The sequence below is a fragment of the Panthera leo genome, chromosome C1 (genome assembly GCF_018350215.1).
Source record: "Panthera leo isolate Ple1 chromosome C1, P.leo_Ple1_pat1.1, whole genome shotgun sequence".
In the NCBI taxonomy this organism is placed as follows: Eukaryota; Metazoa; Chordata; class Mammalia; order Carnivora; family Felidae; genus Panthera; species Panthera leo.
Window position 1 is genome coordinate 98026473 of NC_056686.1, and position 71421 is coordinate 98097893.

The following is a 71421-nucleotide window of genomic DNA, read 5'->3' on the forward strand; positions in this document are numbered from 1 at the left end:
TGTGGCTCCAGAGCCCATACCCTTTACCATGAGGCTAGAACCTCTGGAATGTGCGGGGCTTTCCTGAGCCTGGATTCAAACAGAATCTGAAGCTGAAGGACTGCTGTCCTTGCTCTTGACCTTCTGGGCCTGGCTATGCCATACCCATATTCATTTTCCATGACATCCGCTGACCAGAGGGTTTCCCTTACCCAATCCATGCCTCTGCCAATAAACCAATGTTTAGTGAGTGCCTTTCCTACACGCAGTACAGGAATAAAGTAATAAATTACTTTGCCTTACACTTGCATGGGATGTGGCTGTTTACTTTCAAATATGTGGTTTTGCTTCCTGGTCCTAACTCTGGGAGATAGGAATGATTATTTTCATTTCACAGCTGCAGGATCTGAGGTCAAAGAGGAGCCGAGGCTTGCCAAAGTTCACAGATAGGAATGGGGGAGCGGGGCCTAGAGATAGCTCTGTGGACACCAAGTCCTTTGTTTGAGGCATCACACCAGCTGCTTCCTCAGCACCAGGGGCCTGGGGGCTCCCATGGTTCCATTCAGGCTGCTGGAAGAAAGACTGAGGTCACTGCCAAGTTGGACCCCTGTGATCTTCATAGCCCACACTTGCACTCAGTTCCGCACCGCCCCCTTCCCTTTTCTCCAAGGAGCAGGCAATATGTGGCCCAGGGCAGGGGGCAGACCCTGCCCCTGTGTCCTCTGTCCTCCAGGTCTGCGGTGGGCCCTTCTCCCATAATGCAGATTATACTGAGGAGGAAGTGGGGAGACCAATGAAGAACATTCCCGTGTCTCACGGGGGTGAAAATAGCCGTGCACTGGCTGCTGAAAATCTGTATCTCTGTTCGTAGGTGTTTTGCTAGTAGCAGAAGCAGATCTAGGGGAGGCTGGCGCTCTGGCTGGGGGAGGGGAGGCCAGCAGGACAGGCTCGGAATATAAACTAGAGTCAGGCACCATGTTGCTCTTGTCTCCCAGAACCAGGAGATTGGCTTTGCCGGGAGGGCTGGGCCGTGTCGGGCTGAGGATGAGCCAGGGTCTGCACTAGTTTTCTCTGGCATGCCGGAGGGAGGCCCTCGGATGAGGCTGCGAGGGGAGGCTATCTGCGCTGACCCTCCCGGCTTTGGGGGTGCTGGGGTGGGAAACCTCAGTGAGGCCAGTGAAGGAAGGGCTTGTGCGATCTGCAGCTGCCACCCCCGTAGAACACAATGGGTGGGTTCGAGCTGTTGTTTCAACGTGTTCGAGTGTCTGGCTCCCTGATGACCTAGGCCAGCCTCTCGGAGGCTGGCCCGGCTGGGTCCGGAAGCCAGAGCTCCCCCGCTCTGTGTGTGGGGGGGGGGGTTTGCAGAGTCCAAGCTGCAGAACCACCAGGCTCGGGGTTGATTTTGGACTGCTCCAGCTCCGTTCAGCCAAACTTCAGCCAAGCCGAGAGCTCCAGGCATGGTGTGAAAACCCTGACCCCCACACCGTGACTCCAGAGGTGGGCCTGGAGCCCCGGCACCTTCGGGGAGGGCCTTGGCGTTAGTGGGGTGAGGGGGGCCTCCTTCTACCTGACCCTTGGCCTCCGTCCTTCCTTAGAGGTTTGGAGGCTGTCGGCCCTCCGGGCAGGCCAGGAGAGTCCCAAAATATCTTCTTGAGAGGTCCCAGCGGCCCGTAGTGCCGGGAGCAGCTCCCCAGACCCTTCGTGCTGGCCAAGCTGCTCACCAACGAAGCTTCGTGGCTGGGAGCTTCCTAGATGCCTCCCTCTCAGGCCTGCCAGCCTCAGGAGGAAGGCCCCCCAGGAACTGTTTGCAGGCGGGGCCAGGGGGGCTGAGGGCACTGGAGCCCAGCAAAAAGCCGCAGACACAGGCCAGTGGGAGGCTCCCTCCCCCAGGTCTTTATCTGACCAAGTATCTCGGCACACAATGTTCTGGTTGGTGTTTCTTGAACATAAATCTTTATTCCAATTGCAGTAGCTTTGATGGAAAAAAACAGGGCACACTTCATCGTGCTTTTACCCTAATCAAATGTCTCTCTTGCCAATGCTCTCGACGTTTCTAACTTGCCCTATTTGGATTGGGTTGGGGGCGGATGGGACAGAGAAAGTTCTAGAGGAATGAATAGGACCATTTGCTGTTTTGTTTTGTTTTGTTTTGTTTTTTTAACCAGAGGGACAAGCTGGATCTAAACACTAGAGTAGGGCTTTCACCCCGTGCAGGAAGGGGATGGCTAGGGAAGTGAAAACTTGGTTTCAGTGTATGTGTTCTTCTGGGGGAAAAACTGTGCCTTCAGGGAAAAAATTAAAAAATCGCAGGGGAAGGTGGCAGCTTGAGGATGGGTGGAGCCCTGGGCCAGGCTGCCCCCTGGGGTCTGTCTGTCACCCCCCTCTCTTTCTAAGACCTCTTGAAGTAGTCAGTGTTGATGAGGACAACCCCCTCAAAACATGACTACTCAAGGTGTTGGGTTTCTTGGAAGCCTGGGATCCTGATGCTGGTAAATATGACACACCTTCCTCCTCTTTCTGCTCCATCGCCCCCCTCCTCGCCTGCCTCTCCTCTCCTCTCTCCCGTTAGCTTTCCCATCAGGGCAGGCAGGAAGCCATTGTTCCCTCCTGGTGTGACCCCCCCCTTTCCTATGCATCTCCCTGGCTTTTGTGTTGGTTCTCACTGTTTCTTTTTCTCCCCCGCCATCTTCTCTGCCGGTCCCATGACCCCGTCCACCTTTGGTCACTTGTGGACATCACCCAGTTAGAAATCAAAAAGTTCTTTCTGGCTCCCTGGCTCGTAGGCCAACGCTGGGGCCCCTGGAAGTTGCCGTGGGGCCGTCAGTGGGTGGGAAGAGTGTTGGAGGCCCTCCTGTTTTCTCGGATAATGAAATCTTTCTGCAGGAAGCCTCTGGAGGATGAATCGAGGACCAGCCAGTAGTACTAAGGCAATCTTAACATGAAATCAGATCCACCATGACAGCTCTCATGAGATTATCTCGTTACCGCTCCTCTGGTCAGCATTTCTGCAAAAAGCAGCTCTCCCCCTAAGAACAAGCCTACCTCACAGGTCTTTGGTGCACGTCTCCTCCTATCTAGATGGTGAGGGCCTCCAGGACCCAGGCTGGGCCTGAGGCGGGGGATCTGCTTCTGATGAGGCTCCACAAACCTCCCCGCGCGAAGCAATCAAGGCTCCTGCATCGGGGCGGTGGGACAGGTAATCCAAGGATTAGGTAGCTTTGGCTCTGGAATGCAGAGCGAAGTTGCAATCCAGCAGACTTCCCTTTCTAATCATGTCCGGCTTAGGCTAATATCTGAACCCAGTCAGCCTTCCCTGAAGTTTTTGCAGAGCTGGCTGGGGTGGGGCGAGGGTTCCAGCCAGGGGTTGCTGTGGGCAATTCACCCTGCAACGGCCCAAGCCTCGTAGGTGGTCACAGTGGGGCAAAATGACTGGAGCTCTGGCACAAGGGATGCTTCCAAAAATTTAATAAATAATGATTTTTTAAAACTGTATAAACTATAAATTACCATGCAGTCCTTATAATTTAAAATAATTTACAGGTTGAGGTAGGGAGGGGCCCAGGAGGGTGTGGAGGGGGAGCTCGGGGAGGGTGGGGGCTGCCCTGCAGGTCAGGCTCTTCTCCCAGCCTTCCTGCTGAGCACACACACACAGGCCGTGTCGATCCGGATGAACCTCCAGGCGGCCTGCTTGCCGTCCATGGTCAGCGCCTTGACGAAGGTGTGCGTTGTGGTACAGTATGAGTTCCAGTGCTTGGAGTCGATGCCCCTGCATCCGCTGTCCACGGGAGTGGGGTCCCGGCACTTGGTCTCAAAAAAGTACTGTTTGAACACACTGTTGTTAATGTTCACCTCTCCCAGCACCATCACCTCCTTGCCCTTGATGTCCGTGGCGGTGGTCTTGTCCCCCACCCACACGCTGACGCTGTCGCACACCGAGAACTCCCCCCGGTGGAAGACAGGGTGCGACGACGACCGCTTGCTCCTGTGAGTCCTGTTGAAGGAGGCAGCACCACCCGCCTCCAAGTCCAGACCCTGAGTATCTGCAGCCACAGGTGGGGGGTGCGTGCTGAACAGCACGCGGGGTGAACGCAGTCGCCGCTTTTTAAAAAGTTTGGGGTCCACAGTGATGTTGCGGGTCTGCCCTGCCACCCTCGCGGCTATTGCCCCGGCCGGGGTGCTGCGGGCTCTGCGGAGGGCTGTGTCGAGGGAATGCTGAAGCTTAGTCCAGTGGGCTTGGGGGATGGCGTGTCCTGCTGGGACATTGCTCTCTGGGTGTGGTTCTGCCTGTATGCCGATCAAAAGAGCTGTGATCAGAGTGTAGGACAACATGGACATTACGCTATGCACCTGGAATGAAACAGAAACGAGGATTATTCCACGGTGCACTAAGTTTTGAACAAAGGCAGTTTCTGGGTCTTGACCTCCCTAGAGGATCATGAGGTTTCACCTGGGAGTCTAAGGGCAAGGTGACCTGGGATTTACCATTCAAACCGGGATACCCTTGAGAGTGACAGGGGCTGCGAGCTACAGTTATTGATCAGGCATGGACAGGCCGGCTCAGATGACCTGGGGGTATGGTCATGCCATCTAGGGGTGGGCTTTTTCGGGAAGGGACAGAGCCCTCGAACTTGCCAGCAGCTCTTACCAAGTCCTTTGAGTTGTCTGCCTGCCAGCCTGGGGCAGCTGTGGGCGGGCAGTATGTGTCTGACACCTGTTCCCAGCACTGTGTCCTGCCCGAAGGCTTGGCTCCCCTGGGAAGGCTGTGGGAAGGGCTGCCGGGGACGTATCTTGAAGCCTTGGCACCGAATACACTTTCTTCAGACAGCAGTACCGGGTCAGATCTGAGATCTGGTGACTCGGAACCCTTGCTACAAATCCATGAGGCATCACATTTGGCAAAAAGGTATAGAGCTCTGGGACCGTCATCGCCAGCCTATTCAGCTGCCAGCCAGCACACACAGATACTGATACTGATAATAGTTCCTGGTCGTGGGACATTCTTAAACTTTTCAAATGCATTCATTTCGAATTTCTCATTAATCTGTGAGTTAGGTTAGGATTCATCATCTTTCTGTCATGTACAAAGAGAGTGATCCACACAAAATTAATGAACAGGCCTAAAGTCATCGGCACAAACTAGACTAATAGACGCCAAAGCTGACCTTACTAAGCCAATCTACCCTTCCTCCCTCCCTGTCCCCGCCTCCCTCCATTCCTTCTTTCCTTTCCCTTCCTTTCCTTTCCTTTCCTTTCCTTTCCTTTCCTTTCCTTTCCTTTCCTTTCCTCCTTCCTTTCCTTCCTCCCTTCCCTTCCCTTCCCTTCCCTTCCTTTCCTTTCCTTTCCTTTCTTCCCTCCCTTCCCTTTCCTTTCCTTTCCTTTCCTTTCCTTTCCTTTCCTTTCCTTTCTCTTCCCTCCCTTCCCTTCTCTTCTCTTCCCTTTCCTTTCCTTCCTCCCTTTCCTTTCCTTTCCTTTCCTTTTTCTTTCCTCCCTTCCCTTCCCTTTATTTCCCTTTCCTTTCCTTTCCTTTCCTTTTTCTTTCCTCCCTTCCCTTCCCTTCCCTTTCTTTCCTCCCTTCCCTTTCACTTCCTTCCTTCTCACTTTCTCTTTCATTCTTAAACATGCCTTTTCTTTTTATTATTTACTTTTATGTGAGTATAGACCAAATGGCAGAAATCCATCTGTCCCCAAGAGGCAGTACTAGCCTCTCCTAGAGCCTGGGCCAGATAGGGCTCCACACTGCCGTCGAGTGACCACCCCCAGGCAGCTAACTGTGGAGTTACCTCTGCTCTTGAACTCACTTCTGGTGGGGTCCTAGTCACACCTGCAGATGTATATCAAGTGTCACCCCCTCTCTTGGTAGGGTTAGAGGCATCCCCTGGAGAGGGTGCTCAAACTTCCTATTCCATCCCTTCCCCCCACTCCTCCCCACTCCCACAGGTCATTCTGTGACCTGCCCTCTTTTCCAGCCTGCCTGCCACAGACACCACCTTCTCCTTGAGGCTCCTCAGATCACCCTAGGAAAAGTGATCTCTTTCCACGCTCAACTGCTGAAGTGCGTGTGCACACGGGTGTGTTCTCTCCTACTAAATCAGTGCAATGACAGGAACTCTGCATCAGATCTGGGGTTAGAAAGCCTTGTGTGGATTCCAAACTGGTTAGCAAAGGGGAAGTCATTTAATCTTTCCGAGCCTTAGTTTCCTCGGAAAAAAAAGCTAAAAAAGCTAAAAAAGCAGGCAAAAACTACGATTTCACAGGGTTGTCATGAGGACTGATAGGTGCCCACACACCTCCTTAGTCCAGGGTCCTGCCAATGTCCTGTGGTCAAGGACTTTGTCTTCTTCAGTCACATTGCTGCTCGTTCACTCTCCAAGCCTACTCCATTCACGTCTTTTCATAGCACTGACTACCCCGATTGGGCTGTTTTTCAAGCCCAGTGATTTGAGCCCGTCTCCCCACTGGCTGCAAGGACCTGGAGCGCAGAGCCGCGTCTCCTCCACACGCACTAGTCACTCCATCCCTCGGTGTGCACCTCTCTGATCTTCCATGATGGCTTGTGCGTAGCCCTCTCACCTCTCCTTGCGCTGTGGGCAATCATGAACATGTCTGTCTCATAAGAGCACTTCAGACGGTGTGCCATTTGAAGTTAAGTATCTCGGGGACCATGCGTAGTTCTGGCACACAACAAATAAAAGGAAAATGAATGGAAGAGTGAATGGGGATGGCCCGAGAGGCTCACTGCCTGCCTTCTCTTCGCTGCGGTGCACGCCTCCTTTTGGATTTTGTGGCTATGGCTATGTGCTGCGTTCCTAATCTGTTTTCAAAGGGATGCATTCTTCTCCTCAACTGTGCTTTATTTCAGCTGGCAACAGGCAGCTCTTTGGTGAGATACCAAGAAAACCACCAAATTCTTTTCTCTTGGGTTACTTAGGAAAACATCGGTGTTTCCTCCAGGCCTCCAGCCGGCCACGCAGAGCCGGGCTTCTGACCGCCGCTGGTTCTGCTGGCTAATGGTGTGATAGTCCAGCCAACGGCCACAATCATTTGTTGGTAGCTAAGTCAAACCCCTTCGTGGGCTCCTTTCCTTTCTTCTCAACACACGGTGGCTCTCCTCAGACAAGAAGGAGAAGAAAGGAAACCGAAATTCATCCCTTTATAACCAAATTAGTAACACTTAGAATTTGGTTGGGGAAATGGGAAAAAATAACCACTAAGAGTTAGGGTTTTGACAGTAATAAGGGACCTACTGCTCCCTCTCTCCCATGACCACAGGTCCCCACCCACTCCTACAGTCTCCCCTTTGGTAAGCTCATCCTCTTGTAAGAGTCCCGTCTTCTGTGGGGCTGACGCCCATACCGGGACCTCTAGCCCAACTGCTCGTTTGAAAGCCAGTTCTGAACCTCCAGCTTCCTCGTGAGCAAATTTCCACGGATACTGACATTTAAAAAAAAAATTTTTTTTAACATTTGTTTTTTGAGCGACAGAGAGAGACATAGCATGAGCGGGAGAGGGGCAGAGAAAGAGAGTCACAGACTCCAAAGCAGGCTCTAGGCCCCGAGCTGTCAGCACAGAGCCCGACGTGGGGCTCGAACTCACAAACCGCGAGATAATGACCTGAGCTGAAGTAGGACATTCAACCAACTGAGCCACCCAGGCGCCCCAGATACTGACATTTTAAATGCAAGGCATCCCAAGCAAAAACCTTCACACCCATACTCCTCATTAGGACAATCATTCCCTGCCCCTGGCTTTACTCAACAACAGCAGCTCCATTTTGGACCACTTGATGGTTTATGATGGAGTTCCACAGCTGCTATCTCTTGTGAACATCTCCCCCCATACTGCTAAATGTGTTTCCCCAACCTCTTCCTTTTTCCATCACTGGAACCACCATCCCCTTGTTCACCAGCTCCAAAACTCCACTCTTCGTTGGCCTCAGCTCCTTCCTCCTGGCCTCCCCTCCAGCCCTTTGCCTTTTGCTTCCGTAGCATCTCTTGAAATTCTGTTTTATTCTCACCTCTCTGTTCCTAGTTCAGGTCACAGAACAGTCTCCCAACTGATGTCCTGGACCCCCACCTCTCTTCTTCCAGTTCCTCCTGTCCCTGGCCACCCGATTCAACCTCTTGAAGCACCACTCTGATCCCATCACCCTGCTCAGAGGGTCCAGGGGTGAGCAATTGTCTAGGGAGCCAGGAACCCATCAGACCCTGCCCTCCTTCTACTCCCCTCCCATATATTTTTTTAATGTTTATTTATCTTTGAGAGAGAGAGAATGAGAGAGAGCAGGGGAGGGGCAGAGAAAGAGGGAGACACAGAATCAGAAAGCAGGCTCCAGGCTCCGAGCTGTCGGCAGAGAGCCTGATGCGGACCTCGAACTCACAAGCAGTGAGCCAGGTGCCCCTCCCCTCCCATATTTTGCATTCCAGGCAAACAGAACTCCTGTTGCAGTGCCTGCCCTGCGCTTTCCCACCATTGCCCTTGGTTCAGACTCTTCTCTGCCAGGCATACTCCCTCACGCCCTCCCTGTGCCTTTCCTGTTCCCCACCTTTGCTGGTTGGAGTCCTGCCTGTCACCTTTTAACACCCAACTTAAATACCACCTCCCCTGGGGACCTTTTTCTATTTCTAAAGAGATAAACTCTCTCCCTTCTCCACCTCTGTAGAGTATTTCTTTCATGCTGTCTTAGGGCCATTGCATTCTCGTATCCTCCCACCTACAGGCAAACTCCCCGGAGGCCGAAAGGCCTCCTGTTCACCTTTGGTGCATCCAGGTGGCCTCTAAGAATCAGCGAGTGTGTGGACAAGTCTCCTTGCTTCTGTGTTCTTTCATTTCTCCACGTGACTGCTGATGCTTAAAGCATCTTCCAACTCTGACATTCTTCGAGTTTAAGCAACCATAAAGGTTGCTGCGCTGCCTAGCACTCTGCAGGCTCAACTGAATTGACTTCACAAAGTTCATAAAGTCAAATTTTACTTCTCAATTCGCTGTCAGGATAACACGTGGTAGCTGATGGCATTTAATCACCGTAAAGATTTGCACCAGGGACAGATTGTTTCATTAAGATTTGAAAACGTTGCAAATATGTTCTCACATTTGGGCTCTAGATTAAAAGTTGTTTTTTTTTTTTTTTTTTTAATTGGATCACTCATCATAGCATGCCCCTATACCATAATCTTTTAAAAATTTTTATTCATTTTTAAAAAATATTTAAAATACACTTCCTAGCTTTTCTTTTTTCTGAATGAGAATATTGCCATGCCTGACATTATCTCATAATGCAGTGACAATATCAAATATCTGTATTTTTATTTATTTATTTTTATTATGCTTTTTAATTTTTTTTTTTAACGTTTAATTATTTTTGAGACAGAGAGAGACAGAGCATGAACAGGGGAGGGGCAGAGAGAGAGGGAGACACAGAATCCGAAACGGGCTCCAGGCTCTGAGCTGTCAGCACAGAGCCCGACACGGGGCTCGAACTCACAGACCGCGAGATCATGACCTGAGCCGAAGTCGGACGTTTAACCGACTGAGCCACCCAGGCGCCCCATGCTTTTTAATTTTAATTCCAGCAAGCACACAGTGCTGTATTAATTCCAGGTGTACAATACAGGGATTCAACAATTCTATACATCGTGACCAGTGTGTTCTTCAATCCCCATCACCTCTTTCTTTTTAAATTAAACAAGTCTTGGGGTGCCTGGGTGGTTCTGTTGGTTAAGCACCTGACTCTTGGTTTTGGCTCAGGTCATGATCTCACGGTTCTTAAGTTTGAGCCCCACGTCAGGCTCTGCGCTGACAGTGTAACACCTGCTTGGGATTTTCTCTCTCTTTGGCCCTCCCCTGTACATGCGCGCTCTCTCTCTCTCTCTCAAAATAAATAAATAAACTTAAAAAATAAGTTAAAGAAGTTTTTCTTTTTAAAAGCCATCAATGGATAGAGAAAAAAAGAAGAAATGAGTGCTATGTCTATTCCAGTGGTGCCAGTGGGTCAAGGGTCATTTTCGCTGTCCACTTGGCCTTGCTCTAAATGTAAACATGCAGCTGACTTCAGCTGTGAAGACTGGGACGCCCCCAGTTGTCAGGGCCTGTGTGGAGTGCGAGAGGTGTCCTGTGGCTCCTCAGCTCCCCGGGGAGGTACCCCTGAGGCCGCAGCAGAGAAAAGCCTTGACAGGATAGAGCCCAGTGAGCGCCTCTGTGGGCATCTCCCGGGGGGAGGCTTGGACTGGAAGGGGCATTCCAAGATGATCAAGTCCAGAGGTTCGGGGCATCGAAGCACCTGGCGGGTCTGCCAAACAGCAGACTGCTGGGCCCCACTCCCAGAGTTTCTGACTCGGCAGGTCTAGTGTGGGGCCCGAGAATCTACGTTTCTGACAAGCTCCCAGATGATAGTGTTGCAGCAGCTCCGGGGGCTGCATTTTGAGAACCACAGGTCCGGTCCGATCCTTGAACTTGACGGAGGAGAGACATGGGTGTCGGGAGGCTGGGGGGGGGGGGGGAGTGGGTCTGAGTGGCTTGGGACTCTGCAGCTGAGTGGCAGGCTCTGCCTGTGGGCACTTGGCGCTGCTCAGCCCCAGCACCTTCCAGAGGAGAGAGCCCTGAGGGGCACGCAGGCCGTAACTGATGGCAGCGCCTTCCCAATCACCGACATCAAAATGAAAATTCCGTTCAACAGACGGTAAGTTTTGCCTTCCTCGCGCCACAAACCTGGACACCGGGGAACCCCTGGATAGTCAATTATTTTTACATTTGGCTTATCAGGTTTCCGGGCATCAGGCAGATTTGGTCCAAGAGCACTTAAAGTGCCCATGATAGAAATATGCCTCCAGAAAGCACTCGCAGGTACCTATGGCTTTCCTGGGACCAGAACCTGCTGGTCTGAATTCTTAGACACACATCCTTAAATGAAGGAGGTGAGATCATAACGATCATCATTAGCATTTATGGGGCACAAGTATCTCCTTAACCATCACAACAAGCCCGGGAGAAGGCCTTATTCTTCCTGTCGTACAGAGTAGACACAGACGCAGGAGAAGGAACGCGATGTGGCCGCACACCCGGTAGGAGCGGAACTCAGAGCTGGCCTCTGTTCCCAGACCTGGAGCTCCATGGCCAAGAGCATGACCGTGATCAAGGACATTTCGTCTCACAGGGTTGCCAGTGCAGACAGACCAGGAGCCGTGTGGAGGGTCTGACTGATGTTCTCTGTCTGTCTATTCGAGGCCCTGTGTTCTGCTATTTCAGGGGTGGGCAGCTCAGACTCTCAACATGTTCCTGGAAGCCGTGGGGCCAGACTGAGAGCCCGGGGGAATTTCTCTTCCAGTCGGACTAGGAGGGCCACATGTGTTGGATCACTAGGACCCACCCCAGGCTTCTGCTAGTTAGCAGTTAGATGTGACTTCCCTTCTTCAGCCTGGGGCACATTTCCAGCTGTCCTGGATGCTCCAGAGCCAGGAGCCTTGGCGAGGCAGAAGCCCCTCAGGCGCTTACCTCAGTGTGGCCAGGACAGAAAGCTGCTCCCTTGAAAAAGCCGTTATTGGGCCCGGACGCTGAGCTGAGCTTGGGTCCAGCATGCCATCCAGCCCCCTGGACTGCACGACCACGGGCCAGGACTCTGCAGGAGGAGAGAGCTGGCATTAGATGGGCACTTCACCGTATTCTGCAGCGGGTGGATAGCTGTACCCTAGGCAGGAGGGGAGGGATGTGCCAGCGGGACAAACCCGATTCCCTGAGTTCTGGGACTTTACCAGCATCAGAGCCCAGGCAGGAGAGAGTGTCTGGCTCCCGAAATTGCCACGGGCTGACCTTGCATGGACCTGTGGTGGCACCTGTCTCCCACTCTTGTGCCAAAGCCCTTGGTTTCTGCCTGGATGTAGTCCACAGGTCCCAGTGAGATGCTTGCAGTCCCACACCAGAGTCCTGCTCCAGGAGACCCCTGACCCAGCATCAAAATCGAAATTATTCTGTATATCACACACACATGCAGGTGTAGCAGACCCAACTTTGGACAAGCCTAACTTAAGATAAATTATACAGAAGGAGCACCTGGGTGGCTCCGTTGGTTAAGCGACCAACTTCAGCTCAGGTCATGATCTCATGGTTCAAGCCCCACGTTGGACTCTGTGCTGACAGGTCAGAGCCTGGAGCCTGCTTCTGATTCTGTGTCTCCCTCTCTCTCTGACCCTCCTCCACTTTCTCTCTCTCTCTCTCTCTGTCTCTATTTATCTCAAAAATAAATAAACATTAATTGCATGGGTCCACTTAAAAAAACAGATAAATTATACAGAAGAAAACATCCTGACAGTTGAGAACAAGTTGGTCCTTTGATAAAGATTCAGAGAAGTTATGGTGGCAAATATGACAATCTTGATAACAGAAAACTCTTATCGAATTAGGTTGTGGCTCTCAGAGAACCAAGCCAAAAGTCAAAATTTATCAATCGGAAGATATACAGATGATACGGTGTGAAAAAAAATGCTCTTCAGGTTTAGGTTGTGGTTCCTAGGAACAGTGGAAGGGTTCTATTCTCCTCTCCCTTCTATAAACTTCATACATGTAGGTGCTTCCTTCATTCATTCAACAATATTTCCTGAGCACGTGCTCCATGCCAAGTACTAATCTAGGTGCTGGGGACCCAGCACTGAATAAGACACACAGGTCGCTGCTCCTATGGAGCTCACAGTCTTGTGTAAACAAACAAGGTACCTTCTGATTCTTTCACGTCACGGAAGAAATAAACAAGGCAAGATCACAGAGGGTGACTGACTGCAAGGTGGAATGAGGTCATCCTGTAGACAGGCTGCTCAGTGAAGAGTGCTTGGAGGAAATGGTGTTCAGGTTGAGATCGGAAGGATGAAAAGGAATGAGGGAGAGAACTTGCAAGTCAGAAGGAATGGCAAGTGCAAAGGCTGTGAGGTAGAAGAGGTCAAAGTTGCTGAACATGTAGGGAAATTAAATGGAGAGGCAGAAAGAACCAGGTCTGCAAGGACATAGCTGGAGCTATGGCTTTATCCTAGGGGTAACGGGGAGGGGCAGTGGAGGGCTTTAAGCAAGAGAGTGGCATCACATTTTTAATAAATGAATGAATGAACTATTATGTCCATTGTAGAACTTGTAGGGTTGAGGTACCCCCCCCCCACTAAAAAAAAAAAAATTCAAGAATGACATCTGTAGCTTTCCTGTCTATATTCTCTCCAATTCCCCAACCCCTTTGCCCCATCATGTTTTTTTCCAGTGTGGACCCCACCACTCATCCTCCTTCAACCCCCTCTCATCTTGTACTATAGAAGCAAATGTCAAGGAAGCCATCGAGTCGCTACTCACATAGAGGAGGTGGCACGGGACAGGGGGTTAGAGAGAGCATCTGGAGTGGTTTACCCGCTACTAGATGTCATGAAATTAAGGACCGAGGTGCTTTCATTCCTCTTCCTCACCCACTCAGCTCAAAATATCCTTCTTGCCACAGAAGCACCAGAAAAACCTTCCAATACTCAGTTGGGGTTCAGGTCTAGAGATGGAAATTTACCCAAACGCCCTTTTAAAGGGTTAGATTCCGTGGCAAAGTACACAGTCACGCTCTCTCAGGGTCGGGTTTAGCCCTGGAGGAGCATGACGTGTTCCCAGGGTTAAGAGGTGGGCATTGTGGGGCCTTCCATCGCTCCCAGGAAAGAGGGTCTGGATCCAGTCCACAAATTGTTCAGCTGGCCGTTTGGCCAACACTGACTGACCACTAGTGGATCCCACAGAGCTGCATCTGGGTCCAGTTCCCTCTGATTCCCGGGTAAATCACTTAGTATCCTTAAGCATCTCTGGGCTTCCTTGTCCCGACGGCGAACTGCTGTGATAGCTAAGGTCTCCAGCTCTGATCATCTGTAGTTCTCCGAGGTCAGTTAACATTTTCGGGCCCGTATCCCTCCTGGATTCTTAAGCAATGCTTTCCCCCACCCCAACACTAGAACTCATTTTTTTTTTCTTTTAATTAAATAAAACTCGCAGGCCCTGTGCCAGCCACTCTGTTAGGTGCTAAGGACACAAAGAAGAATATGACTTAACTTCTAAGAGCAAATAATCTAGAGGTGCGGAAAAGCAAGCATATGAACACGCATTTAAAGCACAGTGTGACAGGTATGATGTGTATGTGACATGATATGGAAACCTTGTGGAAGGAGGAACTTCAGCTTAGGTCACGATCTCACGGTCCATGAATTCGAGCCCCACGTCGGGCTCTGTGCTGACAGCTCAGAGCCTGGAGCCTGCTTTGGATTCTGTGTGTGTGTGTTTCTCTCTGCCCCTCCCCTGCTCATGCTCTCTCTCAAAAATAAATAAAAATTAAAAAAAAAATTAGCTGGAGGTTCAACACAGCTCAGGACGGGGTTTCAGGTTGGGTTTAAGAAGCGGTGATGGGCCGTATATATCGGTAGGTGCCTGTGAGCTTGGGGAGCCCACCACAGTGGCTTGCCCACTGACTGTAACTTCCTGTGTGAATGAAAAGGCCTCCACTTTCCACCCAGGGAAGAGTGACTTTCGCTAGAAATATTCTGGATATTCTACTATAAGCCAGGATGGCCTCCAGTTTAGATCTCCATAAAAAATCCCCTAAATTCTAGGCAGAGCTACCTTCTTGGGGATTTTCCCTAGACCTATCACAAAAATTTCCCTGGCCCTATGGATGCAACCTGGGCCAAGCCACCCTGGTGCACCAGGGTCACCTGCCAATCACATCTAGATGCCTGAGTGCTATATTTGAGACCCCGTCTCACATCTCCTATGCTTTTGACCTTCTCTCGATCAGCATAGGTATAAGTAGTTTGCTTTTGGAGAGAACAATTCACTGTCAAGAATACTGAAACACTAAACGATTTTTTTTTTATTTTTAATGTTTATTTTTGAGAGAAAGGCAGAGCGTGAGAGGGGGAGGGGCAGAAAGAGAGGGAGACACAGAATGAAGCAGGCTCCAGGCTCCAAGCTATTAGCACAGAGCCCGATGCAGGGCTCGAACCCACATACCTCAAGATCATGACCTGAGTCATGATGCTTAACTGACTGAGACACCCAGGCACCCCTAAATGATTTTCACAGAAACTGCTATCATTGTTTTTAGTCTTATGCTAGTGAGGGTTGGGGCTGTAAAATTAAATCTGATTTAAATATCCCTGATTTCTGATGCAAAGATATTAGGGGCAACCAACCCCAGTGCATATCTATTTTAAAATGCTCTCTGTTCTCATGAGGTAATCACTAAATCAGATGGCTCTCACCCTTTTACAAATGCATGAAAATAAAGCCAAGCTCATTGCAGACCCGTGTTCTATTCCTTCTTACAGGGCATGATGGAATGCTCTTGAAGTCTAGGGTACTTCTTCTAGACCAGGACAACCCTGGTCTGTCCAGAGCCCCCTGTTTAAAGCAGTGATTCTCAAAGTGGGAGCCATGGTAGTATCAGCAATGTCTTGGAACTTCTTAGACATGCAAATGCTTCGGCCCCATCATAGACCTAGCAATGCTGAGTGAGACCCGGCCATCTGTGTTTTAACCCCTCAGGTGGTTCTGTGCACACCTAAGCTTGAGAATCACTGCTTTAGAAGGTCCACTGTGGCCCTCCTCCATCTGCAATCTCCCCATGGGGTGAGGGAGCCAAGGCCAAGAGAGCCAACCCAGAGGAAGTCTACTGCACTGGGCGACCTGCTTGATGGAACTTTCCATATTATAGTCCACGTTATGTCTAGACCATGACCATGACCATGGGGTCCAGAATCCCAGAACAACCAGCCTCGAGTCAGCTAGAACTAAGAGGTTCTCCTGAGGACCTCCTGAGGTTTAGCCTATTTGTATGGCTCTCTCTGTTGATGCCTATGTCAGTGACCCCTTCACTTTCTTAAGGTCTCAGTGATATTTTGGTCAATTTTAGCCAAGAAGCTTAAAGGAATGCAAACTGTTGAAAACCCAATTAATATACAATTGGAGGAACCCATGCCTCTGCTGGAGAGTTACTGGGGAGTGAGAGGCAATTGCAACCTGCTAAATGTCAATCAGCATCCTGCGAAGTTCTCCATGCTCGAACTTTGTGGAAGATGTCATCTACCTCCTAGCTCCCCCATTCTGCTGCCTCCCCCCCCCTCCCCAATCCTCTACAGCAGTGACCTTCCACCCAGGCTGAACACTAGAACCACCTGAGGAGGTTTACAAAGTCCTGACACCTGTCCCACCTCCAGAAATTCCAACTTAACTGTTTTTTTTAATGTTTATTTATTTTTTGAGAGACAGAGAGAGAGAGAGCAAGCAGGGGAGGAGCACAGAGAGACGAGGACAGAGTGGGCTCCACGCTGACAGCAGCAAGCCCGATGCGGGTCTCAAACTCGTGAACCGTGAGATTATGACCTGAGCCAAAGTCAGATGCTTAACCGACTGAGCCACCCAGGCACCCCCCAACTCAACCGTTTTGGAGTGCTGCCTGGGGATCAGTATTTTGTGAAGCTCTCAAGGTGATCCCAAGGAAAAGGGCTGAGAACAACAGTCATACAGGATGAACAGGAAGCTTGACATTGGCTTTGATGAGCTAGCAATTAAGAGAAATTATGAGGAAATTAATATAGCTCAGAAAACGTAAAGTGCAGGTATGGTCACTTTGAAGCAACAAGAATACAGTGTCCAGACTCTCTGGGGGATGTGAACCCCTTCTCACCACCCTCTGCCCTGCCAAGTATCTAGATATAATTGACATATGTGAATTGGAAGGTCTCCTCTTTACTCCTTGCAAGCCACTTAACATGTTGTTTGATGGTTGGAGTTACGGTTAGCTTCTTATTAAGCCCAAGGATTACTTGCTGGCATTTTTAATACCAAAGATTTGGGGATGCTCGACCACAAAGAACTCTTGGACGGTTCCTTGCATGTGCTCGGAAGCGACGGCTGGTCCCAAGAGCAGTTTCTGCCACATCAAAGATGCCAGAGCCCCTGGCATGAACTACAGTCTCTTTTCCCCTAGCTTCCACCTGCCAGAGGCCTGTGTTGGGGAAACTCACGGGGGATGTTGGGCATTAAGAACATGTAGTTGCGGGCATGATAATAATCACTGTTGGTGCTCTCTCTGTGATTGTCATCATTATGACTGTTCTCCCTTGATTCTCTCCTTTTCTCTGGTGGTTCTTGCTCTAAGCCTGCACACAAAAAGGAAATTTGGAGTCTTTCGCGTTGTAAGTCTGTTTTCCTAATTTTTAGCCTAATCAGAAATTTTCTAGTATGGAATACAACCATGAGGTTTGCTGACTAAGAGTTCTTGTTTGGGTGGCGGTGGGGAGGGGATTCAATTTGACCATTTAGAGATGATTTGATGTGTTTTAACTATTTAGTGGTTTTGGCAAGTCCAATAGGAAAATCGTACATCTGGCACCAAGGACTTAGGAAGACGTTAAAGTTCAGCAAAACTGCTATTCTTTTTGACTGGAAGTATTCAATGCTAACAATTCTAAAGAGTCCTGCCACATTTTTCTAAAAGAGAAATGGGCCTCTGGCTCTTTGGGAGATTCTGAGGTAAATTACAAAACCCTAGCATTTCTCCAGAGAGACAGGCAGCTTAAGGAAGAAACCACCAAGGTTGGCTGACCTTGAACTTCAGAACCAAAGAGCATTTGCTATGCATGTGCAAGGCCTCTTGGTGTGTGCGGCTGGCCACAGTCCGCGTGGTATTTACCTGCCTGGATTCATGAGCTGTGCAATGCCAGCACCGCAGAGAGGTTTTCATAGCGTGGGTAATTACAACGTCAACGTGGTGGTAGGAGACAAGACATCTAAATGCACAGCGGCCTTCCATTACAGAGCTGAGGGCAGCGTACTTTTGCAAGAATGCACTTCTAAATAGCAGTTCTTGTACTATAGCCCATCGGCTTAGCAATACTAATGATATATCTATAATCTATGCTTCAGTGCCAAAAACAATCCAATATGCTTTCAAACTTCTCTGCAACCCTAAGAAAACATCTCCTTGGTTCCAACTGGCTGATCCTTAAACCACAAGAAAAAGATCCATTTCAGCTCTGCTTTTGGCCTTTCCCTGCCTGCCGTTCCCATACTTGGGACTAAGAGCAGACAGAAGTATTGGGGGAAAAAGGACTCTCAGGCTGGTTGGAGTCAAAGGTTGCTTTCGAGAATCCTGGCACCTAGCAAGGTCTCTCACCCGCTGCAGACCTCGGGTGGCCACCTGGGAGGGAATGCGTGAACGAAAACAAAACATTGTCAGTGAACGACAGCTCAGATTCAAGTCTCACTCTTCTATTTGCTTTATAGGATTAAATGTCCTCAACTCCTCTTGAGCTAGCCTTTTCCTCTCAGTGTGTGGTATGTTTTCCGAGCAATAGGTCAAGCAACGTTACAGCACATAAGTCTGTAATGCAATTCAGATGTAACTTCAGAAATAAAGACAAGCTAAAGATCTATAGTCTTGTAACAGACCGGCAAATATCCTGGCCTAACAGACACACAACATTCTAGGGCTTTTATTTTATTTTATTTTTTTTAATTTTTAAAAAATTTTTTTAACGTTTTTTATTTTATTTTTGAGACAGAGAGAGACAGAGCATGAACGGGGGAGGGGTAGAGAGAGAGGGAGACACAGAATCGGAAGCAGGCTCCAGGCTCTGAGCCATCAGCCCAGAGCCTGACGCGGGGCTTGAACCCACGGACTGTGAGATCGTGACCTGAGCCGAAGTCGGACACTTAACCGATTGAGCCACCCAGGCATATAGGGCTTTTAAAAAGGCAGGCAGGCCATCTTTCAATTGGTGAGGGATAAGGGATGAGCTATGGGACTTGAACGTAAGGATCCTGGTAAAATGTCACCCACACTTGTCCCTGAGACACCCTCACTGTCCAGGAGACACTCATACTTGTCCATGAGACACTAACACTTGTCCCCAAGACACATTTGTCCATGACGCACCCATGCTTGTTCATGAGACACCCACACTTGTCCCCGAGACACCCACACTTGTCCCTGAGACACCCTCACTGTCCATGAGACACTCACACTTGTCCATGAGAAACACACACTTGTCCATGAGAAACACACACTTGTCTATGAGACACATTTGCCCATGAGACACTCACACTTGTCCCCAAGACACACTTGTCCATGAGACACCCCCACTTGTCCCTGAGACACCCTCACTGTCCATGAGACACTCACACTTGTCCCTGAGACACACTTGTCCATAAGTGTGTTCAAGGCCACTTCTGTTTGAGCAGCTGGACTTCAGTCTCACTGCAAAAACTGCCGCACCTCAATCCCCCTGCATCCACGAAAACCTGGATCACAGGTAGCCAGCACCAAACACATCACAAGGGGAAACTGAGTCCCAAAGATGGGTTGGCCACCTTCCCACACCACAACACTCTGGAGTGACAGCTGCCACCATCTCTCCTGCTCCCTCGCTCTTCCGTGCTGACATTTCCTGGCTTGTTCACTGATTTCACACCCAGAAAATCTGACTCAAGGCACGAGAGAGGTAGCTCAGCCCAGCTCTGCCCAGGCATGCAGCACATGCAAATCGTGGGTAACCCGAGGCTAAGAGAAGAACTGGGAAGGAAGAATTGATTTCCACGTGTGTGTTTGTCTGGGGGCTTTATGCTGTTTTAGCTACTTCCTGTGTATGGCTTTAACTATCCCAGTCCCGAGCGGGCTCGTACCACACATAGATGCCCGATGGGGGATGTCGGAACGTCACTAGGGTGGTTAACTGTAATGAGGGGCTATTTGATGGGCCTTTTTCAGCTTATTTGAAGGAGTTCCATCTAGCTCTTTCATTATGTTAGGAAAAAGGTCAGGGGAGATGAAAACCTGCTGTCCCTTCTAAAGTCACTTGACTCACATATAATTATATTTCAGAACATTCCCAATCTTCTAGTGTTTCTTTTTTAGGTTTTATTTGACCATGACATCATGAACAAAAGAAAAACTCGGCACTGGTGCATTTCAGTCCAGAGCTAACAAGAGACCCACAGCGCACCTCTGTCTCCGGGGACCCGGAACACTGTGAGTAATTAGAAATTCCAAAGATGAGGGCAGACGGTTTCTCCCGCTCGCTCACCACACATGTGCACACGTGTGTGCACACACACACACACACAAGTACCTACACATGCACAGACACCAGAAGCTCATCCCGCGGTTTCTAAAGAGGTAAGTCCGGATGTTTAAGATCCAAAGAACTATACATGACCTTATTTTAGACTCTCAATTTTTATCTTAATGATAGACTGTTAGAGCTGTAGAGAAAGGGCCACTGGTGATTCTGCAGTCCAGGTGCTTCCCTTGACAAGCTGGCCAACTGATGCCCTGAAGCCTGGGGTTGGCTGTATTTTAGCCCCACCACTTACCAGCCGTGTGACCTTTGGCAAGTGCCTTAACCTCTCTGTGCCTCGGGGTCTCCTCTCAAAAATTACAGTGACTCTATCTTCCACACTGGGTCATTGAGAGGCTTAAATAAAATAAGCATTTAGCCCAGTGCTTGGCACCTGGCTATTAGCTAGCATCGTAGCTATTCTTATGAATACCACTGAAGACATTCAGCTAGAATCAGGCAATCAGTTAGTGGCAGGCTGGGTGCAGAACTGAAAGCGACGCCTCGTGTCCATCTCGCGTCCCCACCTGGCTGTCTCTGGCAGGAAGAACCCTGCTTTTTGTCCCAGTCTTGGATGGAATGGCTGGCCACGCACAGGCTCAGTGGCCCCGTCTGCAGCTGCAGGACAATTATCTGCAATCGCTTCCCAGCGAAAACGCTGAGTAACGAACTGAAACGTGCGCTTTTGGAATGATCCGTTTTCTTCAGCCACGTGGCAGTCGGAGGGAGGAAGCTGCTCTAGCTTTGACTGCAGTTTGGGGAGCACAGTGCCCGCTCACTCTTTGGCCATCACAAAAATGTGCCGGGCCCCGCAGAGTTAACAGCATCTTTACTTAGGGTAGTTGCTGCCTTACAGGGAGCGTGGATCACAAGTAGAATACGACACAGAGGTATCCTCATGGTCAGATTCACGCTCCGCTATCCAGGCACTGGGGACAAATTCAGGCAGCTGCTTGACTGTTGACTTCTCGAGGTCTTAGGTGCTTTTCTGACCATGGGCTGTCCCAGGGTAGGCACTTAACGAGTGTGTATTCAACAGAATCGACAACTCTTCCCACGGCTGCACCAGTTTATTCAAAGTAAATCATGATTTCGTATTACATTGGGAAATAACAAGTGCTCCCAATTTATATTTCTGGATACCTGGGGAAGCCCCCCATTTCGCTATGGCAAGGCTTCATTTAAGAAGGAGAATGCCCCATTGGTAGGCTGACAGGTGCTCTGCCAAGGAACTGTCTTAGCTCTCAGCGGACTCTCATCCCGCCTCTGTTAGCAGCACGAAAGAGCACACACAGGTGTCGTGCAGAACAAATTCCTCACTCCCAGCATGCTCATTTTTCTCACTCCCAGCATGCTCATTTTTCTCGTCCAGAATTTACTTGGGGAAAGCTATGCTCCAACCCAGCCACTGGTGCCATTGTGCAATCCAGCGGGATGGCAGTCACCTCGCTGTTTAGTTACAACCCATGAAAAGATGAAAAAGAAAGAAAGAAAAACACAGAGCATACACACACAGAACGAGGGTGGAGGCTGCGTGATGATAATGAAAACCATTTGTCAGGATTTCGCTCCTTTCTTTCTGAATCGGCCGAGTTCCTGGCACCAGGCCTCTGTCTGCGAAGGGAGCTGCACCCTTAAGACCTTCCAGGGGCTCGTTCACCATGTCCAGTCCATGTCACGCCGTGTCCTCAGAAAGGAGGGCACTTGATTGACTGTCCCGGCTCCCTCTGGGCCACAGCCTAGACTGGGCCTGGCTCCAGTCTCACCTCTGTCCTAAGGCGCCTCCCCCACCCTGTGGAATTGGGCATTAACCTCCGTTTCCAGCTCTGCCTTAGCCAGACTGCGGTTTGCTGTAAGAAGGGCTCTCCCCTTGCCTGCATTGTGTCCACCGGCAGTCCCCGCTTCCTTTTGAGCTGTTCTATTTTCCTTCTTTCCACAGACCTGATCTCCATATTCCCAAAATACAGATTCACGCCTTTTTTTTTTTTTAGGATAAAAAAGCAAAATAAATAAAAATTTAAAACGAAAACAAAAAAGTGTCAACAACCACCCCCCCGCCCCCAATTTACAACCGGTGGAACAGTGTGTATCTGCCTGAGCATGTTTGTGGTGCTTACATCGTCCCTGAGAGAGGAATGGCCTCGAAAGACGTGTGTTGTAGTTACAGTCATGTGCACTTGGGCCTGTGAAGTCCTAGTGCCTAATTGTCCACCTCTCGATCTGCCCCTTTCTCAAACCCATCACGGCATTTGCCCCAGTCATGTCTCACGGCGGCATTCTCTCCAACCTCCGCCACCACCACTCCCACCACCACCATCACCACCATGACCAGCTCCTCCTCCATCACCAGGACCACTACCCTTACTGCCATCGCCGCCTCCACCAACATTTCCACCACCAGCTCCACCGCCATTACCTCCAACACCGTGACCGCTACCCTTACCGCCATCGCCGCCTCCACCAACATTTCCACCACCAGCTCCACCGCCATTACCTCCAACACCATGACCGCTACCCTTACCGCCATCGCCGCCTCCACCAACATTTCCACCACCAGCTCCACCGCCATTACCTCCAACACCGTGACCGCTACCCTTACCGCCATCGCCGCCTCCACCAACATTTCCACCACCAGCTCCACCATCACCATGACCATCACCATCCTATCATCACTACCATCATTTTCCCCAACACCTCCTCACCACCGTCGCCACCACCACCAGAGGACTCCAAGAACTTTCTGGAGTCAGGGAAGTCTTGCCAATGTTCCCCCAAGACCTCCTCCTAGGCTGTCAAGAAAACCAGCAGAACCAGAAGAGAGCCACACCCGGGGGGTCATTTATTGTCTCCAGAGTTGTTAAATGAATTGTTTAGGTCCATATTGCTTCCAATGGAGTGGTGAATAGAGCCATGTCTAGAAATCAATATTCCTGCTTTCCTGTCTCTTCTATTATACTGTTTTCCAGCACCTATTCTGGAAACTGCTTTTTTCCCCTTCTCTCTCCTGAGATTTTCTTGTTTGTCTTGCTGTTGCTGTTACCTTTGCTTTTCTAATAATGTAGATGACAACATTATTCAGTTTAGACCTTGATAAAATTATATCAAAAGAGGAAGATCTATGATTGTCACAATGACATTATACACACACACACACACACACAAATTCACAAAGGTAAATAAGGAGTTATGTACCTTGGCCCTCCAAAATGAGGCGGGTGCTTCCATATGTCTAATGCAATGTGTTAAGGATAAGTGTACAATTTTTGCTAGCCATCTTTGAGTTTTTCTATTTCTTCACATTTGAAGCCAAGTGGACTTTGTGTTTAGGCCCATGCAGGCCTCCCTGACCCCTCCCAGCAGCCTCCAGAAGGAGGTATTCCTCTGACTAGTTTGATTCCATAGAGGTGATTGGCTCCCACTTGTAAGAGGGGAGTTCCCTGCGGGCCCATGTATGGCTCTCTCCTGGCCCTTCTGTGCTAGAATGAGAAGAGGCCCATCAGCTGGACCAGGAAGAAGCTTGGCCAACTCCCTGCCATGCTTCTTCCTCAGCCACAAGGGTGAGCACACCAATACTGGAAATCTGAGTCTGGGCTTTGCGAGGAGAAAAGGCAAGGGTGGGATAGATATACCCCCGAAGATTCCCCTTAGGCCTCCTCTTAGGCTGTCTGAGAGGCATCAATAAAGATAGCACTGCCTATATGTTAGGTGTAAAATTAAATGTAATGTAATATGATGTATTAAAATATGTCAAGCCCTTCACTGGTGTAAACTGTGGGCCAGAAGTGAGTATAACTGCTACCACCGATAATATATGCCATTTATTGTGTATTATGTGCCACTCTACTAAGGGTTTTCTATAGATTAACTTCTAAAATACCTATTAAAAACCTCTGAGATCGGTATTATCCCCATCGTACAGATAAGGTAACTTCCAACTCAGCATGAGGTGGAGAAGTGCAAGGTGACCCTGCTTAGGGGATGGTGTTATGGACAAGAGCCTGGCCCTCTTGCTCTGGGATCCCCTCCTCCACACCTACTCTAGATTGCTCACAAGTCTGACCATCCAAAGGGGCAACAGCTTCATCCTCTGGCTTCTGGACTGAGGGTCGATTTCTGCTTCTGCGACATGGGTAATGGATAGGTGGAATGTAGCTATTCTGTTATTTCCCACATATTTTTCATTCTCAAATTTACCTAACTGCTTTTAAAAATCTAGTGCTGATATCTATAATTTTCCAATTATAAAATACCTTGACTTCTCTACTTCTCTGTCACGAGACTCTCCTTGTTTACAAACTTGAGAGAACCCATAGACCATACTCCCGCCTCACGAAAATAACCACCAAGAAATAGACTCAGGAAAGACCCACTATTGACAGAAACGTAGGCACAGAAGATAGATGCTTGGAGTAGGCAGCCGTTTCTTCCTGAGTAATTTACAGACACAGGAATGGAGTTATTGCACTTACTTTCATATATTTTGTTTGAGATTTACACTTCATTGTGAGACCATGAACAAAAACCACAGGCAGGACAAGAACTACTCACTCTGGGCTGGGATGTGATTCTCTGTTAGTTGGCTTTTTGGGTGTGAAGACCAAGCCAGAGGCCAATGGAGCCAAGTGGAGTCTGTTAATATTTCCATTCATGGACATGCAATAGAAAACCATCTCATACATTTACAGGAAAACATCGAATATAATATCGTTGTGGAGCTTAATCAGAACCAGAGTAAAATTCCAGACGCCAAGAATAGAAACTTACCCTAATGATTTCATTTTTAGTCCAAAATATACAGTGTTTTCTCTGCCTGCTCTGTTTGTCACTTTCTAAAACAAGAAATTACCAACCTATGACTTTGGTTTGAGGGATGGGTGGAAAGTAATAAACACTGAACAGAAATGCAAAGAGATCGAATATCAAGGGTCCTTGGTGAATGAGCATTCAGAAGTGGATTCAGTCTGTGAATTGTTGACTTTATTTCCCAGAACTGTGTGAATTACTCAATCAGGGTTCAATTGTCCAGGCTTCATGCTGTCAGCAGTGAGTACTTCTTATAACAGGAGTCAATCAAAAGGCGAAGAAGAGGAGGTTGAGTTACCACCAGTGTTTTTGTGTTTTGTTTTGTTTTGTTTTTAGGCAGACATGGCTGTTTTCACTGTTAGCAGGTGAAATGGTTTTTCCTGGGCAAGTGAGAATCTCAAACTAGGAAAAAACAGGATACCTATTAGGAACCTTGCTGCTATGTGTGCAGCTGAGCGGGGGTTCCATCTTAAGCTCTAGAGTGTAAATCTGACAGTCTCTTTAGCTCACCAGCCCACTGCCTCCAGAGACCCTCTTGAAAAGACACAGGGTCTCTGTCTTCTTTTAACTTCTCAAGAATAGCATGAGCAGGAAAGTGCAAATCACAGGAAGGCTCTTCACCAATGAGCAATGGCTGTCACCTATAGGCTGACAGTGACATTTTGGCAGACACATTAGAAAGGCACACACTGGCCATGAATTAAGTGGCTTGGCCCAGTCCCCACAGGGCACCATGGGGGATCTGAATAATGCTGGCACGGGGATGGCCCTGGCTCTGGTGCTGGACCTGCTGTTTCCAATTAGGGGCCAACCTGGGGCCGAGCCCAGGTCAGGGACAGAGGGAGAAAACGCCTTTCTCATTTCCCATCAGCTGGGAGCCTGAAGGGTGTTTGCGGCATGAATAGATGAGTCCTGAACAGATGGTATCGGACCAGCCAAACACCTGCAGACAGTGGGACAAATTGGCACAAGTGGGCTGGGATTCGCCCTACCCTGAGGAAACCTGATGTCATTGTAGAGGGGAAATGAAGACGCAGGGTGAGAAAGAGAACTAACTACAGCCAACCTTTGAACATCATGGGGCAGGAGGGCCCCTTGTGCAGCTGAAGATCCACACGGAATTTTGACCCCCCCAGAACTTAACTACTAATAACCTACTCTTGACCAGAAGCCTTACCGATAACATCAACAGTCAACTATCACATATTTTGTACGTTACATGTATCATGTACTGTATTCTTACAATGAAGTAAGTTAGAGAAAAGCGATTGTAGTCAAGAAAATCCTAAGGAAGACTGGGGCATCTGGGTGGCTCAGTCGGTTAAGCGTCTGACTCTCGGTATTGGCTCAGGTCATGATCTCATGGTTTTTGAGATCAGTTCCGTGTCGGGCTCTGCACTGACAGCATGAAGCCTGCTCAAAATAAATAAATAAACTTAAAAAATAAAAGAAAATCATAAGGAAGAGAAAATACATTTACAGTACCATACTGTGTTTATAAAAAAAATCCACGTATAAGTGGATCTGTGCAGTTCAAGGGTCAACTGTATAGTAAAAAGCAATCAGGAGAGGAGGGGAGTGGGCAAAACAGAAGGAGGGTGAAGAGGGAGACCCAAAGGGCAAAACAGCAACAGCAAGGAGAGGGAGAGTAGCCTGGGAGAGGAACCAGAGAGGGCAAGCAATGGAAGAAAGAGAGAGACAGACAGAACGCATTCAAGATGGCCTCAGGCTCAGCTGTAGTGAGGTGGAAGAAATCCCCGGCCAAATCACAAGCAGATTCACACTCCTCACCCTAGAGAAAAAATCCAAGCAACAGGTAATCAGAGCCATTTCTAATTAGCAAGTCCCCCCAAAGAACCCAGATTTCATCAAACTGGCTTCTGGTAACCTTACAAGATAATCCTGACGGTGTTTCAATTAACAGTCTATTACAATAGGATTTTTGCTGGAAAACTTCCAAATATGAGCCCAAACCCAATGATAACATTGCCTTGGCAGAATGACCCAGTGATTTCATTCCATAGGGTAGGATAAGGCCACATCCCAGGGTACACAACATCTTCCACACAAAATCCTTCATCACAGAGCTGTCGTGCTGGGAGTGCCAGACTGGCCCTTAAAATAAATGAGATTGGATGACCTCACCATTATCAGATTCAGAGCAAATGACTTGGAAAAGAAATTGTGAGGGAGAAGGGCGAGAGGACAATATCAGGGGAATTGGGGCTTCCCATTGATGCTCAGATCCAGCTGGAGCTGGTTATAGTGGAAACTTTGTTTAATCAAATCCTCTGTCATTAATAAAACCCCAAACCAAATCCAAACACAGACAACTGGTGATGTACTTGGATTTCACATGGGCTTGCCTCATTGCTTCCCCAGGTGCCATCCACAAATCTGGAAATCGGGCTGCTGGAGCGAGAGGTGCAGAGAGGAACCAGAGTCATTCCGCTCACGCCCTGCCATTTCCCTGTTACTGCTGCTTAGGCCGCCAACGAACTGAGGGGACCCACAGTCCCTCCTCTCCTGGGCACAGCAAGCATTCAAGGCAAACCAGGAAGGCGAGGCAACTGGAAACCACTCCAGAACAAAAATGACTGGAGGAATTAGAGATGTTACAAATTCAGGAAGGCTTTCACGGGCAGGGAGCGAGGAGCTGCTCTCCATCGCGCCAGGAGACACAACGAGTGGCCCGCTGAGGTAAATTCCCTGTCAAGAGCCGTGTTCAATGCAGGCTGAATAACTGTAATGGCCTCTCATTACAAAAGCGTGAAACCTGTGTGGATTCAGTTGTAAGCGATTAGAACAAATAAAAGGAGGAGGGAGGAAGGAAAGAAGGAAAGAGGGAGAACAGATGACCCCTTCACAGTGAGGGTGATTCTTCACATGGCCCCACCCAATGAGCACATGAGATGGAGACCATTCTTTCATCAGTGTCAGTCCCCAGTGACCTCTCATTCTTTGAGCCTGTGTGTGAATTTACTGTCAGAGATTTGTATGCTTTTTTTTTTTAATGTTTATTTATTTTTGAGAGGGGGGAGGGGCAGAGAGAGAGGAGGACAGAGGATCTGACAGCAGTGAGCCCGATGTGGGGCTCAAACTCATGAACTGCAAGATCTTGACCTGAGCCGAAGTTGGACGCTCAACTGACTGAGCCACCCAGGCGCCCCAGAGATTTGTATGTTTTACACAGTACGGCCCCTTTGCAAGTCAACTATTTCATCTGGTGCTCAACCAAAGGAAGAGCGATCTGTTCTCACACCAGAGGAAAACTAGCTGGTTGGACTTATTGGGGGCATTATGTTATTCTCCAACATAGGAGACCCCTTCCTTACGGGTTTTTGAAGGTTCATGTGGCTATACTTCACAGATTTCTTCCACAGTGACTTTATTTTTTTTTTTTTGTAAAATATGATTTATTGTCAAATTGGCTTACCTACAACACCCAGTGCTCATCCCAACAAGTGCCCTCCTCAATGCCCATCACCCATTTTCCCCTCTCCCCCACCCCCCATATCCACCCTGTTTGTTCTCTGTATTTAAGAGTCTCTTATGGTTTGCCTCCCTCCCTCTCTGTTTGTATCTATTTTCCCCCCTCTCTTCCCCCCATGGTCTTCTGTTAAGTTTCTCGAGATCCACATATGAATGCAAACATATGATATCTGTCCTTCTCTGACTGACTTATATCACTCAGCATAATACCTTCCAGTTCCGTCCACGTTGCTGCAGATGGCAGAATTTAATTCTTTCTCATTGCCAAGTTCATATATATTCATATATATGAGATTTGTTCCTATATATTCCAACCACATCTTTGTCCATTCATCAGTCGATGCCACACTGACTTTAGAACATAGCCCCTGCACGAAAGCAGTCAGGGCTTTGTCTGATAGGAGTGCCCATCCTAGAGAAGGTTGGCAAGGAGGGCAGATAGATGGCCTTTCACAAAAGGTGGATGATGTGGAGGAGGCTTCGGGTGTACTGAAGCAATTATGGTAAACCCCGAGCCTCCTTCACACTCAAACAAGACCCCTTAACTATTGAATTACTTGAATACTGAAAATTACTCGAATATTGAAAACTTGAATTACTCCTCTGACTGTCTTAGTTGAGGCCAGAACCATCTATAACTGCTTCTTCAGAAAGCCCTATCTTGACAATATTACCACAAAACTAATTTTAAATAGTTGCACATATTAAAGACAGACACGGAAAACACTAGAAGGAAATGTAGCACATGTTAGCAGCAGTTGGGTTAAAGGATTAGGAATGATTTTTGTTTTCTTTTGTATACTTTCCTCTATTTTCTGAATATTTTGCAGTGTGCCACTGATAGCTTTTATAATCAGAATGATGCATTTAAAATTTTGGACAATCATATTTAAAACTGCAGAGAAATGTTCACAGATTTTACCTATGAATCCCACCTTTGAGACTTGATCCTAAGAAAGTAATCCTAAAAGGGAAAAAGCTATATTCATGATTTTTTTTTCTAAATGATTTATAATTGCAACATCAGAAGCCAAGTGTTCTTCAGCAATGGGGTAGTTACTTCGTGGAAAACCTTTTCCAAGAATGTCTCAGTAGTGGGGCGCCTAGGTGGCTCAGTCGGTTGGGCATCTGACTTTGGCTCAGGTCATGATCTCGCGGTTCGTGAGTTGAGCCCCGAGTCAGGCTCTGTGCTGACAGCTCGGAGCCTGGAGCCTGCTTCGGATTCTGTGTCTCCCTCTCTGTTTGCCCCTCCCCTGCTCATGCTCTGTCTCTCTCTCTGTCTTGAAAATAAATAAAACATTAAAAAAAAAAAAAAAAAGAATGTCTCAGTAGCCATTAAATAAGAAAACTGAAAGTAATAAGAACAAAGGGTGGGGCGCCTGGGTGGCTCAGTCAGTTGAGTGTCTGACTCTTGATTTTGGCTCAGGTCATGATCTTGCTGTTCATGTCTTTGAGCCCCATGTGGGCAGAGCCTGCTTGGGATTCTGTCTCTCTCTCTCTCTCTCTCACTCTCTCCATCTCTCTGTCTCTCTCTCTCTCACTCTCTCCATCTCTCTGCCTCTCTCCCCCATGTCTCTCTCTGTCCCCCTCTCTCACTCGAAAGAAATACACAAAAGAACAAAGGGGAACACTCGTGTATCTAGTACAATATGGGGGGCAAACAGGTCAGAGAAGACTATGCATGAAATCATTGCAGCCAAGGGAAATCACACGTGCAAAGGAACCAGGCCTAGAGGTAAATATGTAAAATGAGAACATTCGCACTGAGTGTGAGAACTTTGGGGGACCTCCTTCTCTTCTCCTCCATATTGCCAGTGGTTTGTAATGTTGTTATAATGCCTGTATAATGAGAATAAAGTCCATAAACCTTTCCAGGTGTTCTTTCTGTAAACCCTTCAGGTGTGGAGCGATACCAGATATGCTCCCATGTCAGTCCTCCCTCCCCCCCCCGCCCCATGGTGCCTCGTCTGGGCATCTTCATTCTAGACTGGTGCTGTCAGTGTCACTGACTAAGCCCCCAGGCTTATTCTACGGCTTTGGGTAGGTGTGGCTTGGGGATACGCTCAATCTGTGAGCAGTATCTACTGCTTTCTTTACTCAAGTTATAGTTTTATCGCGTCGAACAGAGAATAAGAAACGGATGAATGGTTCCGATGTGTGTGGACACATTCCCTATATTTGGCAGTTCTTGGGCATGGATGCAAAGGAGGACTCCGATTCTCCTTTATCTCTTGCTGACTTAGGCGGTTCCATCCTCCAAAGCTCACATAAGGTTTGGATAAAATGTCAGCTCCTGATTATCTGTTCCATGGAAGGAAAGAATTGGAAACAAACCACCAAGCTATTTGTAGTGCACATCATTTGGTTGTGTTCATCCCTGACTTTGGGGAAAGAGGAAGAGCAGAAGGAGGAGGAGGAGGGGGAGGCGTGGGAGGAGGAGGAAGGGAGCTACCGACATTTAATACATGCCTGCCACTTGCCAGGTATTATACTAGGGGCTTTTCAGCATGCTGCTAACTTACATTCATCAGACAAGGGAACTGAGACTCTGAGAGGTCAGGTAACTTCTCCTAAGCCACACATGCTAGAAAAAAGGAATCATCTAGTTCCAAAGCACAGTGAGCCTTGGTCTCCATCCTCTGGGCACATACTAACGGACAATCCACAAAATGAAAAATAGCTAGAACTGACTTGAATCACCAAGGGGTTCTTTTATCATCGGTGGTTCTCAAGCAGGGGTGACTTTGACCCCCAACCCTATCCCAGGGGGCATTTGGCAATCTATGCAGATATTTTTGGTGTCATAATGGGGTGGGGGGTTGCTGCTAGCATCTTGTAGGTAGAGGCCATGAATGCCGCTACACATCCTATTGTGCAGAAGGCCACCTGCCACAACAAGGAATCATCTGGGCCACAATGTGTTGAGGTTGAGAAGCTGTGCCATGTCGTAATAGAGCCCATTGTAACTTATCCCCAATACATTCACTTCTTTGTTCACTTACGAAATTAAGTTTCTGTGGTTCTGAACAATTCTGAAATACATAAAGCATCCGAGGTGCTGTCTGTTGACTGATCATACAATTAGGAACCACTCAGCATACATAAATCAAGTAAATGTGCATAAAATCTAGACGACAATGCCGAGTTTAAATCTAAAATTTATGAAGGGAGTTTACAGTGAAATTGCCAGCCAGAAATTAACAACTCCCCAAGTGTTACCAATTGTGGCTTAACCCTAATCTGTATTAAATTCTACAACGAATAGCTAAACATTCACTTGAGTGTCAGGATTCCCATATGTAAAATCAGAAACTTGGCTGTTTTCCGATTACGAGGTCGAGGCACTAAATTTTAACACTTAAGATGTGTCTATAAGCAGAGAGTAAATGGCTTTAGTTTGCTGTGGCTTGCTTATTTGGAGGGGTAGCACACATTAATTTTGATACTTCTATGGCATTAAGACAGCTCCTGGAAAACTAGAGCTATGAATTATTCAATATTTTTATGGTTCACCATAATTTTGTAGGCATAGGGTTGTACCAATATTTGACAAATGCTCTTAAAAACTCTGCAAAACTAAAAAGGACTAAGGGATCATCTAGTTTAGGCTTTTTTATTTGTTTTCATTTGGTTAATGAAATCAACTAGTTAATCAATCAACTAGTATTCACTGGATGACCTACTATGTGTCCAAATCCATGCTCAGTACCATAAATACAGACAAGTATAAAGCATGAGCTTTGCCTTCAAATAGTACACAACACAGGGAAGGAGATAAGACCAGTGCACAGGAAATATTTAGCGAATAACTTGGGTTCTAAATTGTGCTACATAGACTGTCAGCAGCAATGGGGTGCAGAGAAGACTGTATCATATGAAATTGTTCATATTTGGTCACATTTATCATTCCCATTACATTGACCGGAGTGCAGGGACCTAGATACTTTCTTCTTTGTAACTGTCCTGGAGTCCAGACAGAGCCTGACCTGGAGAGCCCATTAAATTAGTGTTCACTTAATCAGTGAATGAATGATCTTGGTAAGAAGTGGACCTTGATCTCAGCCTTGGGGTCACAAGAATGTCTAAACCAGGGTTCCCACCCCTAGGATGTCAAAAGAGGTTTGGTAAAACAAGGGTTCCATGGTCAAAGGCATTTTGGGATTATTGGGTTGGAAACAGCTCTCTTTATCAAAGCATTACATATGCCAGCATGCACTGGGACTCTCCAGAAGGATTCGCTTATGTGAGGTCAAACTTACTTGATCATGGAAACATTTTTTGCTGAAGATTTGGTAACATAAATTTGAATCAATATGCCAAAAAATTCACTTTGAGAATAATTAGCTTAAACTATCCAAAGAAAATGGCTTCTTGAATTCACCAATGCTGTGATCACCAGTATAATGGAGCCTCGAAAATTGCGATTTGGAGGTTTTCTAGAGAGAGCAAAAAGGAAGTCCTGCTGTTCTAAGCCAGGCCCATGTGAAGGGAAGACCAGGCTATTTTTTACACCGCCCTTAAGTAGCTTTTCTAAGTCACCTCTTTGCAGCTCTGGCTTATAAAGTCTTGCTTTGGCTTGTTGTAATGGCTTGAGCCCTGGATGCACATTTTTCAAAAATTTGGATGAATCTATTCTTAATATTCCCAATGGGCCTGTACTTTTATTTTTTAAATGTCTTTTGACCTGAACTGCTCAATTGGACTTGATAAATTCTCAGCAGATTGCTGGCCCTGGAGCCCTGGATGATTTGGGACAGCTGCTGTTTGTTTCTCTGTAAATCTGCACTTGCTTTCATTTTGGTGGGTTTCCTTGCACAGTTTCCAATGATAAGGATCACTTACGGGCACCAACCCACTAAAAAGGTAAGAGCAAAAATACCTAGCATATTAAGTTTCTTTACCTTATTAAAGCTTTTCCTTTTTTTTTTTTTTTTTTTACTTTAATATACCTTTCAAATGTATAGTTGTTTTTCCTCTTCTCATTAACTTTGGAAACAAGCCTTCCAGATCCCAAAGGGTTTTTATTCAAAGTCAGAGCAGTTTAAAAATAATTGACGGTGAACTGGAGGGTTGAGTAACATTCTGCTCCCACCAAGAGAAAAAACACAAGCAGTGACACATTTTGTGAATTATTTCTATTTAAACATTTGAGCCTGAGGATACAGTCGAGGCAGAGCTAAATCCATTCTCTCAAGTAGCTTTGATTTTAAGATAAATTTGTAAAACGATTCCTAGTATATTGTGTCATGTTCTATCCCAACTTATAATCCTGAATTTTGTTTCTGGATGCCTTCCAAAGGCACTGACTGGTTATTGGGAAAGGGGACTCATCACAGCACAGCCTCACCCATACCAGGGCCTCCGGGGATGGGTCCTGAGGGTGGCATTGTGGAATGGCCCAGTCCCCTACCGCAAATAAATGGGAGAGACTTCAAAGCCGAGGAACGAAGTTGTCAGCTTCCGCAGTAGTATAGCAGAATAAGACAGGAGCGCGAATCTTGGTGTGTCTGACTCACCGAGGTTTGTCTGCATGGTGCTGTGGCGGCCGTGTGGTTTACCCTTCCCCTCCAAGACGGACCCCGTGACCCTAGTGGCTCAGGTCTAATCAGCCCCTTTGGTCACATTTGCTTCTGCTGCTTTCCCCAGAGCTTGGCTCTGAATGCTCAGGCTTGGCAAAAGGTCGCTGCAAAGAGCTGTGCTGTGTCTGTACCTCCCTGTTTTCTTGATCGCACAAAGCTCCATTTGTGTCATACCTCCCCCCTGCCCCGCCCCCCCCGGCCCCCAGAGCCCCAAGTTCTAACGAAATACCGGGACCGTCTCTCAGGAAAATTAACAAAGCCCTTGGGCAAAAGGCCTCCTGGAGATGATACGAACTGGATTTAAGTCACATAATTTGTGGCTAGTGGTTGGCAATTGTTCAATTTAATTCAACAAACATGTCAGGAGCACCTGTTCCATGCAGGTGCACTATGCTTAGAAGTGCAGGAATTAGAGGGGAATAAGGCTGGTCTAGTCGGGGCACGAAGAGAAGTACACAAACTAAACAGAAACACAAAGTATATTGTGGATTCACTGATGCAGCAAATATATACTGAGCACCTACTGTCTGGCAAGGCGCTGCTTCAGGTATGGCGATACAGTCGTGAACAGAGTGGAAAAGTTCTCTGCTCTCAGGGAGCTTAAATTCTAGTAGGGGTGGACAGAGAACTAAGAAAAAAAAAAAAAACAGCCAATAAAATGTCCCATGGTGGTAAGTGATGGAAAAAACAATGCATGGTAAGGCGTGGGAACTGTAAGTCAGGAAAGTCCTAGTTTGGTCAGAGAAGGTCTTTCTGATGAGGTGAAGTTTACAAAGAGACCTGTGTGTATGGGAGAGAGCTGTGCAGAAATGTGAGAAGAACATTCCAGGCAGAGAGGATGGCCCGTGTAAAGGTCCTGAGGCAGGAGCGTGCTTGGCAGAAAACCGTGAACATGCACCTGTGGCTGGGGCAGAATGTTTGCCCAGGGGAATGCTGAGGATGAGCTCTGAGACACAACTGTGGCTAGCTTTTCTAGAACTTTATGGACCCTGGTGAGGCTTTGGACATAATTCTAAAGGAGAAAGGAAGCCATTAGAAGGTTTCGAGCAGGAAAGTGAGCTGAGGTGTTCAGTTTTTAAAGGAGCACTCTGGCTGAGCCTGCAAAGTCGAAAACAAGAGCAGAAATGGAAAGACAGACGGCTCAGGTGGTGCCTGTCATCATCTGGGTGACAGGTGGTGACTCACGGTCAGGGCTAGGATAACGATGTAGGGGCGGCGAGAGGTCACTGGGAGTGAGCTGTGTGTTAGGAGAGAGGCAAATAGGATTCCCTACTGGATTGTGAGGTGGGAGAGTGAGGAAGAGGAGAATCGAGGGTGGCTCTGAGGTTTTAGCTGCCAACTGGGCCGAAGACACTGTGGAAGGAGCAGATTTGAAGGACAGAACCAAAAGTTTCGGTTTGGATATGTTACACTTGAGATCCCTATGGGGTCTACAAGTGGAAAGTCTGAGTGGGCAGCTGACACAGAAATCGGGAGTTCAGAGGAGAGGTCAAGGGCTGTAAGTATACATTTTGGAAATATCTAGCTGTGGAACTCATCTGGGATAAGGAGCCTGGAGAAGTGCACTGAAGTTTATTACGTGATCTGATTTCTGACCTTCAATCTTCTGTAGAGGAAATTAAACAAGTCTCCCCTCTCTGAGACACACCCCCCCTCGCCACCCCCTGCTGTGCCTTCCCCGGTCTGTCTTTGGAAGCTTCCTGAAAGCATAGACTATCTTATTTAGCTTCCTATCCCTTACACTGCAGGGGTATGTACCTGGCAACTCAGAAGCCAAACACCATTGTTGAACTGGACCGGCAGACCGTATACCAAGACCATACACCATATACACGCACAGGGCTGTGCTGAACGCTGTGCGATATTACCTAGTGGTACAAGGCACCAGTGGGGAGTCAGTGTCATTTGGAAAATGGTCTGGATCGATCATCTCTAAGATTCCTTGTGGTCCTAAATTCTGACCTCCCCAGATTAAGCATTACACGGAGTCCGGAGGGCTCGAGCTGGGCTCTGGATATTCGTTTTACACTCACATCTGTTCCAGATGAGAGACATTCAGAAAAGGAAACAATATCTGCTCTCTGGCTCACTTAGTTTTCGCAGCTCTTGGTAGCATCTTTAAAAGAAAACAAAAACGAAATATGTATATTCATTTCATCCAAATGAAATTTTCGTATATACATATATATGGCTAAAGATAGCTAAACTTTACCAAATACGTGGTATGTGCCATGTATTAGAAACACTTTAAGTAGACTATCTCCCTCAATGCTCAGAGTAGTTGTATGAGTGCAGTTGTCTGCTTTGTGCACAGAGGAGGAAACCGAGGCTACTTATGTATTTGTTTAGGTAAACGTCAAAAATCAACCAAATAACCAAAAGAGTCCCACCAACTTCACGTTTTACCCAGATTACATAGTTTTAACCTAGAAAATCTCAAAGAAAAGTCAATATGACTTACACTTCTAATTCTTAGAGCAATTGAAATCATTTATTAACTCGCTAGACTTTTAAGCTACATTTATCTTGAAGGATGTTGCATATTAAAAAAAAAAAAACAACCAGGAAGCCTCGGAAAATTCTTTGGGGATTGAGTGGAATTTTCTCGAACAAGTATGCGCAACTCCAGATACGCCATCTTGGTTTTCTGTCCCAAAGCCACCTACTCAGAGATAACTAATATTAACATTTATGGCACAATCTTCTAGAATCATCTATGGCATTCACATTTTTGTACTACTTTAGCTGTCTAGAAGGACTTTCTTTTCTTTCTTTTTGACGCAGCCTTGGGCCCTCCGAGCGTGTGCTAAGAGAAGGGAAGTCCTTTCTTCTTGCCCAGTTGGTAAAAATGGAGTTTCACATGGCAGTGAGGAGATGTAGTCATGGCTCTTGTAATTTTCCAAAGTGGTGGCGCTTGCGTGGAGTTACCATCTGTTTGCAGGGTAGCCCTGAGGGCTGGACATCTGATTTCAATAAGCCTGGAGAGTGGTTCCATCCTACAGTGCGTTAGTGGGCAGCTCTCTTTCCACACTCCAGAAGCCAACGGAAAGTTGGTCTCGTGGAGCCCGGGGTCCGGGTTGACAAGAGAAGACAGTAGTTGCTGTTGGATTTGGTCCAATCCCTACGGAGGTCAGGTTTTGACCCAGAGCCTTTCGGAGCTTAGATGCCAGGCTAGCATTGTTCTTTATCATTAGTTATGTTGTCTCAATTAGAAAAAAAAATCTATGAAGTCTGGATGCAGAATTCTCAAGTCTGGAATTCCTCCCACGTATGGAAAACAAGACTCACTCAAGGACACAATGCCACTGTGTTGATCACCCACATACTTTGGGATCTGACCACGGAGAAGGGGGCTCACCCTGTAACTGGAAATGCATCCCTGCCGCTGGCAGGAGCCCCGTGTTCACTGTGATCTCTGGATAATTATCAGCAAGAAGATGTTTTATTTAATAATATTTAGACAATAAACATAATAATATAAACAACTTAACTACTTCCTTGTTAATGGGGATAAGCCACCCTTCAGCCTACATTTCACCAGAGGAAACAGATAAGCCTATTCTGGCTCCAGGAGTCATTAAGTGAGCAACACTGGTCTTCACCTTTCCCTTCCAGAAAGGCGGCCCCTTCCCTGTCCCCTGAGGTACCTGCCTTCCCCCTTCTCTGGACTTTCCATCCTCTCCAGAGGCCTCCCCTGCGGGGTCCGAGGGGTTTTCCGGGATCAGGCTGCAGCGGGGCCATATGGAGCCTTTGTGTGAATTAGGAGAAGGTGCCCCTTCCACAGGCAGCCCCAGGCCAGTGGGGTGGCTGGGTACTCGGAGTCCACACTCATTCCCTTGGTTAGACACACCATACAAGACACAACCTGCACAACCGTACCGGAGACTACCTGCTGTCCCTCCACCGGTGGCTTGTCGGAGGGCCCCTGTGGACTTCCTCTCTGACTAGCGATGGCCGGGCCCGGACCCTCGAGTGGCCAGAAGTCCCACTAGACACCCTTGGGCCCCAAGGCAGTGTCAGGAAAGCTACGGGGGTGGGGGGAGGGGGAAGCGGATGTAGCTTCCCTGCAGGGCAGCTGGGGGCTTCACATGCACCTGCCTTTCCTGCGTTATTGGGGCGGCTCCCCTGGCGCCGACCTCCTTCCCCACCACTTCTGCGATCCCAGCCACCCTCTCCTTCGCGGTCTCCCTCGTACTCTGAACACACAGCACCTACAAACGCAAGTGCTCCAGCAGCAGCCCCTCCCCACCACCCTGGCAGCCCCCACTCCTGGCCTCCCTCCCACACCCGCTTCCGGAGGTCTCTCTCCCTCGGTGTGCAGCCTGATCCTCTGAGAAGTGAATCCGATACCTGGTGTTAGTAGTAGGTAATGCTGCCCTCATCACTTTTGGCTTTGCTTTGAATGGAAGCCTTCTGGAGGCTCACAGTCAACCCAGGTGGTGTTGCCTGGAGCGGGGCTCCGGGCAGATAATGTTGGGTGGCTTCACCCCGGGACTCAGTCCCTGAGTGCACAGGCCCAGCTTTCACAGCAAATCCTGGCCGGGAGACTTCCTGGTGTCACCGAGCTTTCGAGTCAGATTAGAGGTCAAGGAAGTACTTGCATAGCACCTGGGGTGCTTCCCCAGCATGGGCCAGCTGTGGCAGTTACCGGCTCCTGCCCAGGAACTGGGAGAGATCAGTGGGAAGGGGCTTCCCTCCATCTCCAGTGCCCAGCTTCTTTTCCCAACCGGATGCCATGGCTGGTCTCTTCCTTTGGGATTCTCCATCTCACAGCCCCGTCCGCCTCACGTGCACCTGCACCACCATCCACAGGCACCGTTTGTCCCCTGTGTTCTGTATGCACAGCAGACACAACACACACACACACACACACACACACAGGTGCACACACGCCCGGGAAACAAAGGTGCTTCTCCGGCAAATCCCACCCCCCGGGACGCCCACCCGGCCTTGCTCAGAACCCACTTTTTCTTCTGGCAGCTCTCAAGAGGGCTGGCGTGGCAGTGAGGGTGCCGGGGTGGCAGCATCAGTTGTGTTTAAAACTTGGCCATGTCACATATATGGTGAACTCCGACCTCTCTCTGCTCACTCGGGGTTTCCTGTGCCCAGGAACAGACCAGGGGAAAGAGCAGTGGTACCAGCTCTCAGTCTCCTTCAGCCCCTGGTTCTTGGGTCCTGAGCAGCCCAAGTTATGTTAAGGAAGAACAATGTCGGCCTAGCAGCCTCGGCCAGGCCCCGAATTCCTGAGGGGTCAAAGCCTGACTTGAAATCTGCCTGGCCAAGTGTCTCATGCAGAGCTGGGCTGGCGTGGGTGGTTGATAAAATATCATTAGATGGCAGGGGGCGTGACGAAGACCACAAGAATGGGCTCTTTCTTGCTTTCTAGTTGCTTGCTATTAACTTGCTGGGGTGTCCTGGATCCCAGGAGAAGCCAGATGGCCCAGGGTCTGAGATAAACAGCCCTAAGGCTCCAGTCGCTTGTTGACAGTCCTTTCTGGGAATAGGCTCTTGGTGGAGTTTCTCAGGAAGGGGATCAGGCATTTGGTTAAAAGGGCAGGGTCTGTGCTACCCACAGTGAGGAAGCAGGTGGAAATAGGCGGAGCCCTGGTGTCTTGGTAAAATCGGCTCTCCAGAGAGAGAGAGAGAGAGAGAGAGAGAGAGAGGCGTCTTGATTGGTAGCACCTGCTGCTTCCCGTGATGTGACTACTCCCACCGTGGCCAAGTGTCAGCTACCGGTGTGACCTCACTGAGTGTGAGCCGGGAAGAGAAGCTCACAGGGGAGCAGGTGCAAGCCCGGGTGAGCCGGCCGCAGCCCAACGCTGTCCGAACGAAGCGTTTTCCTGGACAGGGAAAGAGGACTTTCCTTTATCTTGGAAGCACCTCCCCTTCTCCCCCTGCCTGCCTTGGAGGTCTCAAACGAACCTCAAATACCTTCCTGCCGGAGCTCCCCTGCCCTGCTAATGCACCCTCTCTAGGGGCATGTGAACCTCTTATCGTGTGACTGTTGATCCCTGTCTTCCTCGCTCGTCTGTGAGCCCTGCGAGGGAGGGGACTCTGTATAGTTGTGTCCCTGGATCGCTGGTGCCCAGTACAGCGCCTGCCACCAAGTTGGTGCTTAGTAAACAGCTGGTGACCAAGGAAAGAAATGAGGTGAGGCCTGACCTGGGCTTTGCTCGGAGCGCTGTGATCTTACCCAACCAGGGTACTTCATCCTCTAGCTTTTGGTTTTTTTTCCTTCTTTCCCTCCGCCCCCCATTTGCATATACATATTTTTAAAAAGAATGCAAGATTTCAGAAGGGCAGTGTGATTTGCAAATGTTTGCAGCCCACCTTAGCAACGTGTCCACTTTTTTGTGTGATGTGTGTATGTGTGTGCGTGATGTGCATATAGCATATGTGTGTTTGCAAGTGTGTGTGAGAGAGAGAGAAGAAGGGAAGAAGAAAATCGTATAATGAAATGTTTTTGTTTCCTTTTCATGTCCAAGGTCACCGGGTCATAGGAGAATCCATCTGACAGCCAGCCCTGCGGTATTAGATTCATCTCCATCATTGTTTTCCCAAAAGACTCAAGGCTTCCTTGGAATTCAAAGAGAACTAAGGGGTGCCAGTCAGCTCGTAAGTGCCTGTGGGCAGGTCTAGGTCTTAAGTGGCCCTGCGGCCCCCTAAAGCCCAGAACAGGGCAGTGCACACAGTGAGAACTCAGAGGCACCTGCTAAACACTTAGCTTCGAGACAGACCTCACCCTGGCAGTGAAAATTCGTCCTCAATACCAGTTTTGGAGGGAACAAAAAGTCCCTCCATTTTTTACATGTTTGCTTAGGGACACATGAACAGAAACATCTCCAGAACACTTGATAGGTTTTGGTAGCTTTGATCATAAAGGCGACCACCTACAATGTATTTCTCCCCGGAGTCTAAGAAACACAGAAGATGCTTGTCTCTGGGATTTCTCTTCTGTCCCGGTCCAGCACTTTCCGGCAAAGCCAAAGGCAAAAGCTAAGTTTGGGGGCACCTTTCCCTTTGCTGGCTCATTTCAGGAGCCACGGCTCCCTTGCTTTTGTGACCATCCCAGGAATGAGAGGTGAGGGCCAGGTAGGACCACCCCCAGGTCCCTGGTAGGAAAGAAAAGACAAGGGGATGTTCCCCATGTGTGCAGAACATGACATTGCCTTTCCATGGGACAAAGCCACATGGAGGCAGCAAGGAGTGGATCCCAGAAATCTATGGGAGTGATTTTTAGCTGGCTGCAAATGCCCGGTGGCAGGAACAGACCCCGACGGTGGTGGGGAGCGGTCCTGGCCTAAATTCTGGAATGGGGCTTAGGAACCTGGTTGCACCTGTGTATGTAGAAGCTGGATCCGAGGAAAGGGTTGAAAGAGGAAGTGGCATGAGGAACACAGGTTGTGATTATGGTAACATACAATGCTAGACCCTCCAAGGCTTAAGGGCCAGGTGCTATGTTAGCCATTTCATAAGCATTACTACCCCGATCTTACAGATGGCTTAACTGAGGCTCACTCTACAAATGAGCAGTAAATCACAGCGACGCCACGGCACTGACCTTCTGTCTTCCTTGTTTGGGGATTTAAGCTCCATTCCCTTCCGTCTCGCTTTACAAAGACCTTAAGCTCCAAAATATTGCCATGAGTCATTGACTGATGTCTGAAATTTAACTTTCTAAGATTGTAATAATTCAAGGAGAATATCTGCTGTCTGTTGAAGAGCTTTTAAGTGCCAAATACTGCACGATTACATATTTTCTCTCATTTAACCACCACTTCAAAAAGGGGGTATTGTTATTATATTCCAATTGTACAGTTGAGGAAGCTGAGAATCAAAGGGAGAGTATGTGATGTATTTAAAGTCACCCATCAGTAGGAAGAAAGGACCAAGGCCAGCCTTTTGCTTGCGCTGCTGTCTGTGAGTGGTTCACTGCCTTCCAATGGAGACAATTTGACGGCTGCTAAAAGCATTTGCCCCTAACAGAAGCATCAGGCTGAGCCTTATCCAGCATGCATTTCTTAGTACAATGAAGGGTCAGAGATCACCTTTTGATGGAGCCAAAGTTTGAAAGCATCAAACCTCTGCATACCAAGAAGGGGACCTAATGATGGAAGGGGGCCCCACCGGCAAGTTGGCCGATAGGTTTTGTAAACAAAAAGCCAAAGTCAGCGAGCGGTTCTCTGAGGGAGTCGGAAAGGGTTGGTCAGCTCGAGCGTTTTATGACTTCCGAAGCTATGTGACAGACAACCTCATCACCTTAGCCCTACAAAGCAGCTATGAGACCACGTCTGTGGGGAAATACATATTTCTATGGACTGAGTCAGGGCTAAATTAGACATTAGGGTAAGGCAACACATCTGACTTTCATCACCATGACATCATCCTTTAGACCTTGTAAACGTTCATAATGATATTTTTGGTAGGCTGGAATAAGCTGTCTCCATCTGAGGTGTATTACTTTAAACCTACATTTAACAGACTAATAAAATGAGGTGTTGGCCAGCTAATCCCCTGTAGTCATATCCTCAGAAGTATCCAGGCACCAAAATGAACCAGTTATGAGTAATTGTCCTGAGGTGGCCCTGAGGGCACAGACCCTGACCATCCTGTGTCACTTGGAGTAGTGGATGACCAGAGCTGTGTATCTGGGACCGGGCATTCCCCTCCCACGGGAGACTCCATGGTCTACATCCCTCGGGATCCTGAGACCTAGGAAAAGGATCCGTGGTCTGAAACATCCCCCACCCCCACCTCAAGAACAGGGGTTGACCTAGGGCTGGGGGACGCCTGCCTCATCTACCATGTTTTAAACACGGACCGTCCATCATTGCAGGTGGCATTATGGGAATTCCTCTTTTTTAACTGAAGCATAGGACCAATGTCTGACACTGAAGGCTCTCCTGGAACCACAATTTTCATAATTATCGCATGATAATTATACTAACTCAATACAGGCCAGTGTGTCTGTTCAGGACCCAGTCTCTGCCGGGCTGTGTGGGATGCTTGATTTCACCCCTCATTGGCCTTTCCGGTACACTTGGTCCTACTCAGCCCTTCACTGAGCTCCTGAAAGTGATGGCATAAGATCCCCCATTCCTTCCCTAGGAATGACCAGTGGCCTTTCAGAATAAACAGATCCAGAGATTTCCCCTTGGAGATGGCCGCTCTTCCCTCCCGGGTCTCAGCCTCCCTTAGGTAGAGGGAGGAAGGGAGGTCAGGCTCTGCCCCTGACCGGGACCCACTTGAGTTTAGATTTTTCCCTCCTGCTCCTGTCCTTCCCCCACTCACCTCCCTTCTCTGACTCCTCTCTTCAGTCACACGTCTCAGAGCCTTCCAGTCTCACTCTCTGTCCTGCTGAATATTAAAGCTCATGTCCAGCCCTGGTCTACAACAGTTCCCCGGGCCACCGTGCATTTACCAGAGGCAGCCAAGCCTCCACAGCCCTGCTCTACCTGCGACCCCTTAGCTGAAAGGGACTCCACAAACTATTTGTGCAGCCCATGTCATGCCTCCTCCAGGAAGCCTTCTCCAAAATGCAGATCCCACGCATCTCCTTTCCTAGCCTTCTGTCACAATCCACGTCTATGCCACACTTACCAACCTCATGCATTCAACCAATGCTTTTTGAGCTCAATACAGCAAAGCTCCAACCCTCATTCTTACATTCCTGTGGAGGAAACAGCACACAAACAGACGAATACTAGAATTAAGTGCTGTAAAATAAAGCACGGGAAGGGGCTAGCTAGAGTCTACCGGTGGCTGGGTTTGGTAGGGAGTGGAAATAGATATTTTAAATTAGGCAATCAAGAGGTGACCTCTGAACAGAGGTTAACAAAAGTTAACCATGCAAAGAAGACCTGTGGGCAGAAGAGTCCCAAATAGCAAGCGCAAAGACCCTGAGATAGTAAACAGATTAGTGTGCCGGAGACCTAGCCAGGAGATCAGTGTGGCTGCCACATAGCAGTCAAGGAGAGGAGAAATCCAGGATGTTGGAGACAGGGGCAGGGTCCAGACCATGGAAAGGCAGGGCTTCTCCCAGTAGGGTTTCAACCCTACTGACACCTCTTTGTTGCAGGTGGCTGTCCTGTGGACTGTAGGATATTTAGGGCATCCCAGGACTCCACTCCCTAGATGCCAGTGTCACCATCCCCACCTCCCACTTGTGACCATTAAAATTTATCTCCAGAGCCTGCCAGATGTCCCCCGGGTGACAGGGGACAGGCAGAAGTATGGATTGTATTGCATGTGTAGTGGGACGACATTGGAAGGTTGAGGCCTGAGAAATCATGGGACGTGACTGACACCGTTAAAAAGGCACACTGACTGCAGCAGGGTTAAAAGGGTGGAGGCAGGGGGCTCCATGAGGAGGTTCTGGAGTAGTCTGGGGGACAGGTGATAGTGGTCTGGACCAGGCAGTGGCGGGATGGTAAGCAGTGATTGCATTCAGAATTTACTTTGAAATCAACAAGACTTGCTGGTGGATTGGATGAGAGGTGACCAGGAAGGTAGACACAAGGATGATTTCTAGCTTTGGGGTCCGAACAACTGTGGGGATAATGATGTCATTATCTAAAATAGGGAAGGCTAAAGTAAGACCCAAATCTGCAATATCCAAGTGGACGGGGCAGTAGCCCATAAGACCTAGGGGCTCAGGGGAAAGGTCCACATTGGCAACAGACACTCAGAAGTGGTGGACTGTATTTAATGCCTGGGGAGGATGAGAAATCCAGGAAGAGAGTGATACAGAAAGGGAAAGAGCCTGGACTGAGCTCAGGACATTCCAACATTTAGAGGTCAGGAGAAGGCAAAGCCACCCAAGGGGACAGAGAAGGGAGAAGGGACATTAGGAGAGCTCATGTCCCTGCGGCGTCTGACCCTGTAACTACATCCACCATATCCTGTCCACGGCCGGGCCGACAAGTAGCTGAGCAGCTCCTGAGGCATCCATTTGTGCTCAGCGTCAACGACCCCTACAACACCAGGTTTTGGGCAACCAAATGACGTAGCAGAAGTCACCTTGTCTAATCCTTCCCAAGAAGTTCTGTTAGTCCCATTTACAGCTGAGGAGACTAGAAGTCAAAAAGGTACAGTAACTCACTCTCAATCACATGTGTTTTTAGCCCCCCCTGGACCTGGAATCCTGGAGGGGCTGATTCCACGTTCCCACTTTTTCCACAGTGCCCTTGGCCTCTTGCGTTAGGCCCGTTCAATGCCCAGCACAGGCTCTGTTCCCATTGTGGCAGGAACAGCTCATCTCTTCCCAAGCTTACGCGAAATGCTTTCACATCTGCTGCTGCGTTTGGTATGGGCGGGAGGGAGCTAGCATCACTCACGTAGGGCAAGTGACTGTCAAGGTCCCCTACCCAACCAAGGGCAGAACCAGCGCTGGTACCCGGAGCCCCACACTCCTCATCCAGGGCTTTCACACCTCACTTTGTTTATCCACAGCCAAGGTGCTTCCCCAGCTGGCAGCCATAGTCAAAGCAGCAGCCCTACGCGGTACAGAGGGGCAATATCATTACTCTCATTGTACAGATTAAGACTCGGAGGCTCAGGGAGGTTCTGCGATTTGACCAGGTTACACAGCTAGAGAAGGCTGAGCCAACGATAAACGCCTGGTCTCCCGAATCTGAGTATGACCGAGGTGAAAGGAGTAATCTATACCCGACTTAGCCATTTTTTCTTTCTTACATAACAACCTTTCCAGCCCACGAAAGAAAGAAACTCCAGACAGGTTTGTGGAGTTCTCCCAAGTGTGAGTTTGCCAGTCAGAATTCTGTAATAGGGCCATAATCATTCAAGAAGTTGACATGATGAGAAGGGGACCTTCTGTGTGCTGTGCCAATTTAAATTATTATTTTGCTTAACCATCAAGATCCTTTAAAAAGAAGCTTTGAAACATATTTTTGCTTTATTAAGCCGTCCACTTCCTCACATGCCCTGCTCTTTTTTAGAAAAATTCAAAACAACAACACTGAAAAGCCCTTCCCCCGCCCCAAATATTTCCTTCCATTTCCAAGACACAGAGATGCTGACACACGGGCGTGAAGTCTGGAGTCAGGCTTTGGGTGTCTGACCTCTTCAGAAAAGAAAATGAAAACATTTCTGGGTGTTCACACTTTCCCCCAGAAAGGACAGACACCACACTCTTGAACCCAGATGAAAAGAAAGGTAATTCATTTCATGCCTAAGAAACATTCTTGGTCGTGTGTCATGTTCTGGGACAATTGATTCCATTTGTCACTGCAAGTTTCAGGAAGGGTGGAAATATGCTTCCCCCACCCCCGCCTTTGGGGCACAGAAAAAGTAAGTCGGCGTTTATTTTTTCCTTAAAAATAAAAACAACCACAAAACCAGGTGTAATGATGATGTATTTAAACAGCGTCTTGGCTGTTTCGCCTGCTGTCCACGCAAGCTCCAGGGCTCGGCTCAGTATAACCCACCTGCTTGGGGGAAGGGACTGGGTACAAGCAAGAGTGTCCCTCTGTTATAAATGTTAGTTACAATGTGCAACTGACCTGGTGATGTTAATTTCATAGGGCATAGCCCAATGGTGGTGGAGGGGAGAGAATTCCCTTACAGAGACGGAAATTAACACTAGGACCAGGTCCCTTTTCTCCCCTTCTGCCCCACTGCCCTGAAACCTCAAAGAGAGATGTCTTAAGTGCCCGGAAAGGAGCATTAAATCTTTGGTCTGGACAGGAATTCAGCATTTGAGGAGATGTCACTAATAATCCTCTTTGAGTGTTAGTGGTGAAAATGGGGCCCAGGGGGAGGGCATTTTATGAGGAGAGAGCTGGAATGAGCCCCAGGGGAGCACGAAGAAACACAGATGAGGGGGGGAAGGTGACAATTCCACGTGAACAAAGAGGCAGGCAGTTTGTCATCACTGATCTGTCTTCAGGGGCTGCATTAGCCAGGCTCTCAAGAAAATTGGGACATTTCACCTTTGTGGCCCCAAACTAGGATCCCGGTGTGGGTCGCTCAGGTACCCCCTGCTGGCAAGGGGAGGTCTCGGGTCAGTGATAGGTTGTGGGCCAGGGTGAGGGCTGGAGTTAGGATTAGGGTTTGGTTTGCCCGAAGGTGGCTGTCCCAAGTGTCCACATTAGGAGCCTTTAAGCTGTTTGTACCAGGAGAGAAACAAACTCCCGGCATTGGGGCAGTCTGGAGCCTCGCTCATGAGAAAATGTTAGGCTCCCTCGTCTGGGCAGGAACTTCTTTAGTATTTTGACAATGTCAACATTTTAATGGTATCTTAGCTCTGCTGCCCTTATAAAAATATACTAAAGGGGAAGGATGTGATTTGTGGGAACAGAAGCTCCCTCCAGAGTCACTGCATCCACACTAGGACCAAAGCATTTGTCCTAGTCCCAAGGCCAGGAAAGGCGGCGATATCCCTCTGGTGGTTCCCAGTGACAGGGAAGGATGCCTTGTGCCCCTTGGACAATGAAGCCATGGTCATGAGTGGGCAACAGAATCACAGGGAGATGGCTCTGCAAGCATGAAATGGGAGAAACATGATCTAGAAGGTGGGAACGAAGACAAGCTTGGTTTGCCAGAGAAACAACAAAATTCAGGGATGATAAAATGGAAGTCATAGTTCTGATGAGGTTGAGTAGTGATAAAGGAGGAGGAGGGGGCGAGGAGGAGGAGGAGGATGGGGAGGAGGGGGATGGGGAGGAGGAGGAAGAGGAGGAGGAGGGGGAGGGGGAAGGGGAGGGGGAGGAGGGGGAGGAAGGAGAAGACAGATGATAACAGCAGCTCTCACTTACAGAGGGCCACTTTGGTGGCAGGCACTTCATACATCTTTGTCACTTAATCTACACAACAGCCCTATGAGGATGGAATTCATCTGACCGCCCAGAGAAGGACACTGATGCTGTGAGAACTCAGGTTACCCAACATCACACAACCGGGAGTCACAGAGCTGGGGCTTAACTCCAAGTTTGTCTGGCTTCGGAGCTACGCCCTTTTCTAAACCATGCCGCTGTCTATACCAGTAGCTTTTAAACTTTTTAAACCATGACTCGTCATGAAAAAATTCATTTTCCATCATGATCCGGTTTGCACATACGTACGTGTAAGCGTGCATACCACTAAAACATAAGTTTCATGAATACTTTTTGCTACATGCAATGCATTTTGATTTTTAAAAATTTTATTCTACTCTCTTGCATTGAGAGAGAGAGAGAGAGAGAGTTATACTACTAAATTAGTTTCATATCCCCCTGATGGGACTCAATCTGTATTTTGAAAAAAGTTTTCCTTTCCTCTACTCGATGGCAGTTGATTTGAAATGTTTTTCAACTTCCTGCTTGATCTTGCTGGATGCTGGGCAGCATCTCTGCTTCTGAGGCATGCTGCTACTCATGCACTCAGGACCATCCCTCTGGTGGAGGGGGTCATCATCAATCAAATATTTCAGAAATTACAAATATCTGACAAAGCCATTTGCTTGGAGAACAGTCAGTCCAGGAAACCATCCAGAAAACATAACCGCTGATCTCAGGCACCAACTAATACAATATTTTAGGCAGTTGACGCATGCTTGCAAAAGAACTCTTTTCACTGCTTTCGGAGCCTAAAGGACTCCTCTCGCCTCACGAGGCAGTGTGTGCTCACCACCTAACAATAACGCCAGAGGGAAAGAAACACACAAGGTCACGTGGGGAATCCATCCACCCACCGTCAAGACTCACGTTGCCTTTCTCAATTTTTCGTGAGCACACCTAGGATCTGAAATTGGACTGCTCTTTAGGGGAGGGTGTGTGTCTCCACCCTGGTCTGGGATTTCGGGGACAAATCTGTTTCGACAGCTAGGGACAGTGACAGGGTTGGTTGCATCAGGGTCGGGTCATGGAAAGTGAAGTCCAGATCAGATGGCTCAGCACGAGTCAGCCCTGATGAGCCGTGGACTCGGTGACTTCACTCCAAGCAATGTGCATGCTAATTGAGAAAACATGTTCCTGTGATGGCCTCATGCAAAAAATCCAGATTTACGAATTTTTTTTTTATTCCTAAGAATTCCTTGAATATTTGCCGTGCGTGTCTATACAGCCTCCCGGAGTCCTTTTCCTTCTTACTGAGTAGAGCTGTGTTTTTCTGCTGTGGCTCAGGTCAGGTTTTTAAAAGGGTGGGATCCTGATGGAGAACAAGTAGGCAGGTGGCCACAGGCCGTGGGGAGAAAGAGGAGGAGGGCTAGAGATGAGAAAAATAACTACACCTTCTGTCCTTTTTCTGGGGCAGAAAAAGCGACTGAGACCCAAGTCCTTACAAAGCAATGATCCACAAAGCTCAGCGAGGGGCCCTTCTCCTTCATGCTTCTGGCTCTGTATTCTTAAAGCCCCCCCTCGAGCTGGCCAAACCCCCACCCACCCCAGCCAGCCTGAGGAGCAGGCTTACTGGGCACTCCTGCATTGCAGGTTCTGGGCTAAGTTTGGGCCTTCCAGCATCCACTTCTCTGACCTCGAGACTGCCCGCTAAGATTGGCATTGTGATTCCCTCTTACAGATGAGGAAACTGAGGCACACAGGGATTAAGGAGCGTGGTCAGAGAACCAATAAGAGGTGGAACCATGGGATCGGGAGCTAGTTCTGTCTCTTTGTGTGCCAAGGTTCCTTCTATATCCAGCCCTACCCCCCACCTCCAGGAAGCCCCCCTGGAGTGCACCACATCATTCAGACCGCTCCCCTCCTGGGGCTCCTACAGCCACCACATTAGCACTTCTTCAGCTAGCTCCCCTGGTCCCATCCTCATGCTGCCCTCGACTGCTCCAAGTGTGTTAATCTAACTGAGAAGATAAAAAAGCCTGCTGACAGATTCTGTTGGGTCTGCATGGGTGTTTTGAAAGTGAGGACATAATACATTTAAGCTCAAAGTTTTGACTTCTCTTGAAAAGTTGGAAGACCTGGCCACATTGGGCCTACAATCCCACAAAGCGACAGACGGCCTGTCCCCTTTGGACTGGGTGCACTCTGGAGCTCACCGTGGTCCCCACCAGCCTCTGGACTTACCTCACTTACGTTATCTGATGAGCCTGTAAAGCCATTTCAATCTCGACTCCTGAGCAAACTCCTTGATGAGATGGGATCATGATTTATATGGATCGTGAACCCCCCCATCGCACCCAGTCTCCCTGGTTAGTGCCTCAATAAAGAGGCTGAGAAAAGGGGAAATCAATCTACAGGCCTGACGTCTGGGGGACCTGCCTCCCCAGTGGGGTGGGGGCTGTGTCCCCTTTAACCACAGGCTATAGGTGGTTCAGTGACAGCTACTCAGCCAGGGACCCTTGGTCGGGAGAAGCACAACCGGCCTGCTGTCATAGAAAAATTCACTTCCTCCTTCTTTCTCCTCTTGTAAACTTGATAAGATACATAAAATCCCCAAGACACAAGTGGTTGGAGGAGGAGGCATTGGTATGTGGGGTAAGGAACCAAAACACTGTTAAAGCTGCCAGTGCAAATGGCCATTCTCAAGAAATGCCTTATTTAGAGAGCACTGCCTAACGTTGCTGAAGTAAAAGTCTGAGGAGAAGTTGGCCTCTGAAAGAAAATTATCCACGCGTCGTCTTTCCCCTGGACGTTATGAGGCAAAAAGAATTCAGAAATGAAGGCTTTGGTTAAAATTCTATCAAAATGAGTCTGTTAATTACAGAAGGTCCAAATATAGGTGAGTAAGTTCCTAGAAAAGCCTTCAATGCTGTTAAAGAGATTTCTTCCCTCAATGCAGCAAAGCTTTAGATAGAGACGCAGAGATCTCAAAAGCGTAAGGATGGGTGGCTCAGTAGGTTAAGCGTCCGACTCCGGCTCAGGTCATGATCTCATGGTTCATGGGTTCGAGCCCCACGTCGGGCTCTGTGCTGACTGTGTGGGGCCTGCTTCGGATTCTCTCTCTCCCAATCTCCCTACCCTTCCTTCCCTCAAAATAAATAAATAAACTTTGAAAAGGAAAAAGCGCAAAGCTGATATTGTCTGACCTGAAGTGAAAAAGCATGATGGGATGACCTCCTCAGATGAGTCCCTCTGAGGGAGAACATGAGGGAAGGAGAGTCGTGCCTGCGCGGTGCCTCCCGTGTGCCCGGCAGGTGCTGGCGTGCGTCCCACTTACTACGCACCACAGTCCGAAGGAGCGGGTACTACTCTACTGTTACTTCTGTTTCATGGAAGAGGACCCCAAACCACAGGTGACCCCTTGCAGCTCTCTCTGCTGGGTGGTCACCCCTCTCCCCTCTGTCACCTGTGTCACCTAGTCCAGCATCTCGTAGGCAGTTAGAGCCCAGCATGGCTCCAACTTCAAAACCACCGTCCAAAGGGACCCTGCCTCTCTTGGCATCTCCCACACACCTCGGGGGTCCGACACCTGGTTATTGACAAGGATGAGGTGGTAGCCCAGGGACTCAGCCTCCGAGCCAGGTCTGCCCGAGTCCAAACATGGGATGGCGTGTCACCAGATTGAATGCAGCACGTCACCAACCCCGGCTACCGAAGGAACAGCCAGAGGAACTGGGAGACTCAGCCCATCTGTACTAAGTGGTTATCGGGAAACGATTCCGGCAGTGGTGGATCCTAACTGCCCTCGGTGTGGGGTGGCTTGGGCCGTTCCCTCCCACTGACTCGGGAGCCAGGTCCTTGCACTTGCAACCCTCCACCTGCAGAAGCCAGCGCAGGAAGGTGCCAGAGCATCTCCAACTGCTTTGCCTCGTGGTCAGTTTTCGGGAAAACCCTGACTGACTCTGACTAATCCTACTACTAATGAAAAGACTCTCTGCATGTGGAAGGGGTTGGCCCAAGTCTTGGGCAACTTAAAAAGCCACTGCTGCTGGTCCCACCTGACAGACTGCATCACCAGACCATTCTTGGCCTCATCAGGGATCTCCTTAGGTCTCCTATGTCCTTCCCCCACCACCTCATTAAGAGTCAACTCTAAACCCTGCCAGCCCTTTTCTATTACTTGGGGGCAGGGGGAGGGGTGTAGCAAGCAGGTGTTTCTAGAACACCCTCCCAAGATAGCATTCATTTCAGCCCTCTGCACTATGAATAATCAACCGGTTCCATCTTTTGTCCTACAGTGAGAGCTTGGGGCAGGGGTAAGTATAACATGAGCTGTTCTCCTTGAGAATAAACCCAGTGTTCCAAGCACCACCCCCTCCAGTGTAGCATTGCTGGCTGACTTTTTTCAATCAAATGTCACATTTTTGATTCCCATTTATTCTCACAGCTTGGGCACAGTTGTATTAATTTGCTATCAACATGGCCCCATGTTGTATTAAGTGCCGGCAGTGCCGGAGAGGGTTCTGCCTTCTCATTCTCTCATTCAGGAAAGGGACCTCCTGGTGCCAGAGTGTGATCCATTTAGTAAAGGAAGGAAGGATTCCCTCCCAGAGCTGTGGACACCCGGGGCAAGCAGTCTGCCTGTGTTTTTAACAGCATATGGCAGGGAAGGAAAGCTGCCATGCTCTGATACCACCTGTCCCTTCCCCCCACTCTTGCTGGTTTTCTTTTCATGTGGGTCATTTGTAGTCATACTCCAGTGACAAAAGGGACAGAGTGATTCCTGGTGGGACCACAGCACTGAGGTTCCTGCCAACGGCCTCCTGGAGACTGATATGCTGGTTCTTGGAGATGAAGCCCCAAGTCAATGATTAAATAACTGATGCCCCGAGAGTGGGGCCTGGAAGAAAGGCACTTATTGGTAATTCCCAAGGGAATTTTTGACCGAGAAGAGTATTATCCTTCTAATAGGCATTTACCCATATACGAGGGGCAGTGGCGGGGGGTGGGGGAGGTGAATTTTTGGTTGTCGCCATGACTTCTGGCATTTATTTAGTAGGCAAGATAGGGATGCTAAGCTTCCTGCATTATGTAAGTAGGTCACACTTAACCAAGAATTGTCCCCAAAGTAAGTCCCATTGGGAAACACTATTAATTCAATACAACTGTCCTATAGATTGGAAAAGTGAAGCCTGACAGGTTGAGTGACTTGCTCAAGGTCACAAAGATTTTTTCTCTCCTGTCTCCCAACTCAGGACTACTACAGAACGTTTGCCCACATTACAGCAAAAAAATGTCAAGAGATCATCTCAGTGTTTCAATCTGATTCCTACTATGTCAGAGTCTGAGGCCAATGGTCTATAGAGGCTCCTCAAAAACATGTAAAGCAGCCAATAGAAGAAGAATAAAAAACATCAGGAAGCTTGAGAAACTTTTTTATTGTATATTGTCATTATTCTGGTCTTGGCCAATCATTGTGGCGGAAGGTCTAGCCTCCTTGGTTCTAACAGTGACAATTCCATCCCTGTGCACACCTGATCTAAAGGCCGATGACTCCAAAGCCTTGGTTTCCCCAGCTGCATTTCTGCCTCAGGGCCATCCTGGTGTTACTGCTCTTTGGAGTTAGGATGTCAACCGTGTGCTCACTGTCAAGACGCAAGGTCCCTGGGAATGGGTCGGGTAATGGTCTTCCACCTACATTTATCTGCCTAATGCCCAATGCCACCATAAGCTGTTCTGTGACACTGGTCCATCATAGAGTTGATTTCTCAAGACTGGGTGAGCTTGAGAGCTGACAGTTTAGGTGGTGGTTTGCAAGATCGGAAGTGCCAGTCAAAGAAAGAGAAACCCTCTGGGGACATAGGTTTTATTTTGCTCAGACATGGCCAGAAAATTTTTTAAATGTTTTATTTATTTATTTTGAGAGCGAGTGTGACTGGGAGAGGCAGAGAGAGAATCCCAAGCAGGCTCCACACTGCCAGCACGGAACCCGACAAGGGGCTCGATCTCACAAATCAGGAGATCATGACCTGAGCAGAAACCAAGAGTCAGATGCTTAACCGACTGAGCCACCCAGGTGCCCCTAATACCCAGAGATTTTAAGTGAATCCTCAGCAAACCTTCCACTGCCTCCTAAGAGCAGAGTATTTGCTGCCAGCAAAGGTCTCCAAGGCCTGCTCGGGACCCCAAAATCCCTACCAGTTCTTACTGGGAGCAGATCAATGGCTGGGGCTCTGGTCCCTGGTCTTGCACTGATGTTGGCTCAGGGGTTTGGGCGTTGCCTCCGCTCCAGGCATAGTAGGGAAGAGCAGTAGGATGTCTCCTGGTAACTTCTCTGCAGCTCAATGCAACTGCCGCTGCAAAGGGCACTCGACTGTGCGGCAGGAGTGCTCAGTGCTTGTTGCAAAGTGAAGAGGTGAGACTTTCTCATCAGTTTCATCTCAGTAATGATGAGAAACTTCCCTCAGGCTCCAGCCCTGCCCTGCCATGCCCTACCCTCCCTGCTGATGTCGGCAGGCAGCCGGGGCCCCCTTCCTGGTCCTGGCCACTGCCAGGATTTCTCCACGGAGGAGAAGAAGAATGTCAAACCTCCCTCTGGGCCCCCAGCTGGGGGTGATGAGGGGTGGGTAATAGGAGGAGGTGAGAACCTCACTGCTTTGAGAAGGACTAAAGGTGCAGGAAGAGTCACCCAGACTAGGATGACTGTCCCCAGCGGACCCAATTTTCCCACTTGCTGGTAGGCTTGGGCTGCTTCAGGGGTAACAAGGCTGCCCAGGGAAGGGGTGGCCCCAGCAGCTGGTTATAAAATCCTCTGAGGGACTCCTACAAGTCCATCCACACATGAGTCCCCACACTCCTGGGACCTTGGTTTCCCATTTGTGGTGCCTCCTAACATTTTCCCCTTCAAGGCTGCCCTTTCTTTCACCTGCATAAAAACATTGGGGAAAGGAGGAGGGGTTTGGCAACACGTGACGCTAACCCCACCCCCTGCAACTGACGGACCCAAGTATGAGGAACACCACGCGCTTCTTCAGGGAGTCAATGCCAGCAGCGCCAAACCCAGCCCCCAGACCACTCCTCCCCGCCCTCTCTGCCCAGTCCGCAGTCCCCTCTGAACCTCCGGGAACACTGCCCAACATGGATTGACATTTGGGTTGCCGAGGCTGACATATGACTTATTCCAGAATAAGATCCATAGAAGGCGCCCATCCAGATCTGATGTAGCCCTTTCCTCTGCAGAGGGAGAAAGTTTCAGACGTTCGGTAAAAAACCGAAAACACTGCGCAAGACGGGCGGGCAGGGCCCAAGTGCTGCTGCCCTTTCTGTGCTGCTCTGGGAGGGAGAAGTATTCCCCTCCAGCAGACTGAATTGGCAGCTTCAGAGCCTGAAGACCCTGCAACGGTGTCACTGGTGGGCCTTCCACCACCATGTGTGAATTTGCAGAAGGCAGCTGGCCCTGCACGTGGAGGGGAAGAGGGGGCTGGCCCTGGCAGTGGGTGTGCCCACAGGATGGAGCCAGGACAATTAATCAAGTGCCTTTTCTCCAGGATTTCCATTGGCCTCAGATGACAGATGGGGCAGAGGCACCCAGGAGAGCACTATTTTGGTTTCCAGCTGGGAACGTGCACTAAGTTTTCCTTAATACCCACAGCACCCAACAGGCTTTGCTGTAACACACTTTAATGCATGAAACACCCATAAATTATCCTTCAAACTGTTACAACTTCCAACCTGGAACAACTTGGAAAAACCAGCCTAGCAAGCAGGATCTTTTTTAATCTCTCAAGTCACAAGGGAAGAGAAAGTTCAAGCAGAAAACACCTTCCATGAGAATCTCAGAGATTTTTTTTTTTTTTTGAAAGGAGAGTTGTAATCAAACACTGCTAAGCCGCTTGTTCGTGTTGACCCAAAGATGCCGCTTCCTGACCTCTGAGTCCTCTCTCTGTCTCCCCTCTGTCCTTGCCGTCTGGACCCAAGGCGCTGCCCGCCCCACCCCTCCAGCTTCTCCTACACCTGGCAGCAGACAGCTGGAGGTGAGGCCTGTGACCCAAGTAGCCGGGTTAAGCTTTGGCGACTTCGGTCCAGCGCGGCTCCTTGGAGGTCCCCTGGTGCACAGGCTCCTTCTATCGAGCCCTGGGGCCCTCACTAGGGTCTCCCAGCCCTCCAGCGACTCGCGGAGGTGCCCAAGGACCCTTACTCAGTTCCCTGCACCGCTTCCAGTGAGCCCTGCCCGGCTCATCCCCTCACCTGGGGGCGACGTAGCACTTTCCGGACTCCGCGCACACACCAGCCCGCGCGCGCTACGCACTCGCCCGCCGCGGCGCAGACCACCATTCCTCCCGCCCCGGCGCGCTCGCAGCCCGCGCATCCCTCTCTCTACGCTCTTTCGCGCTCCCTCACTTGCGCGCGGTCCCCTTCTCCCTGGAGCTGGTAGTCCCTGGCACAGCCGTTGCGGCCACTGCAGGCTCCAGGGATGCCTCCCGGACTTCGGGCCATCGGGAGACCCGGAACTCCTCGACCAAAGAGCGAGAGAGAGCGCTGCTCTCCCGGACTCGCCCGCCTGCCCAGGCTCCCGCGCTCCCACACCCACTCGGGACACTGCTGCACTTCAGCCCGCGGGAGCCTCGGGGGTGCCCGGAGATCTCGCCAAAACAGGATCCATGCACTCTCTCCCGGGGAGCCCAACCGCGCCAGCCCGCGCCCCCTGCCCGCGCTGCGCCCCTCTCCGCGCTCGGTTCGGGGCAGCCTGACTCACCGCTGCGCTCCCCTCCGGCTCCCAGCGCTCTCTGCTGTGCATGAGCGCCGAGCTGCTCTAACACAAGCTTCTTGAATTCTTAGCCCCTCCTCCCGGACTCCTGAGTCACTCACTCCAAATCCTTCCCCCCACTGCAACCCTCCCCAGCCCCGGCCCAGCACCTGCTCTGGTGGGCGGAGGTGTCGGGCTATCAGGGGTCCTGGGTGTTACAGAGCGATAGCTCCCGGGAGGGCCGGCTCCACACAGCCAGGGAAGGGTTCAAGTCTCCGGAGGTCAAAGGGAAACGCACGGGGGTCGGAGGGGCCGCGCGCGCAAAGCCTGGACGGGGATTTTCTGGGGCATCAGGCGGGGGTGCCGGCTCCGGACGCCAAAGGGCCAGCAGGCCGTTGTGGGCGGAGTTGCCCGGAGCTCCCCGCACCTCCCCGCCCTTGCCTCGCGCGTCGCCTGCAGCCAGAGCTCCCGGGGTCCGCCCGACGTCACGCTCGGTGCCCTAGGCTCGCTGGCTGCCTCTGCTCCTAGCAGCCAGAGAAAAAAGCCAAGAGAGCTTTCCGCCTGGGACGCCACCCGACGCCCGGGGAGAAAAGAGCACCCAGGGAAGCTTGGCGAGATGCAGGTGCGGGGCTCCTCTGATTCAAGGGAAGGAGGCGTCTCCGAAAACCAGAACCAGCTAGAAGGCCCCCAGGCAGGGGCAAGTCGGCGTGGGGACAAGGGCTAGAGTACTTAGGCAGCAGGACTTAGATTCAGGGCTAGAACTTAAGGGCCCAGATTCCAGAAGCTTCCTTGCTGCGATCACTGATCCCTCTGAAATTGTAGGCGAATTTGTATGTCTGTGTTTGATGTGTGGATTTTTCTGGGTAGAGGGTCTGCAGCTTTCTTTAGCTTTGTAAGAGTTTGTCACTCTAAACTGATCTAGGCAGAAAGAGCCTCTGCCCAGCCTTAGGCCCTAAACAAATTCCTTCTTATCCTCACCGTGTGGACTTTAAGTGAGACAGGATCTCTGGGATTTCTTGGGTTCCTGGATTCAGAGCCTGACAGGGGAGCTCATCTGGATCCACAGCCTGCCCTTTCCCACCCCAGCCCCAAAGGAGCAAGGCAGATTTTTCACCAAGTGTACGTCATTAATTGCAATGTGCTGGGGGATCCATAGGTCTTTGAAAATTCACACCCCCTCTCCCTCTGGGGTCCAGCTCTTCAGATGTCTTCACTTCTCCCTTGAATAAATTGTATGCTGAACCCCCACCCCGTGCCTGATGTCACAAGGAGGAACAGATGTGGGGACAGAGACAGAGAGAAGCAGAGACCCCCTTTTTGGTGAAGGCATGCCAGCACAATACAGGCGAAAGCCACCCTCGCGTACTGGGATTTAGTGAGACCCAGGAGTGACTTCTGTTGTCAATCCAAGAGTAGCCCTTTACCCCCAGTGCAGGTCACTTGAACACAGCGAGGCTCTGCTTAGGCATTTCCAACCCCCTTCACACATATTGGCCTGGGGTCTTCACTTCTTTCTGTTTTCACCTTTGCCCCCATACCTAAGTTCACTCCGTGGATGCATACTCTGAGAAGGATGAGGTAGGAAGAAAGCCCCAGAAATTAAAAGTCAGCTTTAGCTTTGGTATGACCTCGTTGTTTCCCAGCAAAGGCTCTTCCACTTCTGAGTTGTTCAGATACAGACTGGTGGCTGAACACACTTTGGAGGTGGGTGCAAACGACTGGGGACACCATAAATGGCCTTTCTGCAAAGGCGGCATCAGACTCAGGGTGATGCGTTAGGAAATTAGCATCGTCAAATAAACAAAGGAATTTCCAGACAATAGGACAAATTCATTCATCAATCGTGTCATGTAGAAACTTGTTCCAAAGCACCAGCCCTACCTCTTACCTAATAGCTGCCTGAGAATTTAGGGATGAAGTTGACAATTCTAGAATAACAGAGAATATGGTTGTTGAACGCGGAGCTTTTGTGTGCAAACTTGTGGCGTCACCCAGAAGGACAAAAAGATTTGGGGCACTTGTGGTTCTTTTTCATGTGGTGTGTAAGAGGGAAATTTAAAATGATGTAAGCAGAATATAAGCCTAGATGCCCCACCCCCCAAATTGTTGATTGTATTCTGATGGCACATGTTGGTTTAATAAGAGCTCTTTCCAGCCCTGTGTAACTCTGCTTCTGTCCCTGGACTTTAAGGATCTCAAGTAAATGACATGTAAATGGCATGTAAATGACAAACAAATAAACAAACACTCCAAAGATTACTTTTTGAGCACTTACTGTGTGCCAGGCACTGTGAGATGGCCGTAGTCCCTGATCAGAGTTCATGTTCTTGTAGGAGCTGGATTATTAGTCCCTACCCACGTGTATCACAGTCTCCCCAGGTCCTGGTACGCGGTAGGTGCTCAGTACATGCTTGCTGAATCCAAGAGTGGTCAGAGCCATCTGTGGCTGTCAGACAACCCATTCACACTGCATCGGTTTCCAGCAGGTTGAGGATCAGGCTGACCCTGGCACAGAGACCACAGGCAGGTATGTCTTCGCTTGCCTTTTCCGTTTCCACGAAAGGCCCCAAAGGAAATGTCCTTCTCCTGGGTAATTGAGACAAGGACTTTAAGGCTTGGACCGGCTATGTTTATAGGAATGCAAAACAGTTGAGGGACAGCGGGCAGAAGGAATGGTGCAGACAGGCAGAGGATAAGAATGTTTTTCTGTACTAGATTTTCTCGAAAGAGCTTTTTATCTAGGGTATCAAAATAACCAGCAGCTGATGCATTTGCTGCCTTGGAGGACAGATTGTGGCGTGTGCAGAAATTGTTGTTATTTCTGAGGATTCAGAAGCCTGCAGCCGTCGAGTGCCTCATCAACAGCGACACTCAGCCTTGCACAAGGCTCCTGCCTCTCCCTTGCTTCATTCCAGAAGCCAGGACGAAGTGCACATGCTATTTAAAACACCAGGAGGCTCGGCAGCGATCTGCCAGCACTGATGGAATCGCCGGATCTGCTCGCAATACGTGTGAAACAGAAATATTGTCCCGGTTGCTGGGGGAGGTGGTAGCTTCAGCTCCAAGTTGTTTGGTTTTTTTTTTTCTTCCTTCTAATCAGCGTGGAGAAAGGCTTCAGAAGAGAAAACGCTTTGTGATGCTCACTGAGATGACATGGCCCAAATCAGAGATGATTCCTTCCTCCCACCCCCTGCCACCTCATTGACATAGGAGGAAGCAGGGGCCCGGCAAGGACGAGGGCTCAGCCAAGTACAAATGGCCAGGGTCAGGGCCAGAACTTGGGCCTCTTCTTTCTACCACCCTCTCTGAAAGAGGCCGAGGGAAAGACCTCTGGCCCTAGCCTTCGTGGGGAGGCTGGTACCTGAGCAGAGGCAGGCCAGTGTGCAGAGAACAGTCAGGGGCTCCGCTCCGTCTTCTCATCTGGGGGCCATCCCTGCCTGCTCCCCGGGCCCGCCCCTGGTTTCTCTGAAATCTTCAGTTTCTTCTCTCCAGGTTACTCGTGAACATTCACTTGCCTCAAAGAAATTGCCGGCCCTCCTGCTGCCCAACCACCGGATTTCTCAACTTCCTTCCACTATCAAATTCCCCCGCAAAGTGATCTACACCCACCGTTTCTTTGGCTCCCTTTAACTTCCTGCAATCTGGTTCCCATCTTCTTCCCCTCCCCTCCCCTTCCCAGTACTGAACTGATATTTTCTCCTTAAAGGTCACCAGTTGCAATAACAACACCGCCACCAACATACTAATCACAGCGTTTATTGAGTGCATGCTGTGTTTCAGGCGCTGGGCAGGGCATCTTACGGGCCCAGTCAGTATCATCTGTTTGTAAATAAGGATGCTGACAAGTAGGAGGTAAGTCTCTTGCTCATCCTAAGTTGCTAGTAGGCAGTAGAATGGCCAAGTACAGATTTGAACAGGCTCTTGCCATGAAACTCTGTGCCTTTTCCTCCATGCAGCCAAGTTCAGCAGACTTTGCCAGTCCTCCGTCTGGTCTGATGATTTCCTGCACCTCACGCTTCCCTTCAAGGCTCTGTGACTGCACTGTCCTGGCCTACCATTGTTCTCTCAGATGTCCCTGCCTGCTCTCGGGATGCACGCACTTCCATGCCTCAGTCCTAGGGCTTTTCATTCTTCCCCACTCTCAGTCTTCCCGACGTTAGGATTCCTCCCCCAGCCCCAGCTCTGCCCTCTCTCCCATGCTCCTTCGGGCACTAACATTTTGAGCATTCCTATTTGCAGAGCCCACGTTTGCAACGTGCTATCTAGGTTCTTGTTTTAGGCTACCTGTACAGGCCCCGGCAAAGCCTATGCAGCCATCACACCTCTGATCCTCAGCACCACCGTCCGAAGTCCTTGGTCTCAACTCAGCCACCAGAGCCCCCCAGGTCTCATCCTTGAAGCAGGTCAGAGAATCTAGTTGGGCTCACAGCACTTCAGCTCTTCTCCAGCAGGGGCACCGCAGCCCAGGAGAGCCACCAGCTTGGAACCTGGGAAGACTGAGCTCATCTGTCCCATCTACTCTCTAAGGTCTTGTGATCTTGGGAGAAAGATCTATCCTCTTTGAGCCATGATAACACGAATTCCTTGTAATAATATAACTAGGTATATCAGGTAACTAATTTCTGAGCACCTGCTGGGTGCCAGTCCCGGTCTAGGTGCTGGGGATTCAGCATGTGAACAAAACAGCCACTAGCCACGTGGAACATAATTCCAGCAAGCGGCTTCTCTCATTTAATAAATATTTATCCAATGTACATTGTAAACCAGGCCCATACAAAGAAAACTGTGATGCCTGGGTGGCTCAGTCAGTTATGCATCTGACTTCAGCTCAGGTCACAATGAGCCTGGTTTGGAAACGAGGGTGAAGCAGATATAGAAACCGGCATCGATGATGCAGACAATGATCTCCTTAGTGCAAAGCAAGCGAAGCAAACCTCCCAGCACATTGGAGTCTGTCCTCTGCTCTCCTGACCCGAACAGCTGTGAGCCTCCAACTTCTGACTGCTCTCTGTCCCCACAGGGCCTCCAGTGACCCCATGGCCACCCCGTGGACAGCGAGCGCAGGTCTTCACTGGTGCTGTCTTCAGAGACCTCCGCGGTTGTCAGAGGGGCAAGCCCTCCGTGCTCCTCCTGAGCCTCCCCAGCGCTGTACTGCCCGAGTCTTCTTCCAGGTCCTCCCCACGCATCCCCTCGCTCCTGGTGTGGGCCATTCCTGCTTGGCCACCCCAGAGATGCCTCTGGGTCAGGGATCCTCAGTGGTCAAATTCTGCCTGCAGAGCATCTCAGCTGCACTTTCGCGTCACCTGGTGTGGCATTGACAATGAGGACTCTGATGCTGAGGCAGGGGGGAGCCCTGGCCTACCAGGGCTTCCTTTGTAGGTGGGCTGTGCTGTGTGCTGTGATCCGGATGGCAATATGTCCCTTCCGTGGACCAGCTGAATGCATTCACGACAATCCTGTTCTGGGGCAGGATCTGTGTCAGGTGTAAGGAAACGGAGATTAAGAAATGCTTCTTGCCATATCTGAATGCGCTGTCCGCTGGGGAAGCAGGCGCATGAACTGACAAGACGTATCCCAGGGAAGATATGGAAGCTCGGGGGATGGAGCATTTGACCGGCTTGGAGCTTCAGGGACTCTTCATCGTTGTGCCATTGCGCCGGCACAAATTCTGTGTTCCGTAAAATGACAAGAAGCCTTGTGTCGTCTCGCAACCTCGTGCCTTTTCATCTTCCCCCCTCTTGCCGCTTCCTTTTCTCTGCTATGACGCCATCCTCGGTCACTTTTGTTGGTTTTCGTTCACTTAACCGGCTACTCTGGCACCTGTGATCCACCTCTGCTCTGGCATCACTTCCGGTGCCTCAGAAACGAGAACCCCCACCTCCTTCTTCATCTGACCCCTCCCTCTTCCTTTGAGACTCATCTCTTAGAATTTTAGATGACACTTCTGATGGGGCGCTTTCCGTCCCCCAGGTCAACATGAGGTGCCCTTTCCAGGTACTTCTGTACCTGTACAGCACTCTGTATCATACAGAGCAAATGCTTAATAAATATTTGCAAATGAGGTATTGCCCGAGCTGAGCTTTGAAGCATGAGAAAGAGCCAGGGAGGAACGCGGGGAAGGGGATCATTGCAGACAGAGGGAACGGCTTGAGCTAAGGCGTGCAAGGGCCAAACAGCGTGGTGCGTGCAGGAAGCTGCGGCCAGTTTAGAATCAAGGAGCACGAAGCTGCGGGAGATGAAACCAGTGTAGTTGTGGATGGATGAAGGAAGGCCTGGATTGTGGAATCGTGGAGGGTAGGGGCAAGGACAGGGGGAACAACTTGGGGTCCAGGCAGAGTGATCACTCCTCAGTATTATCTCTGGTGAAAACCAAGGGAGTTGGGGTATTCATCCACCAATTCCCAACCAAAACTGGTTGAAGGTGGGGCACCTGGGGGGCTCAGGTCATGATCTCACGGTTTGTGGGTTCAAGCCCTGCATCGGGCTCTGTGCTGACAGCTCAGGGGAGCCTGGAGTCTGCTTCGGATTCTGTGTCTCCCTCTTTCTCTGTCCCTCCTCCGCTTGCACTGTTTCTCTCTCGCGCTCTCAAAAATAAATAAACATTAAAAATTAAAACAAAAATGGTTGAAAGTGATTTCAGGGGAGGGGAGAATGATCTCCCATCACTAGTGGCCTGCCTCTGGTCCTCCTTGAACACACTCCTGCATGCAGAGGAAACCTCCATGTGCTTACAGAGAATGGCCATCGGTATGCACCACAGTCGTGGTATTGGAGGGGATGGGCCACGGCACAGTACTTCATGCTGCGTTCTCAGCCTGATGCCCCAGAGCCTTTCGTTGTCTCCGCCCAGTTTGCTCTCCCAGTTTCCTAGGATTGAAACAGAAAGTTTTGAGCCAAGTCAACAACAAAAATGGCAGCCTGAGCGGGGCACTGGGAGCTGAGCGTGGAGAAGAGACAGATTCGAAATAAATCCAAGGGGTACATCTGTCCGGCTGTGGCGAATGGTGGGTAGTGGGATGAGGGAGAGGAAGAGGTCTCTGGCGTGCGCCCTGGATTCCTGATTTGCCTGACCGGATAAATAGTGGTGCCAACTGTAGAGATGGGGTGTCTGAAGGCGGGGCCCATGGGAGGGCCGGGAAACAGAGGTCTTCAGTTCGGGATTTTTGTGGGACCTGTGGAACAACATTCGAGGGCATCTGCGCAACACAGAAGTCTGAAGGTCAGGAAAGGCGTTAGGGCTAATGGTTTGCGCACACTGCATGCAGGCTGAAGGGAGCCAGCGGCACTGTCTCAGAGTCTCCACTGAGGGCTTCCCTCCCTCCCGGTCGATGCCATACTCGTTCCTCCACCATGTTGGTACCAAGCCAGCTGCAGGGCATCTCCCAGAGGCCTGCGCCCAGGGAAACGGGCTCCCTGCTCCAGCAATCTCCAGTTCTCTCCCGTTTCTGTAGCGCTCCTCTGCACCCCCCACCTTTAGGGACAGGTGCAAGAGTGGGCCTACGATCCCCACTGAACCATAAAATCCTGGGACCTGTCACTTCCCAGTACCTGTCATAACACACAGAGTATAGTAGGTCCTCAATAAATGCACGTTATATGACTGAATAAATTGAAGCTCAGAGAGCTTGAATAACCTGCCTGAGGCCACACAGCTAGTAACTAACCTAGTGTGTTGGCCTATGAAGCCCACACCCCCAGTATATATATATATCTTAGTGACTAATATTTGGGAAAATGATTAAAGAACCCAGCCTCAGGTCTCTAAAATCATTTCTGCCAGTATGGTGGAAGCTAAGAAGACGGCGGACCCCTCATGCGTGCCGGCAGGTTTAATTCCACTGCGACCCTTGGCCGTGGGGTCAAGAAGCCCGTGCAGATGCCACCTTTTTGGCAAGAATCGGTTCCCGCAGGATCTCACTTCTGACAAACTGTGAGCCTGGCAAAAACTGCCTCCCTCTGGGAGACCTACCACCACCCTCCGGTCTTCACCCAACTCTCAGGAAGTGGCCCGGGATCCTCGTGGACCCCAGACCTGAAATGGACTGAAGTCCGCAGTTGGTGCAGGGATGTTTGACTTTCGGTGGGCCGCAGTGCTGATTGGAAACAGAGAAGAGCTACCTTGTAAATTGAGAGAAGGAGATATTCGGGGGAAGAACACAGGGTCTTGGCTGGGTGGAACTGAGGTCATTTCTCATTCGGTCACACACTAATCGGGTAGATTTCCACAGATTGTGCTCTTGTGTTTCTGGGCCTTCACGCATGCTCTTTCCTCTTCCTGACACGTTTTCCTTATTCTGCGTTCTCTTCACTGAGCGGACTCTGCTTCCTGCCGGAGGCCTCAGCACAGGTCAGACTTTGGAGGCAGCCTGACTGCTCCACTCTGGGGCAGGGTCCCCCTTGGTGGCCCCACCGCCTTCTTTGACCGGACCTCCACGGTATCCACACTTGAGTGTAGAGATCTGCGTTCATTATTGCAGTTCCTTTGCTTATTAAGCCCAACCCCTGTGCATTAAAATGATGCCTGCCTATGAGGCACAGGAGAGACTCTGTGTAGCAGGTGCTCGACACAGACTTGGATGTATCCCCTTCTCCGCTGCACCCCCATGTACACATGCCCCGTGCATGCACACCCACACGCGTCCTGCCACGGGCCGAGCTGGATGGATTGCTGTGGTATCTGGTTGGACCCGTGGCTTGAGAGCCCAACACAAGGTCAGTGCAGGGGGGCTGCTGGACACTTGGGACAGCAGTGATGGACAACTGTTGCTGGGGACAACGGGAGACAAGGCTGCAGACCAGAACACTTCTCCAAGCTGCTAGCTCCTCTGGGCGGTAGCATGTCCTCAGGCTGGCTTTCCTCCCCTCATTCTGCAAGCCGGCAGAGCATTTTTTTTTTTTTTCAGGAATGGAGATGCATCTATCGTCATTCTAATTTTAAAAGTCCTCCATGTACAGAGATGACTTTGATCTTCAGCAGGAGTTTACTTCTTCCCATTAGCATCACATTATACAATCTCTGACAGATTAATCACAGCTATTGTTCTACTGTTTATTCTGCACTCTGTATAATTTTACTTTCAAAATGTTATTTTAATTAAGAAGGAAGTGCATTAGGGGGAGACATTTTCCCGACAGGCGGGCTTCTCTGGCCCCGCCAAGCAGGTGTAAACCCCTTCTGCCTGCAAAGGTAATGTCTGCAGCAAGGAGCTCAGGCAGGAAGTGAGTCCTGGCCTGATATGATGTGATGGGAAGACCGGGAATACCCCGGTTGAAGACAAGTTATGTATTTTCCAAGAAACTTTCTTCTTTGTCTTTTTTTTTTTTTTTTAAATAAAGGAGCATGCCTCTGTATTATGCAGCATAAAGAATGCTGACAGAAACGTGGCTGGCATTTGGTAGAAGGCTGTCCAAGCATTGAGGTTGTCGGGCCCGTGGCCTTCCCAGTTTCTTCATCCTAGGCTTGAGCCCAGCCTGTCTTAGCCACTCACCACCTCCGTGACCTCGGGCAAGTGGTTTAACCTCTCTCTGGGCATCGGATTTCTCAAAGGAGGAAGATCTCCATCAGGGATGCATATGGAAACTTCGGCAGGTTTAAATGGGATGGGACGGCACGGGACGGTAAGGTAAGGCACTTGGGGATATGTCTTGGCACACGGTGAGTGCTCGATAAAGGGATCATTATTGATTCCACAGATGCATTTCCTTGTGCTCAGATCAAGCCAGGGATGCCAGGAAAGCGGGGAGGCCAACTTCACCAACTTGACAGTTTTGCAGAGGGCCCACCCCGGTTTGGAAAGAGTAACCACTTTGAAACCACAGAATCCAAAAACACATTTCGACTTCACCATTTACCCTCAAGTTCTGGACCCAGAGCCAGATACCAGGCCGGTTGGAACAACAAGTTCATTTTTTTGAAAAAGAAAAACATTTTGCGGTGGGGAGAAAAATGACTGCAAAAGCCACCCGAGCTGTGAAGCTCTTATGTTGGACGTCGTCCCCCTTGCCAGAGGTGAAGTAAAAGAGCTACTTTGCTACCGAGCTCTTAGGACGGTGAAGACCTGGGTGAAGCTCTATATCTGATGTGTACTTTGGTGTAGATAATCCCCATTCAGCCGTGTGGTGTCAATGCCAGTGTCATCCTGGCAGTCCTGATTGGTGTGATTAAGGGCACAAGGGAGCCTTTTCAGACCCCCTTGGAAGTGAGTGTGTGTCGTCAGCGAGGATCCGCAGTTGCGGAAGGACCCCTATCCCTAGAGAGACCCTAGGAGCCATCAGACCCTGACCAAAGAGCTACAGAAATGAAGAGAAAAACGACGACGACAGCTAAAATTCCTAGAGAGTAAAACCGCCATCCCCTCTTGGAATTCTATATTAGGTCCTATCAGAATAAAGTTTGAAGGAAAACCACAGTTCTTTTGTTGTGTTGGAATTTTGTCATTTCGAAAAAGGAGCCCCCTGGGATCAGATACTTGGCTTTTTCTCATCTCTGCATCGGCAGATCTGACGACATACGGCACCTGGCAGAGTTGTCTTCAATAACAGTCGTTAAACTGAATTGGGTAAGATGATTCCAAGAAATGGGCCCTCGCTTGGGGTGGTTCGTTATAGGGAACTCTTTATTGTAATGAGACTTCAACACCGTTCTTTAGTAACAGCTGGGATCTGTTAGGGTGGAGTCAAGGTAGAAATGGGGGTAAAAACTTAAGAGAGCACACATGGCATTGTCATTAATGGCATTGAGAGCGCAGTTAATATATGAAACAGGCCGTGTGTCCAGAACCAGTGCACAAAGTCACGCTGTTCCAAGAGTGGCTTTAGCAATCTTTCCAAACTCCTTGCACGTGTGTAGGGAGAGACAGATCGGTTTGCATTGGAAGAAAGGAAGGTTTACCCAGGACATCAAGTGCAGTATTTGCCAATCTCCCAACAGAGGAATGAGGCACAGATTATGCCTTTTTATGGGGACATTTCCTTTCCAATGAAAGCAAAATCATTGGAAACGTTCTTAGTTAACATTTTTACAGGCTTTGATATACTTTTCGGCATTTTTATATGATGCAGATAGTCACTGAGACTTCAGAAACGAAAGTTAACATGATGTCAGTTTAGTCCACACGTTTTTCCAATACTGGGGCCCGGTAAACATTCAGGTGTCCCTGGGCCGCCAGTGGCTCTGAAAGTTGCTACTTGGCCTCTAAAGTGAATCTCTTCAGGTAATTCTTTTCCTTCTTCTTAGAAGAGGGCATTCAGGTCGAAACCTGCTTGTTGCCTCTTACCATTCTGCCACTCACGGGAAATTTCTGATCAGTAAACTACCTGAAAAGGTGGTTTGGTTTCCTTAGACCCCAGGGTGGGTCTGAGACAAAAGTCACTAAAAATGGCCTTTGTCCAAGATTTGCCAAAGGCAGGGAGGGGTCTCATTGTTAATGGTTTCAAATAGCTGTTTTAAAAGGTACGACTAATAATAAAAGTCTAATAAAAGTTCTAGTCAGGCACTTTGCAAATTTAGCGCATGACATAAAAATGCATAATACAAATGATTCTAGTCAGTGTGCTAGGAGACAGTGTGCTGGGATCTGAAGAGTTGTGTTGGCACTGTCTGTTTTTAGCTGTGCCCGACCCGTGGGGTGCAGTTCAAAGAATGCTTTGCAAGAAGAATGGCACCAAGCTGGCAGGGCAGGAAAGTACCAAACAAGACAGAGGGGAGAAGGGACTTGAACGTGCTCCATGCTTGGTAAGTGTGAGTGTCAAACACACTCACACACAAAGTTGAACGGGATGCATTTTTTTTTTTTTTCAGTGTCTTTTGATAATTTTCCTTTTCGGTTTTACTCTCTGATTCAGGACCAGCAAAGTCAAGCTTAGTGTGAAGGAAGGATTTGTTACCTCAGGAAGGTCCTGAGTCCTGCTCAGGACTGGTCTGCACAAAACAGTGAAGAAGGGACTGCTCTTTTTACATGGCTCCCTCTCTCTTCCCTGCCCCCACCCAAGACCCAAGCACAATCGGAGCTCTCTGCCCAGGCTGGACAATAGGCAGGGAGTCCGGGAGTCCTTCTGTCTGGAGCTCAGCTTGACTCTATAATTTTTTACATGACCTTGAGTGAGATCATTTACCTCTCTGGACCTCGGTTTCTTCAAATGCAACAAGAGGCTTGGACTAGATGGTTTCGAGGGTGTCTCTGAATTGCAAGTTGCTAAAATAAATCAATCCACATTAAGCAACCTCTCCAGTGGGTATTTTCATTTTGAAGTAAGCTGCCTGAAAAGGGCAATGCCTATCCAAGAGGAATGACTGTTTAATGGTGAAATTTCGGGCATCTGCCAAATGAAAAACAGAGGTCTTTTTTTGAAAAGTGTGTGCGTGTGTGTGTGCATGTGTGTGTGTGTGTGTGTGCACGTGTGTGTGTGTTGCACAGAAGGGATGGTTGGGACGGTTAAGAGCTTTTTCATCCTTTTAGTGGCCCACACCAAAAACGTTGGGGACATCTCTGATTTCTTTCTCTCCCATCCAGCGTCCAGTCCATTAGCAAATCCTAGTGGTTCATTCAACTTCACATATCTAGCTAGAATCTGATCACTTTTCATTATCTCTAGTGTTCCTGACCAACAGACCGTCATCCTTATCTCTCAGCTAGATTATAGCAATACCCTCTTAACTGCTTTCTCTGCTTCCAGCTGGGTTTCCCTTCAGTCCAACTGCCGCCAGAAAGATCCCACCAAAAGTCAAAACCCTCTCTTGGAATCTCTGAGTCGCTTTGGGCTAAATGATGCTGAGATCACAAACAACACCCAAATCTCAGTGGTTTAACCCAATAAAGCTTATTTCTCCACCAAAGCTTCTGCATGAAAGTGGCCACATCCCCTCTGCTCCCATTTTGTTGATGGAGCAAAGTCACATGGCCACACACAGCTTCCCAAGGACAAGGAAGGGCAACCTTATGCTGTGGCCAGACGGGGAATTTTTGGCAGAAGGGTAATCATCTCACTTGGAAAACATCACACGTCTTCATCACAGCCTCCAGGGCCCTGCAGGATGTGACTTCCAACTCTGACAATTACCTCTCTGGTCTCACCTCATTCTAAGGTCCTGTTCCCTCCACTTCAGCTGCTTCACACTCTAGGCAGGTTCCCTGGGACATTGTGACTTCTAATAAGAAAGGTATATTTGGTCTTGGGCGCAGAGCTCCTAAAACCCTTGGAATTTCCTGTGATGGGAGCATAGAGGTGTCTCTTATTATGTTAATGAGGTGACTTTTGGACCACACCTAGGGATGGGGGCTGGTTGCCAGGAGAATCAAGCCCTGAATAGAAGGTTGGAATTTTCAGTCCCACCCCCTGACCTCAGGAGGTGTTACCAATCTCCAGTGGCCAATGATTCAAATCTATTATGCCTATGTAAGGAAGCCTTTTGAAAGGACCAGTGTCTGAGTGTCTGGCTTGGTGAACTTGGTGGCGATCTGGGGAAAGTGGCACTCTCAGAGAGGACAAGGGATCTCAGCACCTTTCCCACATACCTTGCCTTATGATCTAGTCCATCTGGCTGTTCCTGACCTAGATGCTTTTATCATAGAACTGGTAATCCAATAGGTAGCATGTTTCTCTGACAGGCTCTGGCAAACCAATCGACCCCAAGGAGGGGATCATTGGGACCTCTGATCTATAGCTGATGGGTCAGAAGCACAAGTGACAACTTGGATTGGCAGTGGGCATTTGAAGTCAGGCGCCGGGGGTCAGTGTCGTAGGACTGAGCCCTTAGCTTGTGGGCTCTGTCGCTATTCAGTTGAGTTGTGGGACACCCAGCTGGTGTCAGAGAATTGCTTGCTGGTGTGGAACTCTCCCACCCCCATATTGAAATTGGGTGCCAGGGCCTTTGCACTTGCTATCTGTTTCTTGGAAGGCTCTTTCCCCAGACATTTGTAAAGCTCACTTCCTCTCTCCCTTCCAGTCTTTGCTCAAATGCCCCAACATATTGAGGATTTTCCTGACTGCTGTAATTAAAAATACGAATCACTGTCTCTCACACATACGAAGCACCCCAGCACTTTCTATCCTTCCTCCCCGGTCTTTTTTTTTTTTTCTTCCCCCACTGACTTTATCACCTCCTAAGATAACACATATAACTGACGTTTCTTTTCCGGCAGAGAGTAATCACGGCATGGGCCTGCATGACCTCTGTATTACTTACGTTCAAATCCTTGACCTCTCTACTTCCCAGCTAGTGACCTTAGGGCAGATACTTGACCTCTGTGTGTCCCAGTTTCCTCGTGGGTAGGTTGGGGTTAATAATAGCGCCTACCTCATGGGGTGGCAGCGAAGGTAAAATATGTAAAGCACTGAGAACTGGCACACAGCAATAACACTTGTTCTTCTGATTTGTTGTCTGATTTGCTGCCATAGGCTGTCAGCTCCATAGGGCAGTGAGTTTTATCCTTTTTCAGCCGTGGCCCCACAGCAGTGTCTGGCAACAGTTGGCACGGCATAAATATTTGTTGCATGAACGAATGAGTGACTGCTTGAACGCCTGGCACGTTGGGCAAGCTGGCCGGTGCTCACTCTGTTCTGGCCCCTGCGTCACCCTCAAGTTCCTAGGCCTCGGCCTGGGGAGGGCTGAAGAGGAGTCAGCTCCTAACGTCAGGCCAGACTGCACAGGCTCAGGGTCCCTGCGACACCTCTACAGGCTCCTAGGGACCTCCTTAGATGTAATGATGTGTGATGGGTGACGTGGTTCATTGTAGCAGGAAGTATCCCTGCTGAACTTGGAATCGGAGTATGCAAATTGATCCCAGAGCATGGACGAAACCGGATTCTGCTCTGTAAGGGCAAACACTTCGCTGGGTCAGCCTCAGCTGCGGCCTTGAACTCTGCCTTCTGCTCCCCTGTGCCAGGTATACTTGTTCCTATTGCAAGTTAGCCACTCACCGTTGTCATGATTTGTCTCC

At 49.3% G+C, this 71421-nt stretch overlaps 1 protein-coding gene across 2 annotated transcripts; it reads right to left on the bottom strand.

Annotated features, from left to right (window-relative positions):
- Positions 1–3524: 3524 nt before the first annotated feature.
- On the bottom strand, positions 3525–56537 carry NGF (nerve growth factor). 2 transcript variants are annotated; one of them, XM_042953559.1, is made up of 3 exons: positions 56492–56537; positions 11467–11590; positions 3525–4326 (listed from the first exon to the last, which is right to left on the bottom strand). In XM_042953559.1, exon 3 carries the CDS (start codon positions 4312–4314, stop codon positions 3589–3591), a length of 726 nt encoding a protein of 241 aa, XP_042809493.1. In that variant the 5' UTR covers positions 4315–4326; positions 11467–11590; positions 56492–56537; the 3' UTR covers positions 3525–3588. The 2 variants fall into 2 exon arrangements, with proteins under 2 accessions (XP_042809493.1, XP_042809492.1); XM_042953558.1 differs by lacking the exons at positions 11467–11590; positions 56492–56537 and adding an exon at positions 4625–5150.
- Between the last annotated feature and the right edge of the window lie 14884 nt (positions 56538–71421).

Bases quoted from the DNA above. Each gene is read 5' to 3' on its own strand.
- NGF (XM_042953559.1), bottom strand. From the start codon at position 4,314: ATGTCCATGTTGTCCTACACTCTGATCACAGCTCTTTTGATCGGCATA.